Source organism: Bufo bufo, chromosome 4, assembly GCF_905171765.1.
Source record: "Bufo bufo chromosome 4, aBufBuf1.1, whole genome shotgun sequence".
NCBI classification, from domain to species: Eukaryota; Metazoa; Chordata; class Amphibia; order Anura; family Bufonidae; genus Bufo; species Bufo bufo.
Genome location: NC_053392.1, coordinates 96,092,632 through 96,164,720, shown reverse-complemented (window position 1 = coordinate 96,164,720; position 72,089 = coordinate 96,092,632). Strand labels below are relative to the sequence as shown.

At 45.5% G+C, this 72,089-nt stretch overlaps 1 protein-coding gene across 3 annotated transcripts; it reads right to left on the bottom strand.

Annotated features, from left to right (window-relative positions):
* Window positions 1-12,432: 12,432 nt before the first annotated feature.
* Window positions 12,433-68,701, bottom strand: RNASEH1 (ribonuclease H1). 3 transcript variants are annotated; one of them, XM_040427550.1, is made up of 9 exons: window positions 68,634-68,701; window positions 60,787-60,966; window positions 60,451-60,572; window positions 33,524-33,688; window positions 31,601-31,700; window positions 27,274-27,328; window positions 13,230-13,314; window positions 12,821-12,945; window positions 12,433-12,729 (listed from the first exon to the last, which is right to left on the bottom strand). In XM_040427550.1, exons 2-9 carry the CDS (start codon window positions 60,900-60,902, stop codon window positions 12,628-12,630), a joined length of 870 nt encoding a protein of 289 aa, XP_040283484.1. In that variant the 5' UTR covers window positions 60,903-60,966; window positions 68,634-68,701; the 3' UTR covers window positions 12,433-12,627. The 3 variants fall into 3 exon arrangements, with proteins under 3 accessions (XP_040283484.1, XP_040283485.1, XP_040283486.1); XM_040427551.1 differs by having other exon boundaries at window positions 60,787-60,964; window positions 68,582-68,656; XM_040427552.1 differs by lacking the exon at window positions 33,524-33,688.
* Window positions 68,702-72,089: the final 3,388 nt, after the last annotated feature.

The window sequence follows — 72,089 nt, the reverse complement described above, 5'->3', positions numbered from 1 at the left end:
TGTACCACTTTCTCTATTCCAGACATGATCCACAATGGATATCCCTTTGTCTCTCCATTTAGCAAATTGAGCATTAATGCTAAGAGCTTTAAATTCCGGATGATCCCAGAGGGGCATAAGCTTAGATACTTGAAAGGGGAGATTGAACATCTTTCTTACCGCCTTCCACGCAGCTATTGTGTCCCTAAATAAGACGCTACATTTTATGTTGCAAGGCAATTGCGCGTATTTGGTATGTAGGAGCGCAGTTAGGCTCCAGGGACGTGCCATTTCCTTTTCGACCTGTATAACCGAGTAATGCGATGTATTATGTATCCAGTCTATGCCATGCCTCAGTAGACTAGCTAGGTTATATTTTCGAATATCCGGAAATCCTAACCCACCTCTATCTTTTTGCCTGCTTAGAGTCTTCATCGCTATCCTACTCCTTTTAGATTTCCATATAAACTCCCTGAACACTCTGCAGATTCTGGATGTCTTTATGTTTCAGGAGAATGGGCAGCGTCTGCATAGGGTATAGTAGTTTGCTGAAGCTCATCATTTTAATCAATGAGCACCTACCTAGCATCGATATGGGTAAGTTCGACCAATTATGAAGTACTGAAATTATTTTCTTAAATAAAAGGGGGATAGTTAAGTGAATATAAAGTGTCTGGTGTTTTACCAATCTTTATACCCAAATATCTAATACTCGAGTTAGTTACCATAACTGGTATATCCTTTAACATTGCGGATGTGAGGCCATGAGAAAGGGATAAATTCAGTAGTTCACACTTGGATCTATTGACTTTAAACCCTGACAACTGGCCGAAATCATCGAGCAGTTTAAACAAAACAGGAAGATCAGACTGTGATCGCGATAAAAACACTAAGAAATCATCCGCAAATAACGCATGCTTAAGGGATTGGTACTTGATACTAATACCTCTAATGGACTGGTCCTGAACAATCGCTTTAGATAGTGGTTCTAGAGCAATATTGAAGAGCAGGGGTGAAAGTGGGCACCCCTGCCTTGTTCCCTTTTGAAGAACAAACTGTTCTGATAGGAACCCCGGGATTGATATCCTAGCTATTGGGGAGCTATATAGTTTGTCTATGTACGTTCTAAAAGCGCCATTAAACCCCATCACATCCAATACCTCGTTCAGCCATCTCCAGCTTACATTATCAAACGCTTTTTCAGCGTCAATGGTCAGTAGAGCTGGAGATGGAAGACAATGTGGATTGGCTTTGATATCATCGAGTATTGCCATGACTTTGCGAATGTTATAAACCGCCGATGTACCCTGAAAGAAACCCACCTGATGCGGTGAAATAAGCCTAGGCAGGAAAGTGGCCAGTCTGTCCGCTAAAATTTTGGAAATATATATGGATATTTTAGGTTGTTATTAATCAGGGATATTCGGCGGTATGATGAAGGTAAAGTACAGTCCTTACCGTCCTTCGGCAGGACTTTTATGTAAGCTGTATTCATATCTTGTGGTAACTCTTGCCCTTGTAAAAAGTTGTTGTACAATGTCGCAAGTACCGGGGCGACCTTAAGATTCAGTGCTTTGTAGAATTCATTAGTGAATCCATCAGGCTCCGGCGCCTTCCCATTGCTGGAATTCCCAATGACCCTCTGGACTTCCTCCTCCGTAATCAGGTTGTTTAGAATATCGAATTCGTCTCGGGACACCACCGGTAAAGACAGAGTAGCCAGCCATGGCTTTCCTTGGGTTCCTGGACTCATAGTGGAAGCATAGAGTTCAGAATAAAATTTCTTAAAAAAGGTATCTACTATCTGTTTGGGTTTTGTAAGTAAACAACCTTCTTTGTCTTTTATCGCAGCTATTTGGGTAGGGGGCTTAAAACCTTTTGCTAGATTCGCTAGAAGTCTCCCTGCTTTGTTGCCATACTTATAGTATTTTGCTTTCCTCCTCTTCCCCTCTAATTCCTCTCTCTTCCTAAGCCAACTATCATGACTCTCTTTGGCTTAAATCCAGAGTGTTCTAGTAGAAGTGGAAGGATTCAAGACATACTGCGTATAATATTTTCTGAGCACTTCTGTAAGTTCTCTCAACTTGCCATTCACCTTTTTTTTTCCAACTTGCAATGTATGCTATTATCCTGCCCCTCAATACTGCCTTCCCCGCCCTCCAAGCCAATTGGGAATCACTGGTAGGTAAATTCTCATTCCAGTATTCCATCCACCAATGGTTTAGCATTTCTACAAAGTTTTCATTAGATGTCAGATCTGAGGGAAACCTCCATAGAAAGTCACTACCTCTAGGCGTGGAATTCGTAATTTCCATGATCACTGGGGAGTGATCCGAAATTACCAGGTCACCTATTTCTGTTGCTGTTGTGCGTTGCAGGAGTGATTCCGTAACTAAAAAGTAGTCAATACGTGACCAGGAATAATGCGGTTGGGAGAAATTAGTAAACTATCTTCTGGATGAGTGGACCGCCACGCATCATACATACGCAGGTCTGTCAAATCCCTGTGTCTAGGCCTAGGCTGACATTGTGAATTACTGCGTCTATCCTCCGAAACAGACATAACAGTGTTCAAGTCGCCTGCTACTATACATAATGGCGTTGTATCCTGCAAAACCATTTGGCGCAGGGTATCAAAAAAAGGGAGTGTTGTTATCATTTGGTCCATAGACATTATATATACTTAACACGTCAGTTGCTAATTGAAGACGGACATGGAGAAGTCTGCCCTCGCTATCCTCTGTGCGGTCTAAGATTTTGCACTGTAAGCGTCTATGGACCAAAAGCACCACCCCCCCTTTAGAACCAACTGCTGGTGACCCAACAACCTGACCCACCCATAAGCGCTGCATTCGGTGAAAATCATCTCTCACCAAGTGGGTTTCTTGTAGTAAAGCAATATCTGCACGCAGCCTTTTCAGATGTCGTGGGATCATAATCCGTTTGTGCGGTGACCTCAACCCTTTCACATTCCACGTGACAACTTTGATCATTGTTGTGCATTAAATCGGACACTTGCAATAATACTTCTTTCCCCCTCATAAATGCGCTATCCAGTATCCGAGATAAAAACCTATGAACCTTTCCCCCCCAACAACAAGCCCTATATTATTACATTCAGACCTCACTTCTTCCCAACATAACATTACATCTCCCTGCAACATCTCGCTGAGATAATGTGTTAAAGTACAACCCCAACTTTAGCCCTATGCAGAAGCTATGAATGTACACCGCTTTCGGTGTACCTAGGTTAACGCACAGTCTCAGTGAAAAACAGTGGCTGCGACTAAGATATCTGGAATGTCCAGTAACTAGTCAGTTCCAAGTATGCAAGTTCCATTATGTGTCTTAGACCAAATCGATCCATCACTGACAGGAACATAGAGTGATATCACTCTTGTCACGGGTCCTGAAGGTATCAGGTAATACTATTTCTTCTCCCGCCACGTAATGACCTGAGTCTCACTGGAATGATCGTCCCCCATAGTGATTATCATGCGGCGAGCGAACACAGTCATTACGAAGGACGTGCTGTAAGGCTCTTCTCGCTTCCTGTGGATCCTGGTAGGTATCAATGTTCCCCTCCGCATCATGGACCCTCAGTATTGCTGGGTATATCAGGGCGAATTTCACTTGCGCCTTATATAGCTCTGAGCAGATGGAAGAAAATTCTCGCCGCCTTCTGGTAACTTCTGCTGAAAAATCTTCAAACAACAGGGCTCTGGAGCCCCTTAGCATCAGGGGTGTTTTATTATTTTTATAGGCCCTAAGTATGGCCGCTTTTTCAGAATAGTCGAGATAGCGTACAATCACTTGTCTCAGTCTTTGGTTAAGCGCCGCTTGTGATGCCGATTCCCGATTCCGCCGGTAACGGTGCTTGGCCTATCCGATGGGCTCTCTCCACCTTACAGTGTGTAGGAAGGTTCAGTTCCTGGGGAAGTTCTTGTTCACACAATTTCACCAGCTCATGTAACGGTACCGTTTCAGCAATACCTACTAGCCGCAGGTTATTCCGTCTTGAGCGGTTCTCCAGGTCATCTAATTTCAGTAGGATCTTTTTGTTTTCTTGTTGGAGCTTGGAACATTCAGCGCGATAGTGACCCTGGTCATCTTCAATCGCCGCAATCCTCCCCTCTGACTCTGAAACGGCGGCCATGTCTTGATGGATCTGCGACAGGGAGGCTGACACCGTGGTAGAAAGAGAGTCCTGTAGGTCTGGAAGTATACGAGCCGCAACTTCTAAAGCCAGCTGCTTGTAGTCAACTGTGAATTCATCTCCTTGATCGAGATCATCTGCAGCATTGTCTCCTGCCTGTGTCAGTGGTTTCTCTGTGAGGGACTCGTGGGCGACCATATCCGATATGTTTCGAGCCACTGATTGAGACCTGGTAACTTTCATCGGTCCTTTCTGCTTGTTCCTGCTCCCCATTGTCACCAGAAACCGGTCCATATGAAACCGGAAATACTCCTTGAGCGGTAGGCCCAGACTGTGACTACTGTCAAGTCCGGTATGTCGGGGAATCAGTCCCTTAGGTAGCGGGCTCCTACTCAGCGCGACTTGCCATGCTGGCGCCGGAAATGGAAGTCCTCTAAAACTTGTTTTGATAGAATTATCTTTGAGTTCAGGGATCGATGGTCTCTGTCCCATGCTGACAGGACTGAGCTCTGCAGGACCCTGGAGTGGTACTGTGCCCAAGGTTTTTATCCTCTCTCTTATCCTTTCCTGTTTCGTCTCTGGAAGAAAAGAATGTTGTTTTTCTGAGTCTAAGAGGACTCCCAGGAATTGTTTCCTGGTACTTAGTTTTAGGTCTGATTTTGCGTAGTTTATGATCCAGCCCAAATCCTTGAAAAGGGCGAGGGTTTGTTGGATATGATCCTCTAGACTCTGTTTTGTCTCCGCAATAAGTAGGAAATCATCCAAGTATGGTATAATTTTTATCTGTTGTTTCAGATGTGCCATCACTTCCGTGATCATCTTCGTGAAAATGCGAGGTGCCGAGGATATTCCAAAGGGTAGACACTGGAATTGGTAGTGAAGAATTGTCCCGCTTTGGTTGATTGCAAACCTGAGATACTGTTGGTATTGTGGATGTATTGGGATGTGATAATAGGCATCTCTTAAGTCCATGGTACATAAGAGATCCCCCACTGATATTAGTGGAACTGATGATTTTATGGATTCCATCTTGAATTTGTGGTATACTAAAATCGATCTGTTTAGGGATTTCAAGTTGATAATTGTCCTGAAGGTTCCGTCCATTTAAAAAAAAAAAATCAGGAACAACCTTGAGTAGTGGCCCAAGCATTTCTGATCGTGCTGTACTATTGCGCCTAGCTTTATTAGCTTCTGTAAATCCAAACACAGTTGATTCTGTTTACCTGTTGATTGAACCTCTGGAATCTCTGCGGGGGGGGGCGACCGCGAAATTCTATTTTTTACTCCTTCCCGGATGGTATTGAGGATCCACTGATTCTGAGTGACCCGAGTCCAGGTTTCCCAGAATAATCGGAGTCTGCCCCCGACCGGCCTGATGTCATTGTTTGTTTGTGTTGGTGTTTAGGTTGAAGAGGAAGCCTCTTCCGCCTTTCGGGTAGCTCCATCTCCCCGTCTTTCCCTTACCCCTCTGCATTGAGCCTGAGAACTGTTTTGAGGGTTTACGAAAGGGCTGTGTCTTTTTTACTTTTTCCTCTGGGAATCCTTTTTTCTTGTCTGCTGCACTCTCTAGAATAGAGTCCAGGACCTGTCCAAAAAGATAAGCACCAGTAAAGGGAATTGCACACAGTTTGTTCTTGCCGTGTTCGTCAGAGAATCCTTTCTCGCTGCAAACCGTATGGACTCTGCAGAGGCATCTGCCATAAGAGGAAGCCGACATCTTCAATAAAGGCAAAGATTCAAAAATGTCTTCCCTGGACGTCTTCATCTTAAGATGATTCTCTAATTGATCCAGCCATAAAACACATGGCTCTGGATACAGATGTAGCTGCGATATTCGTATTTATGGTAACCGCCGATGATTCCCAGGCCTTTTTTAGTAGCCCATCAATTTTTCGATCCATCAGATCTTTTAATTGTGAGGAATCCTCAAAATGGTATGGAAGTTTTCTTCACCACTTTGGCTACAGTAGCAAGGTAATTGCCTGTATTGAGTGGTGTTGCCCCTCCCCGCTGGCTATATACAGCTTGGACGGGGATCGGTACTTGCTTTTTCGGCCTATCGCCATATTTTGTGGGTCTCGATCAGCAGACATGTCTCTGCATCAATTGATAATGGATGGGCCGCGACTGAGATTCCCCCCGTAATCGCGCTAATGCGCTTATTTGCCGAGAGGGTTAAGAATCATTACGGCTTCCTCCGGTCAGAGGACGGAACTATTCAGTCCGCCCTTAATTCTGATTGGCTGTGTAACCGGCACACCCCTCCTGAGAGGCTGGGCTTCGGCCATATGATGTCGGCGTTCTTCTGGCCGCGCGCGGCCATTACATCGCCAGAGCCATAGCACACTACAGTGCGGCACTTTGTCCTGACATAGGCAAATAAGCTCCTGAAGATACGTGACAATTACATGTCGCGTGGAAACGCGTAGAGCTGCTGTTACTTGCTAGAGCACGGCTCTCTAGGCAGGGTTGCACTTGATGCGATACGTTACCCTGAAGCCTTAGAGTGTGAATGTGATGGATGGATGGAGCCAAAATATACTGGCTACAGCTGTGTGAATTGAGCCAAAATATACTGGCTATGAGTGATTGTGTATAGCAAAAAAAACACTGGCTACAGGTGTAGGGTTGTGACTCATACATCGGCCGCAGGCTATACAAATAGGTTGGTCTGAACACTGCACTACATTAAAGCGTATATCTAGTCCACAGAGACTTTGCTTATGTAGTGACAGTGCGACCAACTACATGTAGCATTACGCGATTTATGAACCCAGTGTTTACAACAAACACCTGTAATATACATTCACCAGGATCACGGGCTAGAAACACACTAGCGTGCTCTAAATTCTGACTTGCATATCATTAGCAACTACCAGCTAGTAAGCCAGATTTCTATCCCAGTCTCTCAACTGCACAGAGGATTTATTTATTACCCTTCTCTGTGCATTTTTGAGACTGGTTGCCTGATGGTCACAGACTGTGACATATAGGCTTTTTGCCCCCTTTTAAACTGACTTTAATAAAGGTTTTGTTTTGTTATTTTAAACGTTCATCAGGCTGTGAATTTATTATCATTAAGGAACGTCTACCTACTTATCTGTCGTAGTGTGAAATAAATCATATCATCATCATTTTTCATATTTTAATATATATATTTTTATACATTTTTCGGTTGATCAACTAATGAAGTGGGGATTTACAATCATATCTGTTTAGATAATTGTATAATAAATATATTATTTTATTATATTATATATACACCTTTTGCACCGAACCATTGGTTCCTAGGTGGGTGGAGCCACTGATTTCTTTTCTGATTCTACTATTGCAATATTTGACAACCATGTTGCCAGAAACCCTAGTTTTCACATTAAGGGTACTTACTGCTCCTGAGCAAATGTCTTGAAATGCAATTCGAATACAATTCAGGTGAATAAATGAATAAATGAAACCCGAATTGAAAGTGCTCTAGTTACACTGAAAAGTTGTGCTGACCCTGAGGTCTCCTAGGACTGTATGGAACTAATTTTAAGCTTTTTAATCCAGTATTAGTAATCTTAAAAGGGACAACAACATACTTTATATGGCTACGGTATACGGATGGTAACCGGTTGTAATAAACAGCCTGTAAAAATGGTTAGAAAGCTTTTGGCAGCAAACACCTGCAGCTGTGTATATACACACACACACACAGCCTGGGGTCATGGGATCTTCCTTCATCTTTCCCATCTTCCGAGTTGAAAAATGGCTGACTCCATTTTGAGAAATTCACCCGAATCCGATCACCTGAAATCTGGATTCGACTCATATTCGGGGAAAATTCAGGTTAGATACTAATAGTTTAGAACAGGCATCCTCAAACTGCGTCCCTCCAGCTGTTGTAAAACTACAACTCCCACAATGCCCTGCTGTAGGCGGATACCTGTAGGCTGTTCGGGCATGCTGGGAGTTGTAGTTTTGCAACAGCTGGAGGGCCACAGTTTGAGGATGCCTGGTTTAGAATCAATTCACTCATCTCTAGGGTCTGCGTCAGCCACACGGATGGTGCCCATGCATTGGGGACCGCAATTTACAATCCCCAATGCACAGAAAGAGCGGGACACATTCATGTGCCCTTATGGTCATCGTCAAAGGGCCGTTAGTAATTCTGAGACTGTGTAAATGTAACTATGCAAGTTAGGCATAGCTACATTTATAGCTTGTTGAAGGCAACCATAAGGCTGATGTTAAAGGGGTTATCAAATCCCTATAATGACCCCCAGAATGCCCAGGCCCCTCCTCTAGAGCAGCACCTGTGTCCCTCTGGATCCCTGCACAGCCGCTGCTTCATCTCCCCATTGTGCAGATCAAAGCATAGGGGGGTTTGCAGCCAATATCAGGCCGCGACGGTGACCACCCTCCCTGGGCCCGGTTGTTCTGGAGTCATTATAGGGATTGGATAAACCCTTTAACATATTGTTAAATAACACAAAACAAGTTCGTAAAAATACTTACCTATTTTGTTTTTTGGCTGGATGTCTGACACCATTTTGCCCTCACAGAGGCCGCTGCCACCAGTTCTGTTTAGCTCCTTTACCACTCCTGCTCCAAGAAGGCACAAAAAGGAAATAACAAAACGACAATGATCTGCGTCCTCAATACCTTCCCCGCCGCTCAGCAATCGTGTTGACTGAGAGCGACCATGCTACACTACCACTACATAGCGTGGAAGTGGAGCACTGTGTCAACGTGATCGCTGAGCGTCCGGGACCTGATTAGCGATTGTAAATATACACAGCGGCGCCGGCACTAACTCGCACATATAACGAGCCTCACCGGCGGGCCTTGTGTTTGACATGTGATCTAGCCTGATCCACTGTAATAAATCTGGTGCAGGTCTGGACACCCTGTCTAAGATTACGTAGTGTACAGGATTAGTAAATCTGGGCCAATGTGTCTTACCACTAGCGTTTTCTTCATGGCATGGCAGCAAAACACCTGGAAAAAAAAAAGCCAGGCACTCCAGCATGCTCCTTTTTGAAAAGAGGCAAAAAAGACAAAAAATAAAAAAGCCACCTAACAAAAATACCAGTAGCAAAAAAATATTTAAACAAAAAAACACTTGTGTGCCCTGCATTTCATATTTTCCACAGACCTTAAGGTAACATCTTGAGATGTCATTTTTTATGCATTTCCTGGCGTTTTTTTTTGATCCCTTGGCATTTTGTTAAAAAATTGCAGCATGCTGTGGATGAGGCGTTTTCCCATAGACTTCTTTAAAAGGGGGAAAAAAATAAAAATAGTTGTGCCCAAGATTTAATAATGTGTCTGTGCTTAAAATATGTCAAAAAAAGTTGTTGCAAATTGGCACTAGGATTTCTACACTTTTTTTTTTGACTTGCTTGAATGGGGAGAGGGCTTAGTGGGAATGAGCAGTTTCAGAGGATTTGGGGGTGTGACCTACAACCCACAATTCTCCGACAAAATTGCACCAGAATTCTGGGGTAAAATGCTGTCTCCTAGTGGCAGCAACTATACCCACGCTCTTCTGTGCCTCCCAGTGAACTCAATGAGAAAGTGATTTTGTAGGTGAATCATAAAAAAAAGTTTGTATCATCCAGCCTGAATCCCTGTGATAAATCCATTACATGTCTAGACAGGCTGTCTGAGCTTATGCCTTCTATGGGATTAGTAAATCTGGGCCTGCGTGTCTGACAAATCCCCCCCCACACACAAAAAACGGGGAAAAAAAAAAACTTGCTGAAAAACACATGAATTTCATGGTGCTAAAAACAATCAAATAGTCAAGCCAAAAATTATCTTCAAACAGCTGAGGATAGGTCATCAATAGTAAAAATAGTAAAAAGTGGACAACCCCTTTAAGCCCTGACACAGGAAACACTAAAAAATTAATTTTATTGGTATTGCCTAAAAATTAAAGCAGAAAAATATTTATTCTACATGGTGAATGCAGAAGCTAAATAAAAATAACAAATAAAAAACAAAAAAACATTTGTTGGTCCCCTCTCCCCAAACAAAACATTTAAATCAAAAAGCCTTATTACCACATAACGATCCCAATAAAAAAAATATATATACAGCTCACTCTGGAGAACACATGTCTAACACAGCTCTGTAGATTATGGGTTTCACATTATGGCGATGCAAAGGTTTTTTTTTTTTTTTTTTTTTTAATAGTGAAACATAAAAACTACATAAATTTGGTATCACTGTAATCGTCCTGACCCTCAAATAAGGTCATGTGATTTTTAGCACACAATGAATGCTGTCAAAACAAAACTTAAAACAACCCGTTTTTGACTATAAGATATGGTAAATTAAATACTGCCAAATATACAACTTGCCCAGCAAAATATAAGCCCTCATTTGCTTATGTGAACATAAAATTTAAAAAGTTAAGGCTCTTGGAAGGCGAGAAGGAAAAAAAATAAGAATTGGTGCTGTGGGTTAAAGGGGTTGCCTGAGATTTTGATAATAACGGCTTTTTCACAGGATAGGTCATCAGTTCAGTCAATCAGCTGAAGAAGCTGCGGCGCTCTGGTGAGCACTTCAGCCTCCTCACAGCTAACCAAGCATGTTATTTATTTTTCACCCTATAAGATGCACCCCCCCCCCCATCTAAAAGGTGGTGGTGGTGGTGGGGGGGTGGTAGCATGTCTTATAGGGCAAATACAAATGAGCACTTCTATTATGGAAGAGCTTATTAGTACAGGAGGACCGGGGAGCAGTGAATGCAGCACTCTCTGAGCTGGCTCTGTACTCACTGCTCTCTGGTCTTCACCTACCGGCGGCAGCAACCAGAACAGGAGACAAGAGTTGATTTATTTTTTTTCTGATGTGAGGTCTGATTAACATTGAGGGTCTGAGCTGGGGTCTAATCTGAGGTCTGATTAAACATTTTTTTTCTTCTTATTTTCCTTCTTTAACACTAGGTGCGTCTTATAGGACAAAAAATATGGTATAGTGGTTGTGCTTTGTATTGCAGCACAGATCCATTCGCTTGAATGGGACCGAGCTGTGTCTAGGTCATGTTACTTAGGAACGTCATGCCACTGGCCTAGGAAGAGGCAGCAGCACTTACGGAGCACTGCTGCCTCTTCAAACAGCTGATCAGTGGGGGTGCTGGGAGTCAGACCCCCACCAATCAGAGCAATCAATATTAAGATCTCAGACAACCTCTTTAAACAGATCAGGCTTTTTTTTTGTATGAGCAATATGCTATAGATGGTACCAAACCTAAAGTTATCAGGCATGAAACCAAAATATATACAGTGGCATGCAAAAGTCTAGGCAACCCATGTCACAATTACTGTTACTGTGAACAATTAAGTTAAAGAAGAAATCTCTAAAAGCTGAGGTTGATAACAGCATGGCTTCTACAAATGGATAACGATCCTATACATCTCAAACTCCACAATAGACTACCTGAAAAGGCGCAAGCTGAAGGTTTTACAATGGCCCTCACACAGTCTCCTGATCTGAAAAAAAAAAAAAAAAAAAAATCACTGAAAATCTGTGGATAGACCTCGAAAGAGCAATGCATGCAAGATGGCCTAGGAATGTAACAGAACTGGAAGACTCTTCCAAGGAAGAATGCATGAACATCCCTCAAACAAGAAATGAAAGACTCTTTGTTGACTACAAAAAGCATTTACAAGCTGTGATACTTGCCAAAGTGGGTACTACTAGGTACTAACCATGCAGGTTTCCCAAAATCTTGCTTCAGGCCTTTTTCCTTTTTTTGTTATTTTGAAAATGCAAAAGAAAAAATAAATAAAAATTGTTTTTGCTTAAAATACAAAGGGAATGTGTTATCTTTAACTTTATGCCTTTTGGAGATCATTTCATCTTCAACTTAATTGCTCACAGTAACAGTGATTTTAACCAGGAATGCCCAAACGTTTACATGCCACTGTAAATATAGGTTCTAAAATAGTGGGCAATAACCTTTTGGTCTTTGTGTGTATATACCACTAACACTATATGCAAGCTAGCCATAAGAACAGACTTCAGTAATGGTGCATACACATGACCTATTTTCAGCCAGAGCAGCAAAAACCGCACACTCTCAAGGTTTTTGTTTTTACAGGTGAAAAATGTTGAGTAAATATGTTTCACCTGTAAAAAAAAAAAAAGAAGTTTTAGCCTGTGCGGCCAAAAAGAAAGAGGACTATACAACCTTATACTAATCCTAATGTCATCATTACTGAAGAGGTTTCCTCTATACATTATAATTAGATGGTTGAGGTCTGTAGTGAAATGAATTTAAAATCAGACATCATGGGACCCGATAATCCAGTACCCACAAAAGCCGCCTTATAAGGCCAGTTTATTACTGAAGAGACCATGATAAAATCTTCCAAGTCCAAAGGCAGTATTAATGTCCTGTTATTTTACATCATCCGCTAGGTTACTGCCTCGCGTCCATGCAGTCCTGTGGACTGTACATTATAACTGACTATATGTAGGCCTTAGTACTGATTGTCCATTCAGGAGTCACTGGTATCTTGTCCAGGCTTCTGAGCTCCTTCCCTGGCCAGTCTATCAGCTTCTTCATTTCCTCCAAAACCAGCATGGCCTGGAATGTGCATCTGACAGAGGAGGAGAGATACATCATAGATATCTTTATTGGAGCTACAGGTTGTAAAGAAGACAGGAGAACATACGCATGTCCATACTCACCCACTTCACGTCCAACCCTTGTACGAGCCTGTCCAACTTTTCAAAGTCCTCCCTGTTTATAACCTCTTTCCCAGTGCTCATCTTCCAATTGTTTCCCTTCCAGGAATGGATCCACTTAGTGATACCTGGTAAAACCAGACAGACCATGAAGGAGAATACTGTGGCCTCGTCCTAAGGTTATTATGTAGCCAATGCAGCCTCCCGTTGTTTTCAATGGGAGTCCACACTGATGTCCAAATGACTGCAGTTTATTTCTGCTCGGTCACCACGGGGGCGTTTGCTTGTGGATTAGCTCATTAAATGGGGTTAAAGCCACAAGTGGATCCTGCCCATTTAAACTGTAAAACCCTTGGGTTTTTGCACACAGAAAAACTCGCCCTTAGGAGTCTGTACAGTGTAGAAGCCTTACCATTTATTGTATGCATACTGTCTGTGAATACAACAAGTTTGTTGATGTTCTCGCTTTTGGCTTGTTCTAATGCTCTACACGCTGCCTGGAAGAAAGTGGGGAATGCAGTATTATAGTTGCATACATAGTCCTAATATCTATACATTAAACTTACCAAGATCTGGAGCTAAGTGACCTTTTCTTTACTTTATGCTGTAACTGTGTAGTGTCCCACTAGGTAAACGTGGGCACTACACAAGGGTTAATATGATCATTATAATTGATATGATGTGTTATGTGTATTTTCCCTGTGTTATCTGGGTATCAGGCCTATTAGGGTGTAGTTCCTCCTCCTAGGCACTAGAGGGAGCTAGGGAACCCCTAATATATATAGTTAGGCCCAGAAAGGAAGGGGTAGTGCAGTCCAGGAGGCTAGTAAGTGCAGTCTAGCCAGGGCCGGGCCGACACAGAGGCTGGGGAGGCTCCAGCCTCTGGGCGCTCCAGCCTCAGGGCGCAGCAGGGGCCGGAGACCGGTCACCGCCGGAGTCAAACACTTTAAGTCCCCCAGGCGGCAGGCCAGACAGTGGCGAGCCGGCGGCAGGCGAGCGCTTGCTGCCGCTTGAGTTGTGATGTGACAGCAGTGCGCCGCGCGAGTGCCGACTCGCCGAGTGCGGTACTGCATCACAGCCGGTGATTCAAAGGACCCAGGAGGGAGCCGGCAGCGGCAGGAGAACGGTGGGCGGGCCCAGAGCGTGATGCGTCACGCTGATGTCACGCTGCGCCAGGCAGAGCCCGCCCACTGACTGGATTCTTCTCCCGACTCCTGCGCCTGCTGCCTTCTCCAAGTTCTCCCGCCTCAGCAGCCTGCCCACTGTGCCCAGCTGTCCTGGTGTGGACTGTAGTCTCAGAGTAGACTCAGTCTTGTCTTGCCTCCAGTAATAAAGTGCCCTGCCTCTGTATAACTTGTAAGTAGTAGGCGGCGCCAAAATCTCAGGGAGGGAGACAGTTTGAAAAATAAAAATGTGATTTTTACAGTGCCTGCTGGGAAGGGGGGGGGGATGGATGGATGGATGCATATGAGGCATAAAAGCAAAGCTCTGCAGATGTGACTGTATTGGGTCAGTCAATCACTAAATGAACCCTGTTATGGGGAGAAACTGTGGATGACACTATTTGTCATAGACAGACCGTCTGTGTATGACAAATAGTGTCATCCACAGTTTCTCCCCATAACAGGGTTCATTTAGTGATTGACTGACCCAATACAGTCACATCTGCAGAGCTTTGCTTTTATAGTAGTAGAATACAGTCACATTGCACGGGCGACGGGCCCTGCTGTCATTATTAAAGCAAATGCGACCCCACACCTCTTTTATTTGTGGTCAGTAAATGGGTCTGTGACAGACCCATTTACTGACCACCAATAAAAGAGGTGTGGGGTCGCATTTGCTTTCATAATGACAGCAGGGCCCGTGCAATGTGACTGTATTCTACTACACCTCCCCGCTCACTGGATATAATCTTATTAACTATATAACCGGGCCCCGCTAGCGCTGTCATCATAAAAGCAGATACAGCACCACAGCCTCACCCCTTGTATTTGGGGGTCATTCCTACACGGACCCTGTTATGGGGGGGATTCCCCCAATAACAGTGTCATCCTCAGATCCCCCCAATAGCAGTGTCATCCACCACAGATCCCCCCATAACAGTGTCATCCACCACAGATCCCCCCATAACAGTGTCAACCACTACAGATCCCCCCATAACAGTGTCATCCACCACAGATCCCCCCATAGCAGTGTCATCCACCACAGATCCCCCATAGCAGTGTGTGTCATCCACCACATATCCCCCATAGCAGTGTCTTCCACCACAGATCCCCCCATAGCAGTGTCATCCACCACAGATCCCCCCATAGCAGTGTCATCCACCACAGATCCCCCATAGCAGTGTCTTCCACCACAGATCCCCCCATAGCAGTGTCATCCACCACAGATCCCCCATAGCAGTGTCTTCCACCACAGATCCCCCATAGCAGTGTCCTCCACCACAGATCCCCCCATAGCAGTGTCCTCCACCACAGATCCCCCATAGCAGTGTCCCCCACCACAGATCCCCCATAGCAGTGTCATCCACCACAGATCCCCCATAGCAGTGTCTTCCACCACAGATCCCCCATAGCAGTGTCATCCACCACAGATCCCCCATAGCAGTGTCATCCACCACAGATCCCCCATAGCAGTGTCATCCACCACAGATCCCCCATAGCAGTGTCATCCACCACAGATCCCCCATAGCAGTGTCATCCACACATCCTCCATAACAGTGTCATCCACACATCCTCCATAACAGTGTCATCGAAAGATCCCCCCATAATGGTGCCATCCACAGATCCCACATAACAGTGTTGTCATCCACAGACCTGCCCGATCTGGAGATCGCTCAGGGAGTCCCATCCTGTGGATGGGGGATACATTTTAAATAACAGGATAACCCCTTTGAAGTCATACAAGTCTGCATTTATTTTCATTTCCCTCCTCTGTGCCCCAATACAGTACAGCCCCCATATAGTACAGGCTCCCCCATCTGTGCTGTCATATAGTACAGATTCCTTTTCTCTGTGTTGCCATGTTTAGTGGGCTTTATTACTGTGTGGGGCAATACGCATTGGGAGTTTGTACAGAGGTGGGGATGGTGCTGGAATCATGGAATGAGAAGCCTAAACTATTAGTTTTGCAGATTCTGCGGAGACGAGTGGTGGCCAGAAAAAGACTGATTCTTATCAAAGAAGACGTCGCCTTTGATTCACCCTTGAGTCGCCCTGTGAGTCAATATTTATGTACTTTTAATCACTTATGGTTTGCAGAATCTGTGTAGTGCTAGTATTTTCCACTATATTGTCATATTGGTTTTAATTTAGTTACAGTGTGGTGTTAGTATCCAGTCACTATGCGGGGGTCATTCCTGTTAGATTCTATATTTATATGGATCTAAAGAGGTTGTGCATTTGTTTACAGCTATAGTTAATTGGTACGTAATCATTAAACTGCGCATACTTATGTGTGATTACAACACTAAGTATTTAGTAAAGACTCCACAAGTTGATGGGGGGGGGGCGCACTTGGGAAGCTCAGCCTCTGTTGGTGGTTGACCTTGTCCCAGCCCTGAGTCTAGCCTGCCTGTAGTTCCTGAGCCTCTGTTAGCTCAGAAGATTCACCCCAAGAGAAGAGTTTGCCTCCTGGGAGAAACCTGCAGTTCCCTAACCAGAGCAGAGCAGAGCCAGTGTTACAGCTAGTCAAGTAAGCTGAAGGGCAGAAGGATCATTAAACTAAAGCAAGGGATATATACCTGAGGACGATTGCTGCCAAGGATAAAAGCCAGCATTAGGGCATACGGGCCTTGGGATACAGACAGCCAGGATATCTGAGGAATAGTGCAGCCTGGTCTGTGAGTGTTGATTTTACCCTCTGAGTATCTTGCAAAGAACATTACCTGCCATTGATGTAAAGCCTGCTATTGATTACTGCTGCAAAGTGGAACTGAATTCAAAGTGTATAAAGTTGAACTGTTTCCAGTAAAGAAAAGTTAGGTTCACCCCAACAACGTGTTCCTCACTTATTACTACTACCAATCGGTGTGCCACCGTTACAGGCACTGGCGTCACGAACCTTAAAGGGACCTTGCCCTAGGCACATTAAACATCTGCAACATCCAGGGCACCTCACCCACCATCAGGCCTGGTCCCCATATACAGAGAGTGCCCCAGAGGACTTCTGTGCCAGCCTCTCCATCACTGCTGTATGCTGCCCAGGGTCATCCTACAAACTGTGAGTAACCCATAGCAACCCTCGTTTGCCTAAGTAACCGTGACCTCACATCGCTATACCCTGCAGGCCTGCGTACCGCAACTGCTGCTGTACAGTATATGATACTGTGCAAATGTTTTAGGCAGGTGTGGAAAAAATGCGTTCAAAAATGGGAGTATTAAGAAAATGCCACAGTGGTGGTGGTACTGCAGCATCCAAGTGAGTGATCTAGCGAGTGTAATAGCGCTAGTGTGGTTTTTACATGTCTTATTAACAAAAAGCATCAGTTCTTCTAGGTACTTGCACAGTTTCTGAAGTAACTCGGCAGGGAGGTTATCCCAAACATCTTGGAGACCTAACCACAGATCTGTGGATGTGGGCTTCCTCCAATCATTCTGTCTCTTCATGTTATCCCAGACAGACTTGACAATGTTGAGATCATGGCTCTGTGGGGCCATATCATCTTTTGCAGGACTATTTATCCTTCAAGCTGAAGATGCTCTGGACTGATGAGTAAAAATTTTAAATATATCTGTAACAGAAGGCAGTTTGTTCACCCAAGGGCAGGAGAATGGTACAAGGCACCAGTGAGACATGGAGGAAGTTCCTTGCAAGTTTGGGGCTGCATTTCAGCAAACCAAGTTGGGGATTTGGTCAGGATTAATAGTGTCCTCAATGCTGAGAAATACAGGCAGATTCTTAGCCTTCATGCAATGCCATCAAAGAGTCGTCCGATTGGCTCCAAATTTATTCTGCAACAGGACAATGACCCCAAACATACAGCCAATGTCATTATGAACTATCTTCAGCATAAATAAGAACAAGGAGTCCTGGAAGTGACTATATGGCCCCAAAAAGAGCCCTGATCTCACATCGAATCTGTCTGGGATTTCATAAAGTCACAGAAGGATTTGAGCAAACTTACATCCACAGAAGGTCTGTGGTTAGTTCTCCAAGATATATGGAACAACCTCCCTACAGAGTTCCTTCTAAAACGGTGTGCAAGTTTACATAGAAGAACTGATGCCGTTTTGAAGGCAAAGGCTGCTCACACCAAATATTGATTAAATTTACATTTCTCTTTTCATTCACTTTGCATTTAGTTAATTAATAAAAAGCCGGAATTAGACTTACCGGTAATTCAGTTTCCACGAGATCACCACGACGGCTACAAGGAGATTGACCCCTGACCTCTGTAGGGGCAGGAACAGAGAGAGGGTTTAAATCCCCCCCTCCCACCACCAACACCAGTGTGTCCAAAATTACAGAGACAGAAAACAAGTGGTGAGAACACAAAATAATAAGTCGAGAGGGTATTACTTCATAACCTCCCATGTAAGGCTAAAGAAAGGGTAGGGAATATATGTGCCGTCGTGGTGATCTCGTGGAAACTGAATTACCGATAAGTCTAATTCCGGCTTTCCACCTCATCACCACGACGGCTACAAGGAGATATAAAAAATTATAGCTTGGGGGGGGGGGACCGCCTGAAGGACCTTACGTCCAAAAGACAAGTCCGAACTAGATAGGTCTAACCTATAGTGTTTGGTAAAGGTGTGGATGTTAGACCAAGTAGCAGCTTTACAGATATCCTCAAGGGAAGCTCCCGCCCGCTCGGCCTGGGAGGAGGACATAGCCTGGGTAGAGTGAGCTCTCAAAATTGAGGGGCAAGGCAAGCTTTGGGACTTGTAGGAAATGGAAATAGAGTCCTTAATCCACCGTGATAAGGAAGATTTTGAGACTTTTAGACCCTTATTCTTACCTGAGAATAAGACAAATAGGTTGGATTTATGGAAACCTTTTGAAACTTCGAGATACTCTAAGACTGAGCGTCTTACATCTAGTGAGTGGAAATTAGATTCCCTATCATTAGAGGGATTACTGCAAAATGAGGGTAAGACTATCTCCTGGTTACGGTGGAAATCCGATACTACTTTAGGCAAAAAACCTGGATCTAATTTCAAAATAATTCTATCATCGGTGATACAGAGATAGGGTTCTTGTATCGATAGTGCTTAAATCTCGCCTAGTCTTCTTGCGGACGTGATGGCCACCAAAAATGCGGTCTTAAACGAGAGATATTTGGTGGAGCAGCTAGATAGGGGTTCAAACGGGGCAAGTGTTAGGCCTGTGAGCACCGTATTGAGGTCCCAGTTGGGGATCCTGGTTTTTAGAGAGCGGCGTAGTCGGGAAGCAGCTCTCATAAATCTTTGGATCCAGCGATGACTGGCTAGATCTTGATCAAAGAAGCAAGCTAGGGCCGAGACCTGTACCTTCAAGGTGGAGGGTCTAAGAACTAATTTAAGTCCCTGCTGGAGGAAGTCCAAGATCTTCTGAAAATTGGGCGGCTCTAAGTTTGAGGCAGGGTTACCAGTCCAGGTACAGAATCTCTTCCAAATCTTTAGATAGATGAGAAGGTAACCTTCTTCCTACTCGCTTTTAGGGTAGATATCACTTGGTCAGAAAGACCTTGTGACTTCAACCTCTGGACCTCAGGATCCAAGCTGACAGCTTGAGGAAGCTCGGGTTGGGGTGTAGAATTGGCCCTTGATGAAGCAGGTCCCTCCTGGAAGGAAGAGGCCATGGGTCCTCTATTGATAGGTTTTTTTAAGGAAGGGAACCAGCTCCTTTTCGGCCAATAGGGAGCTATTAGGATTAGCGTTGTGTCTTCTAGGTAGAGTTTTTGAATTATCCTGGGAAGTAGAGGCAAGGGTGGAAATGCATAACAAAGATCCCAGTCCAGTGAATCGTGAGCGCATCCAGCGCCCGGGGATTGTCCCGTGGGTTCAATGAACAGAACGTTGGTACCTTTGCGCTCTTCTTGGAGGCGAACAAGTCCACTTGTGGAGTGCCCCATCTTTCTGCCAGAACCTGAAACACGTCCTGATTTAGAGACCATTCGGTATGGTCGATTAACTGGCGACAGATAGTCTGCTTCCACATTTAGAATCCCTTTTAAATGAATCGCGGAGATGGATCTCACGTGGGATTCTGCCCAATTGAAGATCTTTCCTGCAATGGACATCAGTTTCTCCAATCTCGTGCCCCCCTGGTGAGAGAGGTAAGCCACCGTCGTTGTGTTGTCTGAAAGAATCTTTACATGTTGACCCACGAGAAGGATCTCTGCAGCTTTCAGAGCTTTCCAGACCACTTCCAGCTCTCTGAAGTTGGAGGATTGAGATCGGGTTGTTGGAATCCAGGAACCCTGAAACAAGTGATCTCCCACTTTCGCTCCCCATCCTTTTTCGCTTGCATCTGTAAGCACTTGAATGTAGGGAGTCTTTGCCCAGGCAACTCCCAAGGACAGGTTGCCTGTGCTTTTCCACCAGTCTAGGGAGGTCTTTACTGCTAGAGGGATCAGAACTTTGTGATCCAAGGAGGACTGTTGTTTGTTCCAAGTTCTGAGAACCCATAACTGGAGGGATCGGAAGTGGGACTGGCTCCATGGGACGGACGGAATGCAGGACGAGAGAAGACCCAGGAGACTCATAGCTTCCCTTATGGGATAAGACCTCCTGTTCTGGAACAGTCGAACCTTCGATTGGAGGTTTTTGACCTTGTCTGATGGAAGAAAGGTATGTTGAGCCCGGGAATCCAGGATGACACCCAGAAACTGGATATTGCTGGAGGGTACCAGGTTTGATTTTTTTCTGGTTCACCAACCACCCTAGATCTTGGGGGAGAGACAGGAAGGTTTGTAGGTCTGTTCTGAGTTTGTTCTCTGAATTCCCAATTAGGAGGAAATCGTCCAGGTATGGTATGATCACCAATCCTTTGTGCCTCATGAAGGCCACCATCTCGACTACCAGCTTCGTGAAGACTCTGGGCGCAGATGATATCCCAAAGGGAAGGGCCGTGAACTGGAAGTGACGGATTACTCCCCTGCGGTCCTGAATGGCAAATCTCAAGAGCCTTTGTGACTCTGGATGAATTGGGACATGGTAGTAGGCGTCCTGAAGATCTACTGAACACATCAGGGCATTCCTCCCTGTTAACGGAATCAGGGATTTTAGGGATTCCATCCTGAATTTCCGGTAGATTACGAACTTGTTCAGGGCTTTCAAGTTTATAATTGTACGGAATGAGCCTTCTTTTTTCTCTACCAAAAACAGGTTCGAATAGAACCCTTGTCCTTGCTGTGATGACAGGACTTGTACTATCACATCCATTGCCAGAAGGCTTTGAATTCCTTGCAGAATCCTTTTGCGTACATTGAAGGAGCTTGGGTTGGTCACAATGAAGCGGTTTGGGGGAGATGAAGAAAGTTCGATTCGGTATCCGAATTTTATGATGTCCCGGACCCAAGGATTCGGGGTAATGGACTCCCAGGGAGTCAGAAAATTCTTCAATCTCCCCCCGACTCTGGCGTCATTGCTTATCCGAGGACTTATTTTGGGAGGAAGAGGGGTTATTTCTACCCCTGCCCCCTTTCGGATAGCTCCAGCGTCCTGACTTTCCTTTATCCCTAAAGGATCTATTCTGGCTAGTGGGGGCCCGAAAGGGATATTTCCTTTTATAGGGTCTCTCCTCTGGGAAGCCCTTTTTCTTGTCCGACGCTTTTTCCAGGATACGATCTAGGACAGGGCCGAAGACGTATTCCCCTGAGAATGGAATGGAGCATAGTTTCATCTTTGATGTGTTGTCGCCCGACCAGCTCTTCATCCACAAGGCGCGGCGGGCCGCATTGGAAAGCCCGGCGTCCTTTGCAGCAAATCTGACAGATTCTGCCGAGGCATCTGCCATAAATGCTGTGGCGGACTTCAATAAGGGGAGGGACCTTAGGATCTCTTCCCTGGGAGTATTATCTCTGATGTGAGATTCCAGCTCATCTAGCCACAACCTCATGGACCTTGCTACCGAGGTAGCTGCGATGTTTGCTTTTAAATTAAACATCGCCGCTTCCCACAATTTTTTTAAAAGGCTATCTGCCTTCCTATCCATGGGGTCACGCAGCTGCGAGGTGTCTTCGAAGGGCAAGGTAGTCTTTTTATTGACTTTTGCGACTTGAATGTCAACTTTTGGTGTTTCGCTGAAAATTTTCACTTCACTAGTGTCAAACAACAGCCGATTCTTAACCCCTTAAGGACCGGGGTCATTTTCACCTTAAGGACCAGGCCATTTTTTGGAAATCTGACCAGTGTCACTTTAAGTGCTAATAACTTTAAAACGCTTTGACTTATCCAGGCCGTTCTGAGATTGTTTTTTCGTCACATATTGTACTTCATGACACTGGTAAAATGAAGTCAAAAAAAATATTTTTTTTGCACAAAAAAATACCTAATTTACCAAAAATTTGGAAAAATTTGCAAATTTCAAAGTTTCAGTTTCTCTACTTCTGTAATACATAGTAATACCCCCAAAAATTGTGATGACTTTACATTCCCCATATGTCTACTTCATGCTTGAATTGTTTTGGGAATGATATTTTATTTTTTGGGGAAGTTATAAGGCTTAGAAGTTTAGAAGCAAATCTTGAAATTTTTCCAAAATTTACAAAAACTCAATTTTTAGGGACCAGTTCAGGTTTGAAGTCACTTTGCGAGGCTTACATAATAGAAACCACCCAAAAATGACCCCATCTAAGAAACTACACCCCTCAAGATATTCAAAAATGATTTTGCATACATTGTTAACCCTTTAGGTGTTGCACAAGAGTTATTGGCAAATGGGGAGGAAATTTGAGAATTTCATTTTTTTGTCTAATTTTTCATTTTAACTCATTTTTTCCACTAACAAAGCAAGGGTTAACAGCCAAACAGGACTGTATCTTTATTGCCCTGACTCTGCCGTTTACAGAAACACCCAATATGTGGCCGTAAACTACTGTATGGCCACACAGCGGGGCGTAGAGTGAAAGGTGCGCCGTTTGGTTTTTGGAGGGCTAATTTTGCTGGACTGTTTTTTTGACACCATGTCCCATTTGAAGCCCCCCTGATGCACCCCTAGAGTAGAAACTCCATAAAAGTGACCCCCATCTAAGAAACTACACCCCTCAAGGTATTCAAAACTGATTTTACAAACTTTGTTAACCCTTTAGGTGTTGCACAAGATTTAATGGAAAATAGAGACACAATTTCAAAATTTCACATTTTTGGCAGATTTTCCATTTTAATATTTTTTTTCCAGTTACAAAGCAAGGGTTAACAGCCAAACAAAACTCATTATTTATGGCCCTGATTCTGTAGTTTACAGAAACACCCCATATGTGGTCGTAAACCGCTGTACGGGCACACGGCAGGGCGCAGAAGGAAAGGAACGCCATACGGTTTTTGGAAGGCAGGTTTTGCTGGACTGTTTTTTTTTTACACCATGTCCCATTTGAAGCCCCCCTGATGCACCCCTAGAGTAGAAACGCCAAAAAAGGGACCCCATTTTAGAAACGGCAGGATAGGGTGGCAGTTTTGTTAGTACTAGTTTAGGGTACATATGATTTTTGGTTGATGTATATTACACTTTTTGTGCGGCAAGGTAACAAGAAATAGCTTTTTTGGCACGTTTTTTTTTTTTTGTTATTTACAACTTTCATCTGACAGGTTAGATAATGTGGTAATTTTATAGAGCAGGTTGTCACGGACGCGGCGATACCTAATATGTATACAATTTTTTTTATTTATGTAAGTTTTATACAATAACTTCATTTTTAAAACCAAAAAAATATGTTTTAGTGTCTCCATAGTCTAAGAGCCATAGTTTTTTCAGTTTTTGGGTGATTATCTTGAGTAGGGTCTCATTTTTTGCAGGATGAGATGACGGTTTGATTGGCACTATTTTGGGGTGCATATGACTTTTTGATCGCTTGCTATTACACTTTTTGTGACGTAAGATGGCAAAAAATAGCTTTTTTTACACCGTTTTTTTTTTTTTTTTTTTTACGGTGGTCACCTGAGGGGTTAGGTCATGTGATATTTTTATAGAGCCGGTCGATCGCGATCCCGCCTGCCGCACCGCCCGCCTCCCGCAACGCCCCCACCGCATGCGACACCCCCCCCCCCCCCCCACCACCCTCCGGCATCAAATCGTGCAGGGGTGGGTAAAAAATATTGATTTTAGGCACTGTAAAGTTTCTGATCCCCGCGGTCAGGTACCGCGGGGGATCAGAAACTGCAAAAAGCACAGCAAACCGCAGGTCTGAATCGACCTGCGGTTTGCTGCGATCGCCGACACGGGGGGGTCACATGACCCCCCCTGGCGTTGTGACAGGATGCCGGCTGAATGATTTCAGCCGGCATCCTGTTCAGATTAACCCCTGGGGCGCCGGAATGCCTATTTAAAGTTAGGACGTACCGGTACGTCCTTGGTCCTTAAGGACTCGGGAAATAGGGCGTACCGGTACGTCCCATGTCCTTAAGGGGTTAAAGGACCTGGACACTCCCAACCGCTTCTCTGGGTTGGACCACTCGTCGAGCACCATATCTCGTATGTTCTCATTAATTGGAAACACCCGGGTCTTTTTAACCCCGAGTCTCCCAAACATCTCGTCTTGGACTGAGTGGGCTCTTGGGGTTTCTTCTACCCCCATAGTGGCCCGAACAGCCCTTAGAAGGTCTGGCATCTCATCCAATGAAAAGCAAAATTTCCTATCTGACTCTGTCGTGTCAATGTCAGAGGAAGCTTCCTCGTCCTCCCAGGCTCTAGATAATGAGGCATGTTCCTCTACCATCTCCAGGTCTGATAAAGAAGGAGATGGTCCCCTTCGCTTTTTAGGTGGAGGTGGATCCCTGGGTAAGGGGGGCATTTGGGATAAGGAGGTTTTTACTTCCTCATGAATCATGGACCTCAACTCATCAAAGAAGGAAGGCTGTTCTTCAGCGATAACGCTAGATATGCAATCTTTGCAAAGTCTTTTGCGGTAGTCGTCCGGAAGCCGTTTGAGGCAGGACACACACTTAGCCTGTTTCCTGATTTTTTTTCTGAGCCCCCTTAGTGACCTGGGAAGAATAACCCCCATTAGCCATGTTAAGTGTACATGGGGCTAAGAAAGCCAGAAGCCCCAAGTCAGAGATGTGGAGGAGGAGGAACAAGCAACCTGGTACAGTGTCTAAGAACAGGTAACAGGGCAAAAAAGCGCTTCCCCACAGGGGAACTTACGGCAGGCGGCACAGAAGGGTCTCCAGGGGAGCGGGGTTCAGTCGACATGACTGCACGCTGACTCCAATGTACGCCGGTACACTGAGACGTTCGGCACTTGCTGGCGCCGAAATCTGAATAGGAGACGCTTCCTGGATGAAGTCACTTCCTCCGTCCACCGGAAGTGACGTCTGCCGCTTTTTTGAAGCGCTTAGGCGCGCACCCAGCGGTAGCCAAGCAGGCCCGGCGGGAGATCGTGACCCCGGGAGCAGGCTCACATATTGTAATGGAGTGAGACCTCCCTCCTTCACCCCTGCCCAGCGTTAGTACGAGGACTGCAGGAGGGACACCAGGTAAGGTGTCAGGAATTTACCGTCTTCATCTTCATCTCCCCACAGGGAGACTCTCTCTGCCCCTGTCCTCTGTAGGTACAGGAAACACTGGTGTTCGTGGTGGGAGGGGGGGGGGGGGGATTTAAACCCTCTCTCTGTTCCTGCCCCTACAGAGGTCAGGGGTCAATCTCCTTGTAGCCGTTGTGGTGATGAGGTGGAAATAAACTATTAACACTTCTTTTTTAATGCATTCTTACTTTACAGCATTGCTTCAATGTCTACCTAAAACTTTTGCACAGTACTGTATATCTTATCACTACTATTATTCAGTAAATCACTTATTCACTTAGCTGTTTGAGCCCATTTATTCTTGTATCCCAGAATCCACTGTAAAAGAGCCCTTATGCCCACAACACCTTCTGTAGCCTCGCAATATAACCAACCATGCAACTTACTAGTTCAGTGGCTTAAACCAATTAAGATTATATCTGCATCAAAAACTGCAGATTTGCCTGCAGATTTTAAAGCCAAAGCCACTAAGGAGGTCTCAGAACAGCCTTATACACAGAAAACCACAGTTTGATAATAAGTGAAGCCATAGGGGCATTGAACAGCCAGATGACAGGGAGACTCCAGAGCAAGGCTCTGGTTGGGGAAACATGCACCGTCTCCAGTCCAGTTTTCATGCTGGAATGGCACAGGAAGAGCTGCACATTGTGGTGGACACACAATCAATGTACTAAAAATAAATAAAACTTTTCTATCCTGCCCTTCCTATCCTACTGAAATCTATTATACACATCAGGCTAAACATTATATTTATGAGGACCTGGCCCCACTTTTTAGAAACATATGAGGGGTTCTGACAAGCCACTAATCCCAGTCTCACATTCTCTAACATGCAAGTAGCCATCTGTAGTTTGCCATTGAACCAAAAGAATTCGATTTATCTGCAGCTGCCAAATACAATTCTAAATTGAGGTACATCTGAACACGAACTTCCCTTTCAAGTGAATGTTCACGCTTGCATGCCATATTGCTTAGTTGCATTTAAATAGGTCCAAAATTCTACTCAGACCACTTTCTTAATAATTACTTCTAGTGATTGGGGCTCCGCTTTTCTGATACAGAGCTCCTGATCACCAGCATAGATCTACAAGCAGAAGTGAACATGCTGGCTGGCCACTAGAGGGAGCTTACAGCACACTGATTATTCACCGCACGGGCTTATGAAAACTGTCTAAAAGGAAAAAACTGTCTTGGTTGTCACTGTACCAGAGCATTACAGAAAATGCAGGGATTGGTTGCTATGGGCAACACAGCCACTTTTTATTTTACAAAGTTTGATAAATCTCTATTATGTGATAAGCCCCTAGGCAAGTGATTGCAGTTGTTTATCATGTAACCTCACATTTAGGCTTCTTGCACACAACTGTATGCCCTCTGAGACATACGGTCCGTGAGTGGGCCATATGTTCCGGAGCGGCAAACATTGTGCGCACAGCATCATAGATTACTGATACTGTAAGCATCGGGCTGCCCGCGGGGCTATTGTCCTGCACTCATATGATCTTTTGAGTGCAGGACAATAGTCCCGCGGGCGGCCCAATGCGCACAGCATCATAGTAACCTATGATGCTGTGCGCTCCTGTGCGCACGATGTATGCCGCCCTGGAACATATGGCCCGCTCACGGACCGTATTTCAGACTGCATACGGTCCTTATGCAGGGGATTTGGAGTCTCAGAAAAACAAAATTCCACCCATTATCAAGATCTATTAAGAAATTGATCAGCACAGAATTTAGAGGGAAAAAACAAAAACATAGTGAAAATGAAGTTAGTTTAAAGTAAGCTACCTGTATTTCAGCACGCTGGTTCGTCTGTCTTCCTTCAAGTCTCTCTGCCACATTCCTGTTTATGGGGCAAACATAATAACGTGATTATGATATTGCACATAAATTGACTTGTCCAGGTGGGTGCAGCTCCTTAAAGGGGTTGTGTCACTTCAGCGAATGGCATTTATCATTTAGACAAAGTTAATACAAGGCACTTACTAATGTATTGTGGTTGTCCATATTGCTTCCTTTGTTGGCTGGATTCATTTTTCCATCACAACTTGCAGAATAACAGGCTGAACTGGATGGACAGATGTCTTTTTTTAGCCTTATAAACTATGTTACATTAGACACTGCTCGTTTCCATGGTTACGACCACCCCACTACATCAGTGGTGGACTTGCTTGCACATTATAGGAAAAAGCACTGGCTTATGCACACTCCTACGATCCTGGCCACCACAGAGATTGTTGCTTTTTCCTATAGTGTGCAATTGCAGGATGGTCGTAACCATGGAAATGGGCAGTGTATAATGTTTTGGAAAAATGAATCCAGCCAGCAAAGGAGGCAATATGGACAATTCCAATACATTAGTGAGTGCCTTGTATTAACTTTGTTCACATCATAAATGCCACTTGCTGAAGCAAGACAACTCCTTTAAAAGGGGTTTTCCGGTTTGTATCAAGATCCTTTCAAATATCATTTATGAAGGTGTTTGTAATTTCCCTTACTTTTTTTGCTCCTATCTCCCATTCTGGGCTGTGGTCCATTCAGCTTTCTTTTTTATGTCATGGACGTGTCAAAGCAGCAATGGGGGCAGTAACGAGCTGGTGGGAGGGGCTATAAATTATCTGGGCAGTGTCAGGCGCAGTGATAGGGGAGTGTCTATGTAACTAGCTGGGTGAGAGGAGCTATAAACTAGCTGGGCATTAGGGGCAGCAATAGGGGAGTGTCTATAACTAGTTGGTAGGAGGAGCTATAAACTAGCTGGGTGTTAGGAGCGGTGATAGGGGAGCTGGTGGGAGGAGCTATAAACTAGCTGGGCAGTGATAGGGGAGTGTCTATATAACTAGTTGGTAGGAGGAGCTATAAACTAGCTGGGTGTTAGGAGCGGTGATAGGGGAGCTGGTGGGAGGAGCTATAAACTAGCTGGGCAGTGATAGGGGAGTGTCTATATAACTAGCTGGTGGGAGGAGCTATAAACTAGCTGGGCGTTGTTAGGGACGGTGGCAGAGAACGGAGAAGTGCATCATGGATTTGACTGGTTACAGAAACAGGAAATGCTACATACAGGATGGAAACAAACCAGAGGGATTTGTCTACATGGCAAAATTGAGTCCCAATTAAAGGGGTTATACAGGTATTGATAATGATGACCCATCATCAGGATAGGTCATTATTATCACATTGGCCTCCCCCCCGCCAATCAGCTGTTACAGGGAGTCGCCACGCTCACCGGAGCTCTGATGAGCACAGCCAGCTCCCGCACAGTATCAAGCACAGTACATTGTATAGAGGCTGTGCTTGGTATTGCAACTCAACCCCATTTACTTCAATGAGGCTAAACTGCAACTACCCCCACCGATCTGATATTGATGACCTATCCAGATAACCCCTTTAACAAAAAAAAAAAAAAAAAAACATGGGGAAGATTTACATGAGGTAAGCGACTATGGACAGGTTTTTTTAAGCCGACCCCACACTGATAAACAACGTACGCGGTGCGTTTTTCTCACAGACCTGCTCACGTGAATGAGTGGGTCTTGACGGAAAATAGGAGCTGGACAGTGCATTCTGCTATCTTCTCTGAATGGGCTGATGGTCCGTGGATAAACAACATTAAAAACCTCAAATGTGAATTGACCCATTGACTTTAATGGGTCAGTGTTCAGTCCAGGTTCTGTCTGTCTGTTCTATACTTGGAGAGCACCCCGACATGAAAATTATTCACACAAATCTGCAGATCTCTACTACAGAAGTCACAACTGATGAAATGACCAGGTGCTCAGAGGTTTCTGAGGATCAAGGTAGGCAGACACACAATTCTCTATAATACATCACCACACTGAGTCCATAGTGTGGGAGTCATGTCTGACACCCATACACCACCCTCACAGGGCATAAGAACAGGGTTTGACCAGTTGGGACAAGGGTCTTAAAACATTTCCAGTATGTACAGTACAGACCAAAAGTTTGGACACACCTTCTCGTTCAAAGAGTTTTCTTTATTTTCATGACTATGAAAATTGTAGATTCACACTGAAGGCATCAAAACTATGAATTAACACATGTGGAATTATATACATAACAAACAAGTGTGAAACAACTGAAAATATGTCATATTCTAGGTTCTTCAAAGTAGCCACCTTTTGCTTTGATTACTGCTTTGCACACTCTTGGCATTCTCTTGATTAGCTTCAAGAGGTAGTCCACTGAAATGGTTTTCACTTCACAGGTGTGCCCTGTCAGGTTTAATAAGTGGGATTTCTTGCCTTATAAATGGGGTTGGGACCATCAGTGGCGTTGAGGAGAAGTTAGGTGGATACACAGCTGATAGTCCTACTGAATAGACTGTTAGAATTTGTATTATGGCAAGAAAAAAGCAGCTAAGTAAAGAAAAACGAGTGGCCATCATTACTTTAAGAAATGAAGGTCAGTCAGTCAGCCGAAAAATTGGGAAAACTTTGAAAGTAAGAGCTATTTGACCATGAAGGAGAGTGATGGGGTGCTGCACCAGATGACCTGGCCTCCACAGTCACCGGACCTGAACCCAATCGAGATGGTTTGGGGTGAGCTGGACCGCAGAGTGAAGGCAAAAGGGCCAACAAGTGCTAAGCATCTCTGGGAACTCCTTCAAGACTGTTGGAAGACCATTTCAGGGGACTACCTCTTGAAGCTCATCAAGAGAATGCCAAGAGTGTGCAAAGCAGTAATCAAAGCAAAAGGTGGCTACTTTGAAGAACCTAGAATATGACATATTTTCAGTTGTTTCACACTTGTTTGTTATGTATATAATTCCACATGTGTTAATTCATAGTTTTGATGCCTTCATAGTCATGAAAATAAAGAAAATTCTTTGAATGAGAAGGTGTGTCCAAACTTTTGGTCTGTACTGTATGTATTAGAGATATTGGCACTTTGCTGCATCTGCTTATCTTTGCACATGAGAACCAGATAAACAGCCATATTAGTTGCTACTGGTTTTGCATTAAAGAATTTCCACAATTAGGCCTCATGCACAAGACAGTATTTTTTCACGGTCCGCAAAACGGGGTTCCGTTTCCGTTTTTTTTTTTTCGCGTGTCTTCCTTGATTTTTGGAGGATAACCAGACAAGAAAAGTGAAAAAAAAATCTAAGTCAAGTTTGCCTTGAAAATGATAGGAAAAAAACGGACACGGATTACGGACGCGGATGACAATCTTGTGTGCCTCCGTGTTTTTTCACGGACCCATTGACTTGAATGGGTCCACGAACCGTTGTCTGTCAAAAAAATAGAACAGGTCATATTTTTTGACGGACTGGAAACACGGATCACGGACGCGGATGACAAACGGCGCATTTTCCGAGTTTTCAACTGACCCATTGAAAGTCAATTGTTCCGCAGAAAATCACGGAAAACGGAACAACTGACACGGAACCCAACAACGGTCGTGTGCATGAGGCCTTAGGCAGGGGCTACATGACGATCACAGCACAACCAAGGATCACTGTGTAACAGTGCAGCTAAAGAAATGAATGACTCGCAAGCTGCCGCCACTGACCCCAGAATCAAGGAATCCTGGGTTGCAGTCCGAGTGGCTTGCAAGTCGTGATTTCTATGACTGCACATCTACACAGCGATCCTTGGTTGCGCGGCAGGTTTCATAACCAAGATTGGTGTGTAGCCCCAGCCTAAGGGCCTGTTCACACACACTTTTGCCACTGGAATTTTAGATCAGATCCAGTGTCAAAATTCTGCCACTGGCCGGCAGTTTGAAGGGCATGTCCCTTCTTGGTGTGATGCCCGAACAGATGCTGCTGAAAGCCATGGCAGGTGTCAGTCAGCTGTTTAGCTCCATTCAATGGGAAAAAACTACAAGCAGGTCTGCAGCATTCAAATGAAAAATGGCAGCAGAAATAGGGGCGGTTTCTGCTGCGGATTATGCGTCAGATTTTGCCTTGAAATCTGTAGTGTGAACATATCCTTACGATGAATAAAAAAGATGCCACAAATGCACATCTGAAGTGGAGGGTGAGCAGAGCCAGCCGCAGCTCCCACATAACGCCACCATAAGACCAAGTTCACACATGGGATTGCAGGTTTCATGCTTAAAATCTACTATCTAAGAATTTATAACTTCCACTTACATTGGATGGTTTGGACCCCAGTAAACCCCAATCCCAGCTCGTGCTTCTTTTCGGCCATTCCTGGAGCAACAACCATCGGTGTACACAATTGTGGAGTCTCCTTTAAAAGAAAAAAACATTATGATGATTATACACTCAATAGCAGAGTAAGGGCCGATTCACACGACTGTGCTCGGTCCCAGAAACATGGACCGACCAGGGCTCCCCTGACCCAAACTGACTGCATCATAGTATTTTATGATGCAGTTGTTCCTATCTGATCGCGAGTCTGTTCTACTGTACTCACATCATAATGTGAGTACAGTTCAACGGATCCGCAATCAGATAGGAACTGACAAATCGCTATGATGCAGTCAGTTCAGGAGAGTCCCGGTCAGTCCAAGACATACGGCCGTCATAAGGACTGCGTTTCCCAGACCAAGCAGTTATATAAATCAGGCCTTTGGGTGGATTCATATATTTTTTTTCCCCTGGTACTTTTTTTTTTTGCCTAGAAGCAATGTGTGATCAGCGATAACACCGATCACGGACATTTAACCCCTCAGATGCCATGGCATCTGAGAGGTGTTTCCCCAGGGAACCGAATGGTTCTGCTGCACAGAGATCAAGGCAGCCATTCAGTTGCTATGGCAGCTTTGGGCCTTCTAAATGCTCCGAGACCTACCACAGCAATGTTCCTAAGGAGCACTGCCTGTGTCACGGCTCAATAGGAACATAATTCATCTCTCATAGACTGCAATAGTAATTCATTGCAGTTTTTGGGAGAAGCAATCCAAGGGGGACTTAGGGTCCATTCACACGTCCACAATTTCTTTCCACATTTTGCGGAACGGAATTGCGGACACCCGTTTATTCCTATGAGGCAGCACGATGGGCTGCCCGGACACGGAATTGCGGACCCGCACATTCGGGTCCGCAATTCCGTTACTGAAAAAAATAGAACATGTCCTATTCTTGTCCGCAATTGCGGACAAAAATAGGCATATTCTATAGTGCCGGCAATGTGGAACACACATTGCCGCTGTCAGTGTTTTGCGGATCCGCAGCTCCGCAAAACACGTTGCGGACGTGTGAATGGAGCCTTAAAGTGAGAAAGTTAAACTTTTTTTTTTTTACAAAAAAATTAAAATCACCGCCCTTTTCCCATATTAAAAATCATTAACACAGTCTTGTTCCAAAAGGCCATACTATTAAAATACAAAACATATCTATTTGGGTTGTGTTTTACATTTTTTCCCCAAATTGCTTTTTTAATAGAAATCTACAGAAAGAATGATATTAGACTTTAGTTTAAAAAAAAACACATGTATAAAAAAAAAAAAAAAAAAAAAATGTAATCATTATTGTAAGGGTACGTTCACATGTGCGACAGCAGATCTGACAGAGCAGCCTGACAAAAATGCCTGGTTTTGGCCAGACAAAAACCGTTCCATGCATTTGTGCTGGATAAGGCATGCCACAGATGCGAATGTACCCTTAGGCATCATTTTAGGGTCTGCGTCACGCAAAATAAAAATAATAATAATAATTAAAAATAATATTATTAATAATCATATTAATAATAGAGCAATAGGTCAGTAACCCGTCCACACTACAAAAAAAAAAAAAAAAATAGGGCATGTTCAATTTTTTTGTGGTGTGGAGTCACAGAAGAAAATGCCATGAAAGCGCTCTATCTTCCGGATTGTGGACCCATTCCGTGATATGGTGTGCACGCGGCCGAGCCAGTGTATTGCGTATTGTATTGCCCATAGCAACCAGATTCCACCTGAATTCTGAAAGGTGGAAGCTGATTGGTTGCTATGGGCAACTAGGCAAGTTCTACTTTACACCCGTTTGATAAATCACCCGAAAAGTGTGTGGAAACCATACAACTTATTGGCAGACTTTTTTTATCGGGGAAAAGAAAACAGTATAATGTACCCATATTGCCGAAGGATTGTCCAGGTAAAGGTGGCAGGGAGCTGATGTCGATGAACTTGGTTCTTTTAGGAGCCGACTGCTCTGTAGACGTGGAGCTTGGAAGTGGTCTTTTGGCACGATATGAAGGCTTCACATCTGAAGGAGTGCTCGTGCCTTTTGAACTACCTGTAAAACCATACATTACTACATGAGGGGTCCTACAGTGACCACCTTATTACAAATCTTACACTTGAATTCAACACATTTCAAGAAAGCATTTATTTTCAACCACCTCCAGTTCTTACCCAACAAGTCATCACAAACTGTGGTAGACGCCAACCGCTTATGTCTGGAATGGTCAGAGATGTAGCTACATTAGTGTAGAGCGGTTGTTCTCTGCCCTTAAAAGGGATTTTCTATGATTGTATGTGTCCTTACTGTATGTTATGTAATGTTTTCATTGTACGATTTACCTTTTTCCTGATTCCTGTTTTGCCAATTGTTTTCTTGGTCGCGTTCCCTGTGGCTGTGCTGTTCACATCACCGTTCATATGATGTCATATAGTGGATGCCTAGATTCACCCACCCGTCCATTTGGCATTGCGCACTCCCATCCTTTATTGTACTTTGTAGACTCTCTGGGTGCACCCTTTGAATACTCAGTGTCACCCACCTCCACTTTCTCCTGTCCCATCTTGCATCATCCCTTGTACTGCACGGATGCTGTAGGAAGTGTCCTGCGCATCTCCCCCCCCCCCACCCCCGTCTACTCCTGCATCACTTTTTCATACATGTCTGAGTTCACACACTTCCAAAGAAGCGTTTGGCGCATGCGCTGTCTACGCTTCCCTACTGCATTCAGCACACTCTCCATCATTCTGTAGTTTTAGTTTGCTGGATGCAGGAGGGAGCTTAGACAGCGTATGCACCAAATGCATAACCTGGATTCTGCGCACTCAGACATATGAAGAAGACATATGAGCAGGAGTGGACTAGCCCTGCGCAGGAGGCTTCCTCCATCGGCTGTGCAGTACAAGGGATGACTCAAGATGGGACAGGAGAAAGTGGAGCTGAATTAAACAGAGTATGCTCAGTATCATGAAGGACAGGTGCATGCAATGCCGAATGGATAGTTGGGTGAATCTAGGCTTCCACCTTATGAGCGCATATGAACACTGCCGTGGACAGCACAGCCAGTGTATGCAGTGGGGAGGAGACCAAAAAACATTTATCAAAACTAGAATCAGGAAAAAAGGTAATTTAAACATGGAAATATTAATAAAACATACAGTAAGGACACCTAAAATGATAAAGTGGCCAACCCCTTTAACATTAGGTCAGATTTTGGGAGGATCTGCCTGAGGCAATACTTTTCCAGAGGACTTTCATAAGCATCTTTATTACAGGCACAGCAGTGTTTTTCAGTTAATAAATGCATAGGCCCAGATTTACTAATCCTATAGATGGCGTAATCTTAGGCTATCTAGACCTGCACCAGATCTATCACAGGGGTTTAGGCTGGATAATAAAACGTGGTGCAGGGAGACACTTTTCTCTCACTCTGTACCAACTATTATACCTGCAGCAGTGATCTTATTACCTCACACCTTCTCCAGTCCCTCTCCCCAGCTATCATCACTCACCTCATTACAATATTTAACCTCTCACTCTTCTGGTATCTTTCCGTTCTCTTGCAAACCATTCTGTTATAACCCTACTATTAAAAACACACACACACACACACACACACCTCTTGCCCAGACCTGGGCCTAACCTCCCGTTCATCTCTAAACTCTTTGAGCGTCTCGGCTACTCTCACTTAAAATATCTTTCAGAAAATTCTCATCTTGCCCCTTTACAATCTGCCTCTCCTCTCTACAGAAACTGCCCTTACTAAAGTCTCTAACGACCTCCTGACAGCAAGAAGGAATGGCGACTATTCTCTATTGATTCTACTGGATCTCTCTGCGGCATTTGATACGGTCGACTACTCACCATGCTCCACTCAATTGGCCTTAAGGACACTGCTCTCTCCCTATCTCTCTGGCCGCTCCTTTAGTGTAGCTTTCAATGGCTCTAATTCTTCTCCTCTTTCTCTTGATGTAGGGGTTCCTCAGAGTACAGTACTAGGTCCTCTACTCTTCTCCCATCAGACAGACTTTCAGTACCATCTCTATGCAGACGACACCCAACTACACACTTCATCCCCTGACATCACCCCAGCTTTACTCCAACACACCAGTGATCGTCTAACATCATGACCTCTTTGTAGCTAAAACTGAATCTCTCAAAACCTGAACTTCTTGTCTTTCCCCATCTACTAACAAACCTAAACTTGATATTTCAGTTTCAGTTTGCAGTACTATCACAATTCCCGGGCAGCACGACCACTGTCTACAGGCCATGTTTTACTCAGATCTTTCCTTTGTTCCACATATCAAAATCACTTGGATACCAGCACGCTCTTGTCGTTTGCACCTCAAGAACATCTCCAAAACATGAACCCTATGAATCGTAAAGGGCTGTGGAATATGGTGGTGCTATATAAAGATTATCATTATAACTATTGGGTGGCTTACTTTGAGCAACGCTTTTCACTTTGGTATACTTTATGGCCTAGATTTACTAATAGTCTAATAGTCTGCCTTAACCCCTTAAGGACCCTGCTATTTTTCACCTTAAGGACCGGGACATTTTTAGCAAATCTGACATGTGTCATTTTATGTGGTAATAACTTTAAAATGCTTTTAAATTATCCAGGCCATTCTAAGATTGTTTTATCATCACATATTGTTCATGACAGTGGTAAATTTGAGTCAAAATATTTCATTTTTATTTATAAAAAAATATACCAAAATTTAACAAAAACTTGGAAAAATTAGCAATTTTCAAAATTTCAATTTCTCTGCTTTTAAAACAGATAGTGATACCTCCTAAAATAGTTATTACTTTGAATTTCCCATATGTCTACTGCATGTTTGGATCATTTTGTAACTGACATTTTCTTTTTTGGGACGTTAGAAGGCTAATAAGTTTAGAAGCAAATCTTAAAATTTTCCAGAAATTTTCCAAAACCCTCTTTGAAGACCAGTTCAGGTCTGAAGTTACTTTGTGAGGCTTACATAATAGAAACCACCCATAAATGGCCCCATTTTAGAAACTACACCCCTCAAGGTATTCAAAACTGATTTGACAAACATTCTTAACCCTTTAGGTGTTCCACAAGAATTAAAGAAAAATTTAGATGAAATTTCACTTTTTTGGCAGATTTTCCATTTGAATCCATTTTTACCGGTAATTCTGTTTCCATGAGATCATCACGGCGGCATACAAGGAGATTGACCCCTGACCTCTGTAGGGGCAGGAACAGAGAAAGGTTAAATACCCCCCTCCCACCACCTTCCAAAATCACACAGAGTAACCCGGTGGTGAAAAAATAACAAACAATGGAGAAGGTATTATACTTCATACCTTCTGGAGACCCTCCAAAAGCTAAAAAATTAGAAATATATGTAGGGAGGTAATAACATGCCGTCGTGATGATCTCATGGAAACAGAATTACCGGTAAGTTTAATTCCGGTTTTTCCATAGCATCATCACGACGGCATACAAGGAGATATACAAAATATATCAGTTAAGGGGGGCTACGGCCTGGAGGACTTTCCGTCCAAAGGACAGATCAGAGGATCTGGAAAGATCCAGGCGGTAGTGTTTTATAAAGGTATGGATGCTGGACCAAGTGGCAGCTCAACATATTTCTTCCAGGGAGGCGCTAGCTCACTCCGTCTGAGAGAAAGACATGGCCCTAGTGGAAAGGGGCCCTAATGTTGACTGGACATGAAAGATTTTGAATTTGGTAACACAGGCAAATGGTTTCCTTGATCCATCTAGCTATAGAAGACCGGGAGGCATTCTGGCCCTTGTACTTTCCTCCCAAGAGTACTAGTAAGTTGTCAGATTTTCTAAACTTTCCAGTAGCAGAAATATAGTCTAGAACTGCCCGTCTAACGTCCAGAGAGTGGAAGGAAGACTCTGTCATTAGAGGGGTGTTGACAAAAGGAAGGCAGGGTAATTTCCTGGCTCCGATGAAAACTGGATATAACTTTAGGAAGAAAGCCTGGGTCGAGTCGGAGAATGATCCTATCATCCAGGACACGAAGGTAGGGTTCCCTAACGGATAGCGCCTGTAACTCGCCTAATCTGCGGGCAGAGGTTATTGCAATTAGGAAGGCGGTTTTTATAGACAATTTTATTGGACAATCGGTAATGGGTTCAAATGGTGGTAAAGTGAGACCCGTAAGGACAATATTTAAATCCCAGGTGGGGACACGGGAGGTGATTGTTGGACGAAGTCTGGTAGCTGCTCTAATGAACCTTCTGACCCAACGATGACTAGCAATATCTTGGTCAAAAAAACAACTATGGGCTGAGTTTTGGACCTTCAGGTTAGAGGGTCTAAGTCCCAGGTCGAGACTCTGTTGCAGGAAATCCAGGATTCTTTGAATGTTGGGTCTATGCAGGTGTGGAGATTTTTCGCCACTCCAGGAGCAGAAGCGCTTCCAGATTTTAAGGTAGATTGCGGATGTTACTTTCTTCCTGGAGGATTTCAAGGTAGTTATAACCTTATCTGATAAGCCCTGTCGTTTTAGAGTCTGGGTCTCAGGATCCATGCTGCTAGTTTCAAAAACTGTGGGTTTGGGTGTAAAGCCGGACCCTGATGGAGTAGATCCCCCCCCCCGTATAGGAAGGGGCCAGGGATCCTGGAGGGAGTATCTCTGGAGAGATGTGAACCAGTTCCTCTTCGGCCATAAGGGAGGGATCACGATTACTGTGGCCTTGTCCTGGCAAATTTTCTGGATTACCTTCGGAATTAAAGGAAGCGGAGGGAAGGCATAGCATAGCTTCCAATGGCAAAGGCGTCCAAGGCATGAGGTCTGTGCCTGGGGTTTACCCTGGTGGCGAATAGATCCACATCGGGCATCCTCCACTTTCTACCATTAACCTGAATGTCTCTGAGCTTAGGGACCATTCCGTATGATCGATCCTGTGGCGGCTGAGGAAATCCGCTTCCAGATTCAGCGTTACCTTCAGATGAATTGCAGAGATGGAGGCCACTTTTTGCTCTGCCCATGACATTTTTTTCGTTATCAGCGTATGAAGAGTTGCTGACCGCGTTCCCCCTTGATGGGAGAGGTAAGCGATGGCAGTAGTGTTGTCTGATAGCACTCTTATATGGTGAAGACGTAGTATTCCCTCTGCTGCTCTCAATGCCTTTCAAACTGCCCTCAGTTCCCTCAAGTTTGACGACTGGGATTTGATAGATTGCAGCCAGGTGCCCTGAAAAAGATGATCCCCTACCTTTGCGCCCCAGCCAGACAGACTTGCGTCCGTTACTACTTGTTTTAGAGGAGTTTTCTGCCAGGGAGTCCCCTTGGATAAGTTCTCGTGGTTCTTCCACCAGTTTATGGACTGAAGCACCCGAATTGGTAGGATTACTTGATGATCCAGGGAGGATTGACGCCTGTTCCAGACGCCCAGGATCCAAGACTAAAGAGGTCTGAAGTGAATCTGGCACCAGGGAACTGTCGGGATACAGGATGTTAACAGACCTAGCAGGCTCATTGCTTCTCTGATTGAACATGACCTTTTCTTCTGAAAGGATTTGATTTTTTGCTAAAGATCTTGTCTTGAGGCAGGAATACCGCTTGCCTTCGGGAGTCCAGGGTCATGCCTAGAAAACTGACTTTTCTTGAGGGGGTGAGGACGGACTTTTCGTTTATAATCCACCCGAGGTTGTTTAGGATGGAGAGAAAATATTTTAGATCAGTTATCTGATAGAGACGTTTGCTGTTAGTTTGGAAGTTTTGAAGACCATTCTATTCCGATTATTCTGGAGACCCAGGGATTTTGGGAAATAGATTCCCACTCCGCCAGGAAACTTGAGAGTCTTCCCCCCCACTCCGGCGTCATTGCTTGTCGGATGGTTTCTGGTGGGAAGAGGATTGACCTTTCCCTCTTCCCCCTTTGGGGTAACTCCAGCGCCCCGACTTCCCTTTCATCTTGACCGGAGGAAAAGCGAAAGGGAAAAATCGGCGCCTGAAGGGACGATCCTCCAGAAACCCTTTCTTTTTGTCAGCGGCTTTTTCTAAAATTTTGTCCAGGACTGGGCCGAAAACGTACTCCCCGGAAAAGGGTATTGAGCAAAGTTTTAATTTTAAAGTCTTGTCCCCGGACCAGCACTTCATCCAAAGTGCCCGTCTGGCCGAGTTGGAAAGCGCCACATCTCTGCCGGAGAATCGGACCGACTCAGCCAAGGCGTCCGCCAGGAAGGCAGTAGCAGATTTTAAGAGAGGAAGGGAATTGAGGATTTCTTCTCTAGACGTTTTATTCCTTATATGATCTTCTAATTCTCCCAGCCAAAGAAACATGGATCTAGCGACGGAAGTAGCCACAATGTTAGTCTTAATATTAAAACATAGAGGCCTCCCAAGATTTCCTGAGGAGGTTGTCGGCTTTACGATCCATGGAATCCTTGAGCTGGGAGGCATCCTCAAATGGGAGGGATGTTTTGTTGTTCACCTTAGCAACCTGAACATCTATTTTGTGGATCTCATTGAAGATCTTGGATTCTTCGGGATCAAATAGTAACCTGTTCTTAAAAGGAAGTAGAGACTCCTAGATGTCTTTCAGGGTCTGCCCATTCCTCCAAAACCATGTCCCTAATGCTCTCGTTTATGGGAAACACACGTGTTTTTTTTAACTCTTAACCCTCTAAACATTTCTTCCTGTATGGAGTGGGTGCGTTGTACTTCCTCCACACCCATTGTGGATCTGACCGCTCTAAGTAGGTTGGACATATCTTCCATAGAAAAATAGAATCTGCAGCCACTGACACCACACGCCGCCTACGTCACTTCCGGAACGCCTGGCGCGCAACCTTGCTGAAGCCTCTGTAAGCCAAGAGAGAGCCGTCGCCCTGGGAGCAAGCCCCGGATATGACCGGGGCGAGAATACCCATAACACCCCTGCCCAGCGTTAGTACTGGGACCGCGGGAGGGCAGGGGGGCGCCATGGCAGGATGCCAGCGATTTTGCAGGTAAAAAAAAAAAAGAAAAAAATTAATAAATGAAATCATTGTAGTTTCCTAGCTTCATCTCCCTGCATACAGGGAGACCTTTCTCTGCCCTGTCCTCTGTAGGTACAGGAAACACTGGTGTTGGTGGTGGGAGGGGGGTATTAAACCTCTGTTCCTGCCCCTACAGAGGTCAGGGATCAATCTCCTTGTATGCCGTCGTGATGATGTTATGGAAAAAATGATCCCATTTTTGAAACTAGGGGATAAGGTGGCAGTTTTGTTGGTACTATTTTAGGATACATCTGATTTTTGGTTGCTCTACATTACACTTTTTGTGAGGCACCATTTTTATTTTTTGTTATTTACAATGTCCATCTGACAAGTTAGATCATGTGGTATATTTTTTATAGAGCAGGTTGTTACGGCCGCGACAATACCAAATAGGACTACTTTTTTTGGTTGTTTGTTTCAGTTTTACATAATAAAGCATTTTTGAAAAAAAATAAAAAAATTTTAGTGTCTCCATATTCTTAAAGCCATAGTTTTTTTTTTAGTTTTTTGGGCGACTGTCTTATGTAGGGGGTCTTTTTTTTGGTATTAGATGACTGTTTGTTTGGTACTATTTTAGGGTGCATATGACTTTTTGTGATGTAAGGTGACAAAAATTTAAATTACTCTTACCGGTAATTGGATTTTCCAGAACCCACGACAGCGAGGATCCGCCCCCAAAGACAGGAAACCTGAAGTACCAAAAGGCAGAGACTCCCCTTCATTTAGTATAATTATATATATATTTTTTTTTGCAACACCAGTGAATAATCACCCATCACCAAAGAAAAGGGAAGGGAAAAATGGGTGCTGTCGTGGGTTCAGGAAAACCCAATTACCGGTAAGAGTAAATTTTCATTTTTCCCGTCACCCACGACAGCACCACGAGTGATCACCAAGAAACTCCTAGGGTGGGATAATAGCTGAAAGCACCTTAGAACCAAAAGATAAATCAGAAGGTGAATTCAACTGCAGACGACAGTGATTGAAAAAGGTAGACGGTGAAGACCAGACCGCTGCTTTACAGATATCCTCGATAGAGACAGCAGCTTTTTCCATCCAAGAGGTAGAGATTGCCTTAGTAGAATGAGCGTGAAGGCCTTTTGGAGGTTCATTTCCAAAAGATGAATAGGCCAGGGATACTGCGGAAGTAATCTATCTTGCCAAGTTTTTTTTTAGATGTTTACTGACCCTTATTCTTTCCCTGAAAAAGAATAAACATCAAGGAGGACTTCCTCCAATCTTTAGTCTTAGATAAGTAATGAAGTAAACATCTCCTAACATCTAGACAATGGAAAGCCTCTTTCTCCTCTGAGGTTGGATTCTCAAAGAAAGATGGAAGGATAATCTCTTGAGACCTATGAAACTTAGTGGCCACTTTTGGAACAAATGCGGGGTCAGGTCTGATAACAACCCTATCATCTAAAATGGTAGTGTAAGGTGCATTAATAGAGATCGCCTGAAGCTCACTAATTCTACGAGCTGAGGTAAGAGTCACTAAGATACACAATTTAAGAGACAATATTTTCATTGGAATTTGCTCAATAGGTTCAAAAGGAGGTTTAGTAAGGGCACTCAGAACAAGATTATTCAAGTCCCAAGAGATACTCTTGGTGACAATTTCAAAGCTGTTCTAGTGACAGATTAAAAAAAAAAATCCTACGACCCATGCATTTGCTACAATCTGTTTATTAAAAAGAGCCGATAGTGCTGAAGCCTGAACTTCTAAAGGTTTTCTGAAGAAACTCCAAGATCTTAGTAACTGGAGCCGGACATGGAAGGTCTGTAAAGTGTAACCCTGCAAATGACCAAAAAATGTTTCCAGACTCTAGCATAGATGGAAACGGTGACTTCCTTCCTACTTTTCAAGAGAGTATTTATTAATTCATCAGAAAAACCTCTTCTAGCTAAAAGCTTCCTTTCAGGTTCCAGGCCGTCAGATGGAGACTGTCTACCTGAGTGAAATACGGCCCCTGAGAAAGAAGGTTGTGGGTTGCTGGGAGAACCCTTGGATCAGTCACTGACAACTTCCTTAACCAAGTGAACCATGGTCTCTTGGGACAAAAATTGAGCCGTTAGAATGACCTTCGCTCGATCCTCCCTTATCATTTTTAAAACCCCGGGGATTCAAGGGGAAGGGAGGGAAGGCATAAGCTAGTGGAAAATTCCACCTGTGGAGAAAAGCATCTAGACCACAAGGGGAATCCTTCCGGGGATAAAGTAAAAATTCTTCACTTTTTTGTTCTGAATTGTAGCGAAAAGGTCTACACGGAAGACCCCAACTGTCTGCTATCTTTCTGAATATTTTCGGATTCAGGCTCCATTCTCCCTGGGAAATTAAATGACGGCTCATAAAAATCTGCCTGTACATTCTCAGTCCCTTTTATGTGGACTGCCAAGATAGACTTGCAGTTTTGTTCCGCTATCTGAAGAATGTCGCTGAGCATTGACATCAGATTTCGGAATCTGGTACCTCCCCGTTTGTTTATATAGGACACCACTGTTCTGTTGCCTGACGTTCTCAAGTTTCTGCCTGAAATTAACGGAAGAACCTCCAGAATTGCAAATTTCGCTGCCTTCCACTCCTTCATATTTGAGGAGGCGGATTTCAGATGCCCCTTCCATGATCCCTGAAAGGATAGATTTTGAATATGGGCACCCCAGCCCCAAGGGCTTGCATCGGTCGTCAAGCATAGTAATTCGTTCATTATCCATGATGTTCCCTGATTCAAACGGTTTGCATTCAACCACCATTCTAGGTTAAAGAGGACCTTTCACTAGTTTAAAAACTAACTATATCAGTGGGCAGAGCGGCGCCCAGGGGTCCCCCTGCACTTACTAGTATGTCTGGGCGCCGCTCCGTTCGCCCAGACATACAATATATCGCAGATGTCACCTTTTTCCTGGAGCATCTCAAGGTGGCTATGACTTTGTCCGACAGGCCCTGAGACTTTAAGATGGAGACCTCAGGATCCAGGCCGTGAGTTTCAGGAATTCCGGATGAGGATGTAGTAAAGGACCCTGGTATAGGATGTCCCTTCTGAGTGGGAGTCTCACCGGGTCGTCTATTGCCAGTCTCAGGAGCGGAGCAAACTAACTCCTCTTGGGCCAGAACGGGGTGATCAATATCACTGTGGTTCTCCCTTCCAGAATCTTCTGAATGACCCTTGGGATGAGAGGCATTGGAGGGAATGCGTACGCTAGATCCCAACACCATTTCAGAGAGAAGGCATCTATTCTCCAAGGATGGTCTCCCGCATTTAGAGAGCAGAATGTTTGTAATTTCGTATTCTTTTTTGTTGCAAAAAGGTCTATTGTAGGAAGTCCCCAACTCTGGGTTAGGATGTTGAAGACCTCTTGATTCAGAGCCCATTTTGTGTGATCTATCTTTTGCCTGCTTAAAAAGCCCGCTTCTAGGTTTTGGGATCCCTTTAGGTGCATTGCTGAGATGGATCTTAGCTCTTCCTCTGCAAAGGAGAAAATTTCCTCTGTGATATTCTGGAGTCTCCTTGATCGAGTATCTCCCTGGTGTTTCAGGTAGGAGACCACGGTCGTGTTGTCCGATAGGACCCTCACATGCTGCCTTTTTATTAGCTGCCTGGCTGAAAGTAGAGCTTCCCTTACCACGTACAGTTCCCTGAAATTTGAGGATTGGACAGATATGTGATGCTTCCAAGTTCCCTGGAAGTAAGCTTTGTCGACTTTCGCTCCCCATCCAGATTTGCTGGCATCCGTGAAGATTGTTATTGATGGCGATTTGATCCATGGAACCCCCTGGGAAAGATTCTTCTCCTTCGTCCACCAAGAGAGAGAGACCTTTACTGACCCTGGAATCCAAAGCTTGGAATCTAGAGAGCCCTTCTTCTTGTTCCATTGGGACAATAGCCAATTCTGTATCACCCGACAGTGAGCCTGCGCCCACTTGACTGAAGGTATACAGGAGGTTAGGAGGCCGAGAAGGCTCATCACTTCTCTCACTGAGCATTTTTTTCGGTGTTGAAAATGCCTCACCTTGCTTACCAGAGACTGGATCTTGATCTGTGGCAGGAAGGTCGACTGTGTTAGGGAGTCTAGTGTAACCCCTAGGAACTTCACTCTCGTGGATGGTACTAACATAGACTTGGGTTGGTTCACAATTCATCCTAGCTGTGACAGACGGGATAAAAATATTTCCAAGTCTGACAGTAGGAGCTCCTTTGAGTCTGCTATAATTAAGAAATCGTCGAGGTACGGCACTATATTTAACCCTTCTTGTCTGAGTGGAGCTATCATTTCTATCACCAGTTTGGTGAACAGCCTTGGTGCAGCTGAAATCCCGAAGGGTAGCGCTATGAATTGAAAATGGAGAATCTGATTGAAAGGGTCTGAAATAGCAAACCTTAGGTATCTCTGGTGATCTGGGTGAATGGGAACATGCAAGTAAGCGTCTTTCAGGTCGACCGAGCACATAAATGCTCCTAGCTTTATCAGAGGTACTATTGATTTCAGAGACTCCATTTTGAACTTCCTGTAAATAAACAAGAATAAACTTGTTAAGTTGTTTCAGGTTTATAATAGTTCGAAAGTCTCCTTCCTTCTTTTTTACTAAAAATAGGGTTCAATAGTACCCCCGACTTCTTTGAGACGCGGGAACTGGGATTACTGCTCCCTTTTTCACCAGGTCCTGGACTCCCTGGAAAATATTCAGGTTGGAGGATCTGGAAGGCATCTTTGTTACGACAAATCTTGTATCCTTGCCGAATGATATCCAAGGCCCAAGGATTTTTGGATATTAGTGCCCATGGACCTAGGAAATCCTTCAGTCTCCCCCCTACAATGGCGTCATTGTTTGTCTTCAGATTTAGATTGGGGCTTAAGAAGGAAACCTCTTCCTTTGCCTCCTTTGGGATAAGCCCAACGGCCTGACTTGCCTTTCCCCCTACCAGCCTTATTTTGTCCACCGTATGACCGAAAGGACTGGTTCCTTCTATAAGATCTTTCTTCGGGGAATCCTTTTTTTCTATCAGCAGCTTTCTCTAGTATTTTGTCTAGAACCGGCACGAATACATATTCACCTGAAAAGGGAATAGATACTAACTTCTGTTTGGATATCCTATCACCCGACCAGGACTTTATCCATAAAGCCCGACGAGCCGCATTGGAAAGTCCAGCCTCTTTAGCACAGAATCTAATGGATTCGGCCGAGTCGTCCGCAAGGAATCTTGTAGCTGACTTAAGTAGCGGGATAGACTGCAGGATTTCTTCCCTAGAAGTCTTGTTACTCAGGTGATTTTTTTTAGCTCTCCTAGCCATAAATACATAGACCTAGCTACTGACGTTGCTGCAATGTTGGTCTTAACGTTATACATCGAGGCCTCCCAAGACTTTCTCAAAAGGGCATCTGCCTTCCGTTCCATAGCATCCCTTAATTGAGCAGCATCCTCAAATGGCAGGGCAGTCTTTTTATTTACTTTCGCCACCTGCACGTCGATCTTAGGGGTCTCATTGAATAGTTTGGACTGAGAAGGTTCAAACAATAACCGATTTTTGAATTCCTTGGATATTCCAAGTCTTTTCTCTGGTTCTGACCACTCTTCCAGAATCATCTCTTTTATATTTTCGTTTATGGGGAAGACCCTGGATTTCTTCACTAAGGCCCCCAAACATTTTGTCCTGAATAGATAGAGACCTAGGGGCTTCTTCAATCCCCATTGTCGCTCTGACCGCTTTTAGTAAGTCACCCATTTCCTCAGAGGAAAAATAGAATTTTCTGTTGCTTTCGTAGATCTCTCCCTCAGAGAGAGAGAAATCATCTTACCATTGCATGGAAGTAGAAGCCTTATCAGCATCATCAGATCCCGAGGAGGAAATGATCTTAGAACGCGGACGTTTGCGAGAGGGCTGGCCTTGGGATTTAGATGGAGCGGCTCTAGCGGCCCTAAGTTCTTCCTGAACCACAGATCTAATACTATCCATAAGGGAGGATTGCTCCTGCTGGATCACATCAGAAATACATTCTTTACATAGCTTCTTTCCATATTCATCAGGCAATCTTTTAGCTCAAGAAATGCAGCGAGGAGGTTTTTTAACCTTTTTTTGAGCCTCTTTAGCCTGAAATTAAATAAATATGCAACAGAGGCACCAGAAATAAGCCCAGGCAGAAACTTCAATTGAATCAACAAGCGGACCCCCAGAGGGATACTTACAGGAGGCAGAGAGGGAGCATCAAGCTTCATAGAAGTTTGCAGATCGGGACCTGACATACTCTGGTAGTAGGAACAGTATACAGGGTACTTACAGACCTCAGATCAGCGTTCCGTGGCCGTCCCGCCTTTAATTCAAACAACTCGGCCTTCTGCGCTTGTACTTCCGGGTTGCGTCACATGACCGAACCCGGAAGTGACGTCTCAGACATCGGCGTGCGCACACGCCGGCCGCTGCACAGCCCAACCCACCGGGGAGGAGGAGGAGGAGGAAGTTGCGGCCCGGGAGCAGGCTCCAGACCAGCCAGAGCGAGCCCTCCCGATACCCCTCAGTCCAGCATAAGCACGCGGCCGCCGGCGGACTGGGGGAGCTCCGATTGAGCTTCAAGTAAACCAGGAGACCGTCCTCGGACCCTCCTGGAGAAGAATAAAAATAAAAAAAGGGTGTAGGAACAATTTGATTTCCCATCTTCATCTCCCTGCCAGCCCGCAGGGAGACTCTTCTCTGACCCTGGCCACAGTGGGGACAGGAACACTGAGGTGTGGTGGTGGGAGGGGGCAATTTAACCTCTTCTCTGTTTCCAGCCCCCACAGAGGTCATGGGTCAATCTCCTTGTGGCCGTCATGGTGATGATATGGGAAAAGATATTCTCCTTCATAGGGCACCGCACAAAGCCTCTTTTTTGACTGCAGATCCCCACTCCAGTTTTTCAGCCATAAGGCCCTGCGTGCAGAATTAGTCAGAGCAGAGGAACGAGCCGCTAACTTAATTGCATCTGCCGAGGCATCCGCCAAAAAATCTGCTGCTTTTTTAATAGTTGGAAGTCCTGCAAAAATTTCCTCCCTAGGACATTTATTTTTTAATTGATCTTCTAGATCAGACAACCAGATTATTAAGGAACGAGCAGTACGGGTTGAGGCAATAGAAGGTCTTAAGTAAGAAGTAGACGATTCTCAGGCCCTGTTTAAAATACCATCAGCTTTTTTATCTTTTAATGATCCCATGTCTTTTTAGCTATTTTGCAAATAGCTACATCTATTTTAGGTGCTTTATTCCAGGGAGCTGCAACCTCTTCAGAAAAAGGATATTTTCTCTCTTTATATTTTTTAAAATATAAACCTTCTTGTTAGGTCTTTTCCATTCCCCTTTAATCAATGCTGACAAATTTTTATGAACCGGGAAAGATCTTAGATGTTTTGTTTCATCGCCGCCCAACATTATATCCTGCACGGATTTTGGTTCCTTAGAATCTTCTATACCCATAGATGATTTAACCGCTTTTAATAAACGATCTACATCCTCAATTGGAAAAAAGGGCCTTCCTATCTCCTTCCCTTCATTTCCAGAAGAGTAAGATGAGTTGTCCGAATAAAGATTCTCCAAGGATTGGAAATCTTCCCCCTCTTCTGAATCTGAGGAAACATTACTGAAAGGCTTATTGAACACGACCGTATGGCTTTTTCAGTGTTTTGCGGTCCGTTTTTCATGGATCCGTTGTTCCGTTTTTTGTTTCCGTTGTGTTTCCGTTTTTGTTCCGTTTTTCCGTATGGCATATACAGTATACAGTAATTACATAGATAAAATTGGGCTGGGCATAACATTTTCAATAGATGGTTCAGCAAAAAACAGAACGGAAACGGAAGACATACGGATGCATTTCCGTATGTGTTCCGTTTTTTTGCGGACCCATTGACTTGAATGGAGCCACGGACTGTGATTTGCGGGCAATAATAGGACATGTTCTATGTTAAAACGGAACGGAAAAACGGAAACGGAATGCATACGGAGTACATTCCGTTTTTTTTGCGGAACCATTGAAATGAATGGTTCCGTATACGGACCGTATACGGAACGCAAAAAACGGCCAGTAAACGGGGAAAAAAAACGGCCGTGTGCATGAGGCCAAAGGCTGCGTTTTCCTAGGACTCTGCTCCTTAGATGTACTGACTTTTCTCGAAGCCAGGGACGAGTCAATTTCGGATATGACCAGCGACTGAAGACATTTATAAAATGACGGCGACTCCTCCGCCACCGTTTTTTTAATGCAGGTCTGGCATAGTCTTTTTTTCATAATCAGAAGCCAGGGAACATCTACGTACAGAATATTCCTTATTTTACCTTTTAGCCAAAGCTCTTTAAAGCTTTCCCTGGAAAACACATATACATATTGTATATATACAAATTTACGTATACATGGCCATGGGCCTCTCACCCCTCCAATAGGTACCAAGGCCATAATGGACATTGGATCTTCAGCTGTGTCCTTCTTTTCTTCCTCCATAGTGGCTGCCAGAGGATTACCGCTCTCCTAATTCAAAACGGTTCGCTCGGTCAGCAACGCTGCTGCAAACGCTTAATTCACAGCGGAATCAACCACCGGCAGCTCACTTCTGGGTTCTGTGCTCTTATCTGCACCTCCCCCGACGTCACGTGATGTGTCATGACGCATACGTGCGCTCCAGGCCTCATTCTGGATTATAGCTTCCTTCACTATAGAGCGGAGCAGGGGCTCCTCCCCCCGGGCCAAGTGATCTTCTTCACGCTTAACTTCTTTTTCCAGACGCGCCCACGATGTACGGAAGCATCATGCCCGTCAGAGCTAAGGAGCCTCCAGCAATCGCGCACCACTGTACTGCATGTCAAGATCGGGGACCGCAGGTAACTAAGGGCTACCACGGGGAGAGACGAATGTACTACAGGCTATCCCTCCAAAGACAGGAAACCATACTGAAGTTGGAGAAGAGTCTCCACCTTTTTGTACTTCAGGTTTCCTGTCTTTGGGGGCGGATCCTCTCTCTCGTGGTTGAGGGGAAAATATAGCTTTTTTGACACACTTTATCTTTATTTTTTTACGGTGTTCACCTGAGGGGTTAGGTCATGTGATATTTTTATACAGCAGGTTCTTACGGGCGATACCCAATATGTATACTTTTTTTATTTATTTAAGTTTTACACAATAACAGCATTTTTTAAACAAAAAATAAATAAATCATGTTTTAGTGTCTCCATAATCTGAAAGCCATAGTTTTGGGGGGTTTTTTGGGCGACTATCTTAGGTAGGGTATAATTTTTGCGGGATGAGATGATTGTTTGATTGGCACTATTTTGGGGTGCATATGACTTTTTGATTGCTTGCTATTACACTTTTTGGAATATGGAAAATGGCTTTTTTTAAACCATTTTTTTTATGGTGTTCATCTGAGGGGTTAGGTCATGTGGTATTTTTATAGAGCAGGTTGTTACAGACGTGGCGATACCTAATATGTCTACTTAAATTTTTTTTTTTACATTTAACACAATAAAAGCATTTTTAAAACAAAACAAAAATCATATTTTAGTGCCTCCATAGTCAGAGCCATAATTTTTTTATTATTTGGGCGATTGTCTTAGGGGCTCATTTTTTGCGGGATGAGGTGACTGTTAGATTGGTACTATTTTTGCACTTCTAGTGATGTGAGGTGACAAAAAAAAATGTTTTTTTTAACACAGTTTTTATTTTATTTTTTTGACAGTGTTCCCCTGAGGGGTTAGGTCATGTGATTTTATAGAGTTGGTCGATACTAGGGATGAGCGAACCCGAACTGTATAGTTCGGGTTCGTACTGAATTTTGGGGTGTCCGTGACACGGACCCGAACATTTTCGTAAAAGTCTGGGTTCGGTGCTTTCTTGGCGCTTTTTGAAAGGCTGCAAAGCAGCCAATCAACAAGCGTCATACTACTTGCCCCAAGAGGCCGTCACAGCCATGCCTACTATTGGCATAGCTGTGATTGGCCAGTGCAGCATGTGACCCAGCCTCTATATAAGCTTGGGTCACATAACGCTGCACGTCACACTGCTGATACAAGTGTAGGGAGAGGTTGCAGCTGCGACGTTAGGGCGAGATTAGGCAGTGATTAACTCCTCCAAAAAGACTTCATTCAGTGATCGATCTACAGCTGTGGATCATTGAACTGCTGCTATTCAATTGCTCACTGTTTTTAGGCTGCCCAGAGCGTTTTTTCATTCACTTTTTTCTGTGTTGATCGGCGGCCATTTTGTGTCTTGTGGTGCGCCAGCACAAGCTGCCACCAAGTACATTTAACCATCAATAGTGTGGTTATTTTTTGGCTATATCCTACATCAGGGTCAAGCTGTCATCAAGTGCATTTAACCATCAATAGTGTGGTTATTTTTTGGCCATATATTACATCAGGGGCAAGCTGAGCCTGTCACCAAGTGCATTTAACCATCAATAGTGTGGTTATTTTTTGGCCATATACTACATCAGGGGCAAGCTGAGCCTGTCACCAAGTGCATTTAACCATCAATAGTGTGGTTATTTTTTGGCTATATCCTACATCAGGGTCAAGCTGAGCCTGTCACCAAGTTATTCTCAATAACTTCACACACACGCTACTGTTCAATTCCAAGTCTAATTCTGTGTGTAAACGTATACCTGTCACCCAGCGCCTAAAAAATAGGCCTCACATTTATATTCATCCAAATCTGTCATTATTGCTTTAGCTGGTCAAGTTATTTAGTGTCCGTCGAAGCACAGTTTTTGTTCTGGGTTGAAATACAATTCCCAATTTTGCAATTCTCTAAATTAGTGGTTTCTGCTGTATCAGGCCTACTTTAAATCTATCCCTAAAAGGGTATATTAGATTCAAGGTGCTGATAGGGTAATTCTCAATAACTTCACACACACGCTACTGTGCAGATCCAAGTCAAATTCTGTCCGTAAACGTATACCTGTCACCCAGCGCCTAAATAATAGGCCTCAAATTTATATTCAGCTAAATCTGTCATTACTGGTGTGCCTATATTTACTGGTGTGCCTATATTAGTGTAATACGGTACCTAAATAGATAGCCAGATAGTGTTAGGTGTCTGTAAAAAAAAGGCCTGAATTTGAATTCAATACATTGGGCCGAATAATATTTTTCTTATTGTGGTGAACGGTAACAATGAGGAAAACATCTAGTAAGGGACGCGGACATGGTCGTGGTGGTGTTAGTGGACCCTCTGGTGCTGGGAGAGGACGTGGCCGTTCTGCCACAGCCACACGTCCTAGTGTACCAACTACCTCAGGTCCCAGTAGCCGCCAGAATTTACAGCCATATTTGGTGGGGCCCAATGCCGTTCTAAGGATGGTAAGGCCTGAGCAGGTACAGGCATTAGTCAATTGGGTGGCCGACAGTGGATCCAGCACGTTCACATTATCTCCCACCCAGTCTTCTGCAGAAAGCACACAGATGGCGCATGAAAACCAAGCCCATCAGTCTGTCACATCACCCCCATGCATATCAGGGAAACTGTCTGAGCCTCAAGTTATGCAGCAGTCTCTTATGCTGTTTGAAGACTCTGCTGGCAGGATTTCCCAAGGGCATCCACCTAGCCCTTCCCCAGGGGTGGAAGAGATAGAATGCACTAACGCACAACCACTTATGTTTCCTGATGATGAGGACATGGGAATACCACCTCAGCACGTCTCTGATGATGACGAAACACAGGTGCCAACTGCTGCGTCTTTATGCAGTGTGCAGACTGAACAGGAGGCCTGAAGCGAGGCATTAACGTTCTGAACCTTAGCACAACCTGCATGACCAGGCACCTGCATGCAAAGCATGAACTGCAGTGGAGTAAACACCTTAAAAACAAGGAAGTCACTCAGGCTCCCCCTGCTACCTCTTCTGCTGCTGCCGCCTCGGCCTCTTCTGCTGCTGCCGCCTCGGCCTCTTCCTCCGCCTCTGGAGGAACGTTGGCACCTGCCGCCCAGCAAACATGGGATGTACCACCAACACCACCACCTGCGTCACCAAGCATCTCAACCATGTCACACGGCAGCGTTCAGCTCTCCATCTCACAAACATTTGAGAGAAAGCGTAAATTCCCACCTAGCCACCCTCGATCCCTGGCCCTGAATGCCAGCATTTCTAAACTACTGGCCTATGAAATGCTGTCATTTAGGCTGGTGGACACACACAGCTTCAAACAGCTCATGTCGCTTGCTGTCCCACAGTATGTTGTTCCCAGCCGGCACTACTTCTCCAAGGAGCCATGCCTTCCCTGCACAACCAAGTATCCGATAAAATCAAGTGTGCACTGCGCAACGCCATCTGTGGCAAGGTCCACCTAACCACAGATACGTGGACCAGTAAGCACGGCCAGGGACGCTATATCTCTCTAACTGCACACTGGGTAAATGTAGTGGCGGCTGGGCCCCAGGCGGAGAGCTGTTTGGCGCACGTCCTTCCGCCGCCAAAGATCGCAGGGCAACATTCTTTGCCTCCTGTCTCCTCCTCCTCCTCCTACTCAGCTTCCTCCTCCTCTTCTTCCAACTGCTCATCCAGTCAGCCATACACCTTCACCACCAACTTCAGCACAGCCCGGGGTAAACGTCAGCAGGCCATTCTGAAACTCATATGTTTGGGGGACAGGCCCCACACCGCACAGGAGTTGTGGCGGGGTATAGAACAACAGACCGACGAGTGGTTGCTGCCGGTGAGCCTCAAGCCCGGCCTGGTGGTGTGCGATAATGGGCGAAATCTCGTTGCAGCTCTGGGACTAGCCGATTTGACGCACATCTCTTGCCTGGCGCATGTGCTGAATTTGGTGGTGCAGAAGTTCATTCGCAACTACCCCGACATGTCAGAGCTGCTGCATAAAGTGCGGGCCATCTGTTCGCGCTTCCGGCGTTCACATCCTGCCGCTGCTCGCCTGTCTGCGCTACAGCGTAACTTCGGCCTTCCCGCTCACCGCCTCATATGCGACGTGCCCACCAGGTGAAACTCCACCTTGCACATGCTGGACAGACTGTGCGAGCAGCAGCAGGCCATAGTGGAGTTTCAGCTGCAGCACGCACGGGTCAGTCGCACTGCGGAACAGCACCACTTCACCACCAATGACTGGGCCTCCATGAGAGACCTGTGTGCCCTGTTGAGCTGTTTCGAGTACTCCACCAACATGGCCAGTGGCGATGATGCCGTTATCAGCGTTACAATACCACTTCTATGTCTCCTTGAGAAAACACTTAGGGCGATGATGGAAGAGGAGGTGGCCCAGGAGCTGGAGGAAGAGGGGTCATTTTTAGCACTTTCAGGCCAGTCTCTTCGAAGTGACTCAGAGGGAGGTTTTTTGCAACAGCAGAGGCCAGGTACAAATGTGGCCAGACAGGGCCCACTACTGGAGGATGAGGAGGAGGTGGATGAGGATGAAGCATGTTCACAGCGGGGTGGCACCCAACGCAGCTCGGGCCCATCACTGGTGCGTGGCTGGGGGGAAACGCAGGACGATGACGATACGCCTCCCACAGAGGACAGCTTGTCCTTACCTCTGGGCAGCCTGGCACACATGAGCGACTACATGCTGCAGTGCCTGCGCAACGACAGCAGAGTTGCCCACATTTTAACGTGTGCGGACTACTGGGTTGCCACCCTGCTGGATCCACGGTACAAAGACAATGTGCCCACCTTACTTCCTGCACTGGAGCGTGATAGGAAGATGCGCGAGTACAAGCGCACGTTGGTAGACGCGCTACTGAGAGCATTCCCAAATGTCACAGGGGAACAAGTGGAAGCCCAAGGCGAAGGCAGAGGAGCAAGAGGTCGCCAACGCAGCTGTGTCACGGCCAGCTCCTCTGAGGGCAGGGTTAGCATGGCAGAGATGTGGAAAAGTTTTGTCACCACGCCACAGCTAACTGCACCACCACCTGATACGGAACGTGTTAGCAGGAGGCAACATTTCACTAACATGGTGGAACAGTACCTGTGCACACCCCTCCACGTACTGACTGATGGTTCGGCCCCATTCAACTTCTGGGTCTCCAAATTGTCCACGTGGCCAGAGCTAGCCTTTTATGCCTTGGAGGTGCTGGCCTGCACGGCGGCCAGCGTTTTGTCTGAACGTGTATTCAGCACGGCAGGGGGCGTCATTACAGACAAACGCAGCCGCCTGTCTACAGCCAATGTGGACAAGCTGACGTTCATAAAAATGAACCAGGCATGGATCCCACAGGACCTGTCCATCCCTTGTGCAGATTAGACATTAACTACCTCCCCTTAACAATATATTATTGTACTCCAGGGCACTTCCTCATTCAATCTTATTTTTATTTTCATTTTACCATTATATTGCGGGGCAACCCAAAGTTGAATGAACCTCTCCTCTGTCTGGGTGCCGGGGCCTAAAAATATCTGACAATGGCCTGTTCCAGTGGTGGGTGACATGAAGCCTGATTCTCTGCTATGACATGAAGCCTGATTCTCTGCTATGGCATGAAGAGACTGATTCTCTGCTGACATGAAGCCGGATTCTCTGCTATGGGACCTCTCTCCAATTGATATTGGTTAATTTTTATTTATTTTATTTTTATTTTTATTCATTTCCCTATCCACATTTGTTTGCAGGGGATTTAACTACATTTTGCTGCCTTTTGCAGCCCTCTAGCCCTTTCCTGGGCCGTTTTACAGCCTTTTTAGTGCCGAAAAGTTCGGGTCCCCATTGACTTCAATGGGGTTCGGGACGAAGTTCGGGTCGGGTTCGGATCCCGAACCCGAACATTTCCGGGAAGTTCGGCCGAACTTCTCGAACCCGAACATCCAGGTGTTCGCTCAACTCTAGTCGATACCCAATATGTCTACTTTTCTTTTTTTCCCTATTTTTGACAATTTTTTTTTGTACTTTATTTTTACCATCTCACTGCCTAAATCCTTTATTGGGAAAAACAAATTTTTATAATATGCTAATTAGCCTATAGGAGCAGGGGGGGGGGGGGGGGCGTTGAACCTGCTCCTAGAGGCTCTGTTTGCCCACCTCTTTTCACGCCCTTCTTCTCTTGGCACAGTGAGGGAAGGACACTCGACGGCTGCTGGCTTCCTCACTGCGCATACTGCGAATACTGAACGCCGCGAGATTTACACTGCAGACATGGCCAGCAAGAGGAGAGCAGCGCTGCCTGGTCCTGTCAATCAAGTGAAGAAGGGCGTGGAAAGAGGTGGGCAAACGGAGCCTCTAGGAGCAGGTTCAACGCCCCCCCCCCCCCTGCTCCTAGAGGCTAATTAGCAGATTATAAAAGTTAGTTTTTCTCAATAAAGGCTTTAGGCAGTGAGATGGCTCTAATATAGTTATGTTCAGCTGACATTAGCACTAAGCTAATGTCAGCCAGCTTAACCGCCTCCGGACCGCCTAACGCAGGATCGCGTTCCGGAGGCGGCAGCTCTTCGCACAGTCACGCATATATGCGTCATCTCGCGAGACGCGAGATTTCGCTCAAAGCCGGCCCCGCGCATGCGCATCGCGGGCCGGCAAAAGTTAGAGGGGGGTCACGTCATCAGCTTGCCAGCCAATTATCGTCGCTGGCAAGCTGATGATTTTTAAAAAAAATCGAATCAGAAGCCAGATAACACATTATATTTGTAAATATGATGTGTTAAATGGCTTCTCTGCTCCTCTGCTGGTCCTTTTCGTCGGTTGGTTCCAGCAGAGGAGCAGACATCACTGTGAGTACCCACCAACACTACACTTAGCCCCAGATCACCCCCCATCACCCCGATTAACCCCTTGATCACCCCTTGCTCGCCCCTGTCAATCACCTAGTGAAAGGAAAAAAGTGATCAGTGTAAACTGTCACTTTTATTTTCGCTGGTATTGACTGATAGGTTTTAGGATAGTTTAGGCCCCTTGGTTAGGTAGTTTAGCGTCAGTTAGCGCCCAGCCCACCGCAGTCACTGATTCGCTGATTAGCGTATCGCTAACCAGCATTTGTATTTTTATAGTATCTGTAAGTGATCAAAACTGATCACAGTCAGATCTATAATAGTATTAGTGTCACCTTAGCTCGCCCTCCACCCAAAACGCAGTGTTTGCCCGATCAGGCCTGATCGGTCGCCCACACCTGCGTTCACCCACGCCCGCCCCACCGCAGTGACAAAAAATTATTATTTTTTTGATCACTGCACAATCACTTTCCAAGCGCTGCGGCGATAAAAAAAATCAGTTTTGATATTTTTTATCAATCGCAGCGGCCTCCGGTACTTCGCTCGCTAGCATGTTCTCTGCTGCTATGTCCAGGGCACGATTTGAGGCCATCCTGCGTTTCCTGCACTTTAGCGACAACACCACCTCCCGTCCCAGAGGCCACCCAGCTTTTGACCGGCTCCACAAAATTCGGCCCCTCATAGACCACTTCAACCAGAAATTTGCAGATTTGTATACCCCTGAGCAAAACATCTGCATAGACGAGTCCCTAATACATTTTACCGGGCGCCTTGGCTTCAAACAATATATCCCAAGCAAGCGCGCCCGGTATGGGGTCAAATTGTATAAGCTCTGTGAAAGGGCCACAGGCTATACCCACAAATTTCGGATCTATGAGGGAAAAGATCAGACCCTGGAGCCGGTCGGTTGCCCTGACTACCTGGGGAGCAGTGGGAAGACAGTCTGGGACTTGGTGTCACCCTTATTTGGCAAGGGGTACCATCTTTATGTGGACAATTTCTACACAAGTGTGGCCCTCTTCAGGCATTTGTTCCTAGAACAGATTGGCTGCTGTGGCACCGCGCGAACTAGTCGCGTGGGCTTCCCCCAACGGCTCGTTACCACCTGTCTTGCAAGGGGGGAAAGGGCTGCCTTGTGTAACGAAGAACTGCTCGCGGTGAAATGGAGACACAAGCGTGACGTTTACATGCTCTCCTCCATTCACGCAGACACGACAATCCAAATTGAGCGAGCAACCAGTGTCATTGAAAAGCCCCTCTGTGTCCACGACTATAATTTGCTCATGGGAGGGGTGGACTTCAATGACCAGATGTTGTCTCCGTATTTAGTTTCCCGACGCACCAGACGCTGGTATAAGAAGGTGTCTGTATATTTAATTCAATTGGCTGCATATAATAGTTTTGTTTTCTACGGTAAGGCTGGGAGAACACGATCCTTCCTCAAATTTCAGGAAGAGATCATCGAGAACCTCCTGTATCCAGGAGGTACCGTGGCCCCATCCACCAGTGTAGTTTCCCCAGTGTCGTTGCCGGTACCTCAACCCAACCGTCACCCCGAAAAAGAGGTCGTGTCTGTAGCAGGAGTGGAATAAGGCGTGACACCCGCTATTTCTGTCCTGACTGCCCTGACCACCCTGCCCTATGCTTTGGAGAGTGTTTCCAGAAGTACCACACACAGGTACACTTAGCATAGGGATTGCATCTCACAGGACAAGCGAACAGGGCTATTAGGGCCCTTTCACTCACAGCTGCTGCAAACCTCTCCTTTCACCTGGGATAAAGTGCATAATGTACTTCGCCACATCTTTAGGCGATTTGCGCTTTGCACATTGTCCCATGGGGAAGGAGAGGTTTGTCCTATAAAAAGGTAAAAAATAAAATAAAATCCCGGCAATGATTTATTCATCCACATCGATTGATGTGAATGGAGAAATCGGGTTTGCCAGGGCATACGAGCTAAGTGGGTATGGATGTTGGGCGGAGATCCTATGTCCTGGCAGACGCCTTTCCCCTCTTTTTTTTTTGGCAGAGATTTTTTCATCCACATTGATCGATGCAAATGAAGAAATCTGTGCCGTTCATTTTTTATTTTAGCCCAGAGGCTGAACGAAAATAAAAAAAATCTCATTACCCGTATGCTCAATATAAGGAGAATAGCAGAAACTCCTAATGCTGGCCATACATTTAATGATTGCGGAGACCCTCAAATGCCAGGGCAGTACAAACACCCCACAAATAACACCATTTTGGAAAGAAGACACCACAAGGTATTCGCTGAGGGGCATATTGAGTCCATGAAAGATTGAACTTTTTGTCCCAAGTTAGTGGAACTTGTGCCAAAATATATTTTTTTCTATGAACTCGCCATGCCCCTCATTGGAAAGAAGACACCCCAAGGTATTCAAAGTGGGGTCACATGTGGGGTATTTATACTGCCCTGGCTATTTAGGGGCCCTAAAGCGTGAGAAGAAGTCTGAGATCCAAATGTCTAAAAATGCCCTCCTAAAAGGAATTTGGGCACCTTTGCGCATCTAGGCAAAAAAGTGTCACACATGTGGTATCGCTGTACTCAGGAGAAGTTGGGGAATGTGTTTTGGGGTGTCATTTTACATATACCCATGCTGGGTGAGAGAAATATCTTGGTCAAATGCCAACTTTGTATAAAAAAATAAAAAAAATGGGAAAAGTTGTCTTTTGCCGAGATATTTCTCTCACCCAGCATGGGTATATGTAAAATGACCCCCCAAAACACATTGCCCAACTTCTCCTGAGTACGGCAATACCACGTGTGACACTTTTTTGCAGCCTAGGTGGGCAAAGGGGCCCACATTCCAAAGAGCACCTTTAGGATTTCACAGGTCATTTTTTACACATTTTGATTTCAAACTACTGAAAGTGAAAAATGTCATTTTTTTGCAAAAAAATCGTTAAATTTCGATTAACAACAAAAAAAGTAAAAATGTCAGCAGCAATGAAATACCAGCAAATGAAAGCTCTATTAGTGAGAAGAAAAGGAGGTAAAATTAATTTGGGTGGTAAGTTGCATGACCGAGCAATAAACTGTGAAAGTAGTGTAGTGCAGAAGTGTAAAAAGTGGCCTGGTCATTAAGGGTGTTTACGCTAAGGGGGCTGAGGTGGTTAATACCCATTTTTCAGGTGACAGAAACCCTTTAAAACTTTTTTTTTTACTTTATTTTTTAACATCTTTTTTCACTTTATTTATTGTCCCACTCTTGGGGGGTCTGATCCCCTTTACAATGCATGACAATACTTCTGTATTGTCATGCATTGGCTGTAAGTGTATTACCAGTGTAATACAGGGGGCTGGATCTCACAGGCTGTCATGGAAGGCAGCCAGGATGCCTAAGGAAGGCATCGGGCTGCCTTCCCTGCCATTGGGTCCCCGTCACAGCAGCACAGGGACCCGATGGCCACCCTGCCCCTGGTATGATCCCACACGTGCCGCGGTCAGCGCTGACTGCGGCAGCGCGAGGGTTAATGCGCCGGCATCGGTGTTTTCACCAATGCCGGCGCATACAGCAGGGGTCCGGCTATCTGTGACAGCCGGACCCCTGCTGCTGATCGGGCGGGTGCAGCTCCTGCACCCGCCTAATCAGCCCCCCATACATGTATGGCGCGGGTCTTTATGGGGTTAAAGTGTTGCTCATTCACTCACAGGAATTTAGAAATATTTTGTTCAGCTTTCGTATTCCAATAAATATATTTCAGTGATAAAAAGACTGATGTCACCGCTGTACTACAGTAAGGGTCCATTCACGCGTCCGTAGTGTATTGTGGATCCGCAATACACCCGGCCGGCACCCCCATAGAACTGCCTATTCTAGAATAGGACATGTTCTATTTTTTTCTGGAGCTGCAGCCCGGAAGATCGGGGGCGCGGTCTGGAAACGCGGATGCGGAGAGCACATAGTGTGCTGTCCGCATCCATTCCAGTCCCATAGAGAATGAATGGGTCCACACCTGTTCCGCAGTTTACAGAACGGATACGGACCCATTCTGCGGACGTGTGAATGGACCCTTAATGTGTTATTACTAGTTATTAGCCATGTATGAAGAAGTCAAGGAAAAAGACAAGAGATGGAGTCAGAGTCGGAGGTTTGGCCATACTGTACTATCTCTACTGTTCCATAGATTCTCCTTTACCTTCTAAACGACTGGAGGAAGCTTCCGGGTTATCCTTTACGAATTTCCAGGCTTCTTCCTCTGAAGCAAACTTTTTGTACCTTGCTGCTGGAAAGCGGTCCACTTGTTCTTTACATTCTGCCCTTTGATGGGAACAGAAATGAAGGGGGGGGGGGGGGGAAAAAATAAATAAAAAGTCAGAGGAACCAACTATTGCCTACAGAGGACCCGTCACTGTTATAATCACCCCCCCTGCCCTCTACGATATAGTCATAGAACCCCTGAGGACTACAGCAGTCCATACATACAGTCACCCCAATCAGAAAACCAATGTGGGATATTTTAGGACTTTCTTACCAGGTCTTGTAGACTCCTGGACTGCGCCCCTTCCTCACTGCATAGAACATCGTGGCAGCTGTATACCGTATACCCGGCAATGCTAAAGATAAGATGCTCGTTAAGATCTTGAACATCTCCTATGAAGAAGTACTAGGCTGTGACGGCCTTTGTATAGGGGACACCAGCACCGCTCATCCTGCAGAGGAGTGACGGAAACAGACAGGACATGGTCAAGGTAAATGTAGGAAACTGATGTACACCAGTATATTTAGGGTATGAATACCGCCATAGTGTGTCGCAGCCAGTGGAGACTCTAGGAACAATATATAGGGGGGGCACAAAGATACCACAGTCAAAAATGGGGGGGCAAAAACAAAATAAGTATATATATATATATATATAAATAAGATTACAAAATACGAGAGAATTGCGGTAGGCAGGGATACATTTATAATAAAACAATTTACTTACAAAAGAAGCTATTCAGTCGTCTGCTGTGCCGTCCTCTGCTTGCTTCCGCGGATTCTTCCCCCTTCTTTCTGTCTCTCGTCAGTGCGCAGGCACACTGTTATGGTGGATCTGTGGAAGACACTTATTATGCCTCATTAGCCCCCATATCAGCCCTTATGCCTCATTAGCCCCCATTATAAGCCATTATGCCTCACATGATTAGCCCCCATTATGCCTCACATGATTAGCCCCCATTATGCCTCACATGATTAGCCCCCATTATGCCTCACATGATTAGCCCCCATTATGCCTCACATGATTAGCCCCCATTATGCCTCACATGATTAGCCCCCATTATGCCTCACATGATTAGCCCCCATTATGCCTCACATGATTAGCCCCCATTATGCCTCACATGATTAGCCCCCATTATGCCTCACATGATTAGCCCCCATTATGCCTCACATGATTAGCCCCCATTATGCCTCACATGATTAGCCCCCATTATGCCTCACATGATTAGCCCCCATTATGCCTCACATGATTAGCCCCCATTATGCCTCACATGATTAGCCCCCATTATGCCTCACATGATTAGCCCCCATTATGCCTCACATGATTAGCCCCCATTATGCCTCATATGATTAGCCCCCATTATGCCTCATATGATAAGCCCCCATTATGCCTCATATGATAAGCCCCCATTATGCCTCATATGATAAGCCCCCATTATGCCTCATATGATTAGCCCCCATTATGCCTCATATGATTAGCCCCCATTATGCCCCCAGCAGCCACATTTTTTATAAAGTATAAAACCACTTACCTCTCCTGCTCCTGGACGCCGCCTGCCTCTCCTCAGTCGACTGTGCTCTGAACTGGCGCGCACAGCGTGAGGTCACAGAGCGCCCTCACGCTGTGCGCAGCCCTGCACAGCAGACAGCCGAGGACCAGGAAGTGGTAAGTACAGAGCGTTCACCACTCCCTGGTCCTTCGGTACTAATGAGCGCTTCCATAATGGAAGCGCTCATTAGTATTCACCTGGGGGAATCAGCGGGGGGGGCACCCGGGGGGGCAAAGAACATAGGGGGGGGTGATTGTCCCCCCCCCTCTAGCGATGCCACTAGTCGCAGCGCTAACTTAGAAACTGCTCTTAGATTAGCATTTTATTTTTGGCTGTTTTTCAAGGTTTTCTACCCTTACACGTAAACGATATACTATATAGTATACTCATCAGTATGTAGCAGATAGAACCTGACCATGTAATATATACTGAGGTAGTCATCTGCAGAGGTGGCTGTATGAACAGGACACACAAATATACCGTAGTTCTCTAAATGCTGCACATCCATAGTTTTTATTTCTAAAAATGTGCATCCACTGCGATGTGTGGACCATATACACTGCTCAAAAAAAATAAAGGGAACACTTAAACAACACAATGTAACTCCAAGTCAATCACACTTCTGTGAAATCAAACTGTCCACTTAGGAAGCAACCCTGAGTGACAATCAATTTCACATGCTGTTGTGCAAATGGGATAGACAACAGGTGGAAATTTTAGGCAATTAGCATGACACCCCCAATAAAGGAGTGGTTCGGCAGGTGGTAACCACAGACCTCTTCTCAGTTCCTATGCTTCCTGGCTGATGTTTTGGTCACTTTTGAATGCTGGCGGTGCTTTCACTCTAGTGGTAGCATGAGATGGAGTCTACAACCCACACAAGTGGCTCAGGTAGTGCAGCTTATCCAGGATGGCACATAAATGCGAGCTGTGGCAAGAAGGTTTGCTGTGTCTGTCAGCGTAGTGTCCAGAGCATGGAGGCGCTACCAGGAGACAGGGCAGTACATCAAGAGATGTGGAGGAGGCCGTAGGAGGGCAACAACCCAGCAGCAGGACCGCTACCTCCGCCTTTGTGCAAGGAGGAACAGGAGGAGCACTGCCAGAGCCCTGCAAAATGACCTCCATCAGGCCACAAATGTGCATGTGTCTGCTGAAACGGTCAGAAACAGACTCCATGAGGGTGATATGAGGGCCCGACGTCCACAGGTGGGGGTTGTGCTTACAGCTCAACACCGTGCAGGACGTTTGGCATTTGCCAGAGAACACCAAGATTGGCAAATTCGCCACTGGCGCCCTGTGCTCTTCACAGATGAAAGCAGGTTCACACTGAGCACATGTGACAGAGTCTGGAGACGCCGTGGAGAACGTTCTGCTGCCTGCAACATCCTCCAGCATGACCGGTTTGGCATTGGGTCAGTAATGGTGTGGGGTGGCATTTCTTTGGAGGGCCGCACAGCCCTCCGTGTGCTCGCCAGAGGTAGCCTGACTGCCATTAGGTACCGAGATAAGATCCTCAGACCCCTTGTGAGACCATATGCTGGTGCGGTTGGCCCTGGGTTCCTCCTAATGCAAGACAATGCTAGACCTCATGTGGCTGGAGTGTGTCAGCAGTTCCTGCAAGACGAAGGCATTGATGCTATGGACTGGCCCGCCCGTTCCCCAGACCTGAATCCAATTGAGCACATCTGGGACATCATGTCTCGCTCTATCCACCAACGTCACGTTGCACCCCAGACTGTCCAGGAGTTGGCAGATGCTTTAGTCCAGGTCTGGGAGCAATTCCCTCAGGAGACCGTCCGCCACCTCATCAGGAGCATGCACAGGGGTTGTAGGGAGGTCATACAGGCACGTGGAGGCCACACACACTACTGAGCCTCATTTTGACTTGTTTTAAGGACATTACATCAAAGTTGGATCAGCCTGTAGTGTGTTTTTCCACTTTAATTTTGAGTGTGACTCCAAATCCAGACCTCCATGGGTTGAAAAATTTTATTTCCATTTTTTCATTTTTGTGTGATTTTGTTGTCAGCACATTCAACTATGTAAAGAACAAAGTATTTCAGAAGAATATTTAATTAACTCAGATCTAGGATGTGTTATTTTTGTGTTCCCTTTATTTTTTTGAGCAGTGTATTTCTCCATAGCGTCCGCCGTCCCACTACCATCCATCTCTACAACTATTCTATTTGGGAAAATCTGCAGTGTCCATGGATTTAGGGCTAGAATAGGTTTTTGTTTTTAAAGCGAGTCCGAAAAAAATGCAGAATGCACTTGGATTGACAAGGCATCGGCTGTAGCGCTGCGGCCTTCTCACAGCTTTCCCTAAGCCATGTGATGTCACGTTCATCGGTCACGTGGCCTAAGCGCAGATCAGTCCCATAGAAGTGAATGGGGGTGAGCGCGATACCAAGCACAAACACCATACAATGTGCGGACTGGTGAGCACGGAGAAAACCGCAGCGCTCACAGGAGTACAGGTGCCTTCTCAACACAGCTGATTGCGGGGGTCCCGGGTGTCAGACCCCACATCAGATACTGATGACTTATCCACAGGGTCATCAGTATAAAAACCTCAGAAAACCCTTTTAGATCTCTTGTTTTGTGCCAATTTTGAGGCCCATTGGTGTGTCAGTCATTTCTGGGGGGTTTTATGCAGTTTTCAACTGATCTTACTTCTGGAAAGCTCACTGCAACTTCTTTTTTTACTGGCAAGAAGTTCTCAAAATTCAACAAAAAATAAATTAAAAAAAAGATACAAAAGTACTTTCACACTAGAGGCAGGCTGTTCCGGCAGGTAAACAGCCTGTCGGAGCTGTCCTGCCGCTAGTTCACGTGTGCGCCCGGGACTGCCGCTCCGTCCCCATTGACTATAATAGGGGCAGGCCGGAGTTCCGGCGGCAGCACACGCCGAGAGGCAGCCAGACTAAAAGTACTGCATGCAGTACTTTTAGGGTACTTTCACACTTGCAGCAGAGGATTCCGGCAGGCAGTTCCATCTGACAAATGCATTGAAATACTGGATCCGTCTCCCCGGTGTCATCAGGAAAAACAGATCCGGTATTATTTTTATTTGCATTTTTAAAGGTCTGCGCATCCGGAAAGCCGGATCCATTTTGCCGGAACACTTAATGCCGGATCCGGAACTAATACACTTCAATGTAAATTAATGCCGGATCCGGATTCCGGCAAGTGATCAGTATTTTTGGCCGGAGAGAAAACTGCAGCATGCTGCGGTATTTTCTCCGTCCAAAAAATGTAAGAGGGACTGAACTGATGCATCCTGAACGGAATGCTCTCCGTTAAGGGTCCATTCACACGTCCGTAGTGTATTGCGGATCCGCAATACACCCGGCCGGCACCCCCATAGAAATGCCCTGTTCTATTTTTTTACGGAGCCACAGACTGGAAGATCAGCGGTGCGCTCCGGAAATACCAGGGCTGTGGAGTCGGTAGATAAATGGTCCGACTCCTCAGTTTTTGGAACTTCCGACTCCGACTCCTCTGTATTTAATATGCAAATGTATTTTATAAATTCCTTGAGGGAAAGAAAGGCAACATACATGTCATTACCACAGAACTACTGGCTAGGAAGTTGCTGCCTTCTCCTTTGTGTGCTGATCTTCTGCTGAAGATGGGGCAGGGGAAGGGGCATTTATTGTAAAACATGATTTTCCTAGTAGAATCCCATAGTCATGTTTAAAGGGAACCTGTCACCTGGATTTTGGGTATAGAGCGGAGGACATGGGTTGCTAGATGGCCGCTAGCACATCCGCAATACCCAGTCCCCATAGCTCTGTGTGCTTTTATTGTGTAAAAAAACCGATTTGATACATATGCAAATTAACCTGAGATGAGTCCTGTCCCTGACTCATCTCACATACAGGACTCATCTCAGGTTAGGCGACTTTCACACTAGCGTTCGGAGCGGGTCCGTCTGATGTTTCATCAGACGGATCCGCTCCGATAATGCAGACGTTTGCATCCGTTCAGAACGGATCCGTCTGCATTATAACTTAGAAAAATTTCTAAGTGTGAAAGTAGCCTGAACGGGTCCGTCCAGACTTTACATTGAAAGTCAATGGGGGCGGATCCGTTTGAAGATTGAGCCATATAGTGTCATCTTCAAACGGATCCGTCCCCATTGACTTACATTGTAAGTCTGGACGGATCCGCTTGCCTCCGCACGGCCAGGCGGACACCCGAACGCTGCAAGCAGCGTTCAAGTGTCCGCTCGCTGAGCGGAGGCTGAACGCTGGCAGACTGATGCATTCTGAGCGGATCCGCGTCCACTAAGAATGTATTAGGGCTGGACGGCTGCGTTCGGGGCCGCTTGTGAGCCCCTTCAAACGGAGCTCACGAGCGGACACCCGAACGCAGGTGTGAAAGTAGCCTTAATTTGCATATGTATCAAATAGTTTTTTTTTACACAATAAAAGCACACAGAGCTATGGGAACAGGGTATTGCGGATGTGCCATCGGCCATCTAGCAACCCATGTCCTCAGCTCTATACCCAAAATCCTGGTGACAGGTTCCCTTTAAAGTTTAAGCTAACAATCAGAGTTTACAAGTTTTTATAGCCTTAGCTAAATGACAGCAGTTTTTCAAATGGTTTACAGCTTCAGTCTTGAACTATTGACTATCCATTCCCATCACTTATACAAGTGTCTCTAGTCCTGCAAAAAACATATTTACTTAATCAGTTATCAGTGAGAGGCTAGGTTAACCATGGGCGATGCGTTCCCTGTAACAGCGGAACACAACACAATGGAAAGTATAAGTATTGCCGCTCTTTAACTGTGCGTTGCGTGCCATATAGTGAAGCATATGAAAAGCATGCTTCTTCATGGTCACTTAACGTGTTCGTTTTGCGGTAATGTGACGCACTGCATGCATTGGCCTTTATTCTTACAGTAGAGAAGTACCGTATTTTTCGCAAAAGTGGGGGAAAAATAGAAGTGCATCTTATGGGGGCGAATGCTGCGACCGTCCGGTGAATAGGCTGAGAGGCAGGAGGGACTGGGGGCCGGCATCTGTTTCTGTAATGGCAGCGGGGCCCGGTGCAGTCACTGTATTCTACTACACCGGGCCCCGCTCACTGTAGTATACAGTAATAATATCTAACTTGTGGGTATTGTTAAAGTATTCCAATCATCTTAAATCTAGCGCTGTACTACTTACTACTAACTTCTTGGCAGTCAGGAGGCCGGGTGGGCGCTCGTAGCGTAGCTCACTACGTCACGCGCCTGCTCCGCCCACTTTATGAATGAAGCGGGCAGCGAGGGCCCGATGCCCATTACAGAAACAGATGCCGGCCCCCATTCACTACACAGGGACACTTATGGGGGGGATCTGTGGATGACACAAGATAAGATGCTGTATATGTGTCATCCACAGATGCCCCCACAATGATCCCCCATAACCGTGCCACCCACAGATGCCCCCATAACAGTGCCATCCACAGATGCCCCCATAACAGTGCCATCCACAGATGCCCCCATAACAGTGCCATCCACAGATGCCCCCATAACAGTGCCATCCACAGATGCCCCCATAACAGTGCCATCCACAGACCACCATTAGTTCAAAACCCACCAAAAGCACACCTTTTGGATCTCATTTTCCTCCTCAAAAACCTAGGTGCGTCTTCTAGGGTGAAAAATACGGTAATTAATTATAACTTTTTGTGAATTGGGACATTTAAACTTACTTTTTTTATTTTATTCCAATTTAAATCTAGTAGGAGTCAGAATCGGTTCATTTTTTGCCGACTCCGACTCCAGGTACCCAAAATTGCCTCTGACTCCTCGACTCCGACTCCACAGCCCTGGGAAATACAGATGCGGACAGCACACTGTGTCCATTCTGTCCCTATAGAGAATGAATGGGTCCGCACCCATTCCACACAATTGCGGCAGTCCGGGGGCACGCGTGAACTAGCGGCAGTCCGGGGGCACGCGTGAACTAGCGGCAGTCCGGGGGCACGCGTGAACTAGCGGCAGTCCGGGGGCACGCGTGAACTAGCGGCAGTCCGGGGGCACGCGTGAACTAGCGGCAGTCCGGGGGCACGCGTGAACTAGCGGCAGTCCGGGGGCACGCGTGAACTAGCGGCAGTCCGGGGGCACGCGTGAACTAGCGGCAGTCCGGATCCGACAGGCTGTTCACCTGGCGGTGTCCCCTGCCACTAAAAGTAATCGGCTAGCCTCCTCACGTGGCAAAGATGTTTGGTGTGGAATCGGCAACTACTCCACAACTTGTCACCAGTCCCTCGCCCTAGATTTGGGACCCCTCCTCAGTAACCATGTCCACAGGGAGGAGGCAATGGTGGTGGAGTCTACCAGCTGTCCTCATATTGCTCAGTCCCTGTGCACAGGTTCTTTTTACAAGCACCCACAAATAGGACCACCACAAAGAGTCCAGTGATAAAAGGGTTAAAAAAAACGGCATCAAAACGCAACCCTGTCCCATGTCCGCTCTAACACTGTCTGTAACACTACAGCAGTCTACGACTCCCATCATACCTTGATAACTAAATGCTGGCAGCTGTAGTTTACTGATCCTCCCGCAGTCACTACACACTCGGCGGCGCAGCTTCCTGATTGGACGCCACATGTAGAGGTCAGCTGACCCTAATGTGGGCTCGGCGAGCACACTGACTACGGAAAGCGAGGAGAGTCAGAACTCCAGACCGCTTGCAGCTAAGAGGAGGGGATTTCCGATATAGACTCGTGTAAATGATATCTCCGAAGAGATTAGTAATAATGGCTTCCTGTGCCCAGCGCTAGTCTCCGGGGTAGTACATGTCAGGCTAGTCTTCCATAATAATCCTCCATACACCGCACTGTTCTAGTTTCAGCTGCCGCTGTACTAATAATATACTTTGTGTATCCTAGAATTTTCAGCATCTCTTCTTGCTGTTATTGAATGTCATATTATTATTATTTTTACTGTGCCACACACTGCCAGTGCATGTGAATAAACAGCAAGCAAAGATCTTAAAACAATGAAGAGCTGATACACAAACCAGATCATTGTGTAAGGTGTTTTTTGTACAATTAAGGGGCTGTGCCAAATATTAAAGGGGTTCTGCAAACCCCCCTCCCCCTTTTGGGCAGTTTGCGTTATGTGATAATTTGATAATTCGCTGTCCTCATCCGCTTCAACACCACTGCAGCCAAGTACTGGCGGCGGCCTGCCCCTCCTATCTGTTAATCACGTGATGCAAGGGGGAAGGTATCCGCTGCAGCGGTGGCCAACCCCTTTAGGCTACCTGCACACAGGTGCGGGATGTCAAACAGATACTGTTCCAAACACCTTGCTGCTACCACTGCTGCTCTCTGGTGGCCCGGACCCGCTGGCCCTCCTCTGCCCTCCAACAGGGGGCCCGGCCTCTGGAGTTCTGTGTTCTTGTCTACAGCCTGTGTCTTAGTGCTAGGTCCCTTCAGCCTTTCCATATGGCACCCGCATTCCCAACTCTTCAGGGGCCCGTGCAAGCACTCTAATCTTCTAGAGACAGTGGGATACTTAAAGGGGTTGTTCAAGTTATGTAGAAAAAAATAAAGCACTGTAAATGTAATGGTCAGCAATATAGGCTAAGCAAGTTTTAAGAAAAAAAAAATGATATTTACTAATTTACCTAGTTCGGTTCTGGCCTTTTGTTGACTTGCAGAGCTGTGGGGGCATGTAACAACAATCTCTGTGGGCTTCAACAATGACTGCCTTTCCCCTCCCCCTGCTCTGCAAAGGGAGTAAGTAAAATTGCTGCCCTGTCTGCAGTCTGACTGCTGGGATACTCATGTTGTATTTGGGGGACTACAAGTTGCAGCTGTACAGTACAATGATATTGCTGATACACATCCCCTACCTGTTCTTGTGCAATGCTCTGCAAACACTTCCTCACAGCCAGCACAAGAGCACAGAGGAAAGGACTTTTCCAGTCTTTGTTTGGGTGAGGAGTAAGGGAAGATCCTGTGCACAGCATTTGTCTCCTCAGTGCCTGGAAGATGAAACCCTGCAGCTGCTCAGTACCTGAGGCAGAGCATCCAGCCCTGAGTCTGTGCTGCTGATGGTAGAAAGGGTTTAAGGCGTTGTCCAAAATATATAGCACTGTAAATCTTATGGTCAGCAATATATAACTAAGCTAAGCAAGTTTTAGGCAAAAAAAACCTAGTTCCTCATTTCCCTGGTTCTCTTCTGGCCCTTTGTTTACCTGCAATAACAACAATCTCTGAGGTTTTCCTCATGAATATTTGTGCCCCTCCCCCTGCTCTGCAAAGGGAGTGAATACAAGTGTTGCCCTGAGTGACATGTCTGCCTGCTGGGAGATTCAGCAGCATGTTGTATGTGTAGGGCTACAAGTCCCAGCTGTACAATGACACTGCTGATACACACAGGATACCCCCCCCCCCCCACCTGTTCTTGTGCAATGCTCTGTAGAACTCCTACAGTATGTCAACTCTGTGTCTGCAGGATGAGGATCCTGTGTCTTTTCACTGCCTGCAGCTTCTCACCAAAGCCTCCAGCCCTGAGTCTGTGCTGCTGAAGGGGTTAAAGCTTCCTGAAGTATCCAGGCAGAGGGCAATGCAGGGGGCATGGCCAGCACAGTGACCTCTGGTGCACAGACACATACCTGCTCTCTCAGGCTTGTGCATGAAACATCAGAGCAGGGAGAGAAGCTGACATTACAGGTCATATGACCCTCAGTGAGATCTGAGAGAGCAGCCACTGCAGATAAAGGAAGTGCATTGTAAAGCCCTTACATTTGCCTAGTTAGAAACATAAAAAGTGCAGGGGGCGTAACCAGCAGATCAGACAGTGCAGGGGGCGTGGCCAGAAGATCGGGCAGTGCAGACTTACATTTTTCAAACCAGCACCTGGATCAGAATACTTTTGTAATTGCATGTAATTAAATGTAGTATAGCCAGTGAACTATTCAATAAACTTTATCTGTATATCGCCACCTGCTGTTTGTTATTTTGCATATTTTGTGTCCGTCTCATTGAGATAATCAAACTTGCTTAGTTTAAATCTTCAACTGCCACCAGCCATATGTTCTGTTAGAAGCTGTGGCAGTTACAAGGAGATAGCTGCAGCAGAAAGGACACATCCCCTGAGCTGCCAGGCTGGAGATAATATAGCAGAGCAGTTGGAGCAGTGAATGTGGAGATCTCTGGACCTGAGTGAGGTACAGGGCTGGTTCTAAATCTTGGTCTTTAGCTGTGATATGAGCTATGAAATGCATGCTATCTAGTGGTGTCTAGCCACTCATCCTCATGAGGCGGCTGGTCACTAAGTTAAAGTGTGCCAGCAATAACATGCATACTCCATGTTGGACGAGAGTGCCTAGAGCCTGCCAGTAAAATAAATATTAGGAACCCACTGTTCATCCACATGCAATTACTGTATCATCTCACACCATTCCCAAATTTCTATCCTGTGCATTCCTCCAACGCTTCAATGAAAAAGTAGCTGCTTTTGCATACGGCCATGATGTGACTGAAGTACGCTCACTGACTAAAAATAATGCACCCAGACAAAAATGTCAGATTGCTGCAAAACTCAGCACGCAGTTAAGTCTGATTGGACATTGGGTCGTGCCACAAAAGGGTGTTACAAAAAAGTGTTTCCCCAGCTGCCCTATAAAAAAGTTTCTCAGAGGTTACTTTTGGGTAGTGTACCTGTTGGTGAGAGATCGTTGACCGCTAGACATGCCTCTACGATGTACTCAAAGACATTTTTCCCCAGGAGGCGCATCATTGAAAGGTAATTTCGATAAACTGCCCGCCATCTAGGCCGTTCTGACCTAGGTGTTGGGAGCAGTGGTTACATGAGGGCACACATACATGGTGACCACCTGTAGAGAGAATTAATCCATCGTCAAGTACGAGAAGCTCCCACAGTTTCGTTGTCCATCATCCAGACGCAGGTGACACCTCCGTGTGTATTCCATTTCCGTTTGTCCGCGTGGCCGTTCTGCAATAAAGTAGTGCATGTCCTATTATTGTCCGCAAATCACGGTCCGATGCCCCA

Coding starts and splice junctions, on each gene's coding strand:
- RNASEH1 (XM_040427550.1), bottom strand. CDS start 60,902: ATGTTCAAGATCTTAACGAGCATCTTATCTTTAGCATTGCCGGGTATA. Junction 27,329..31,600: donor TGGGGTCCAAACCATCCAAT/GTAAGTGGAAGT, acceptor CCCCATAAACAG/GAATGTGGCAGAGAGACTTG. Junction 12,730..12,820: donor AAGGGTTGGACGTGAAGTGG/GTGAGTATGGAC, acceptor CTCCTCTGTCAG/ATGCACATTCCAGGCCATGC.